Genomic DNA, 72,089 nt, shown 5'->3' on the forward strand with positions numbered 1-72,089 from the left:
TACCGCTACAGCGTCTTGCAAAGTTCCCTTCCAGTGAAAGCTGGCACGATCCAGTGATACGAACTAGGTATCTTGAAGGAGCTCTGTGGCTAGTAGCTCTTGAGTTAATGACATAATATTTTTGTGGAATATGTTGTAATATGTGTTTAAGTCTTCGTCAGTATTCTATTAAGTGTCTGGTAATATCATATACATGACTGCTAGCATCGCTGGATTTGCTTCGACGTGTATTTCTGGCTGTGCTCTTAATCGTGATGCCTTAAGGTTCATACGTATTACAAATTTCCTTACAGCCTCAGTCAGCAGGGAGATGCGTGTTCTTTATTTGCTCCTTAATTTAAATGTTTAATTGTATTACTGAGTCTTTCGCTCTCTGCTGTAAACTGTTAGCTTCAGAGAACTGTTGTGGTTTCATTATAGCTATGGTACTTCCTTTGTTTGCTTTCGGAATATGGAGTACTTGTTTTTCTGTTAATATTTACAAATAATAAGTTTTTCCTAATATTGTTTGTATATTTACATCTAAGCTTTTCTTTCCTAATTTCAGTTTTTGTAATCTGTAGCTGCTTTTGTATTCGTATTAGGTTTTTCAGTATCACATGCGTTTATAGCTACAGTCATGAGCTGCTTTACCCTTTTTCTTCCTTTCGATCGTTTTTTCTGATTCGTTGTTAACCTCTCTGCTGTATACTCGCTTTGTGTATTTGTCAGCTATTACTGGGTAAGAATTATAAATTAACCTCGATCCCAATATCTGATGTTTCGCACTATGTATATGGCAAACTTTCAAGTTCACCACTATATCTTTGATGTGCTACAATTATAGTTGCGCAGTACCGTTACTACGGTTCAGTAGTTTTGGTACAGTACATAAGTGACATAGCACACGGTAAAATTCCCGGTAGTTTTGGTAGTACTAGTAGGAAAAGAAACGTAACTGAATGTGTAATGGAGGAGAAACTGAGAGCGAACGACTCCTCTTTGCTTTTCTTTTTTCAGTACAGGTGCCGGATCTCAGTGGGTGAGAGTTATCCAGTTGGAAGAGACCCATGGAACGTTGTCATTAATGGCAGCATAACAGGTGGAATCACCAGATTGACGTACCAATTTGCAGCCAAGGTACGTGGGACAACAAGAAGAGTGCTCCCACTGTCACAGGAAATCGCTTCCCAGACCATAAATGAAGGTGTAGGTCCAGTGCGTCCAGCATGCAGAGAGGTTGGTAGCATGCCCTTCACTGGCCTCCTTCTGAGCAACACACGGCCATCACTGGCACCGGAGTAGAACCAGCTTTCATCAGAAAACACAACAGAACTTCACCTGCCTTCAAACGAGCTCTCGCTTGACACCATGGAAGACGCAAATGGCCGTGGTTTGGGGTCTGTGGAATAAATGCTGTAGGGCAGCTGGGTCGGAGCTGGCCTAGAAATAACAGATTGGTAACAATTCGTTGTATTTCTATGGTGCCAGGTTCTTTACTTAAATTGTTCTTTTTTCTGCTCTTTCAATAAGTTAGGCTGAAAGCAAGGGGAAACTACAGCCGTAATTTTTCTCGAGGGCATGCAGCTTTACTGTATGATTATATGATGATCGCGTCCTCTTGGGTAAAATATTCCGGAGGTAAAATAGTCCCCCATTAGGATCTCCGAGCGGGGACTACTCAAGAGGACATCGTTATCAGGAGAAAGAAAACTGGCGTTCTTCCGATCGGAGCGTGGTATGTCAGATCCCTTAATCGAGCACGTAGGTTCGAAAATTTAAAAATGGAAATGGATAGGTTACGATTAGATATAGTGGGACTTAGCGAAGTTCGATGGCAGGAGGAACAAGACTTTTGGTCAGGTGAATACAGGGTTATAAATACAAAATCAAATAGCGGTAATGCAGGAGTAGGTTTAATAATGAATAAAAAAATAGGAGTGCGGGTAAGCTACTACAAACAGCATAGTGAACGCATTATTGTGGCCAAGATAGACACGAAGCCCACGCCTACTACTGTAGTACAAGTTTATATGCCAACTAGCTCTGCAGATGATGAAGAAATTGATGTAATGTAAGATTAGATAAAAGAAATTTTTCAGGTAGTGAAGGGAGATGAAAATTTAATAGTCATGGATGAATGGAAGTCGACAGTGGGAAAAGGAAGAGAAGGAAACGTAGTAGGTGAGTATGGACTGGGGCTAAGAAATGAAGGAGGAAGCCGTCTGGTAGAATTTTACACAGAGCATAACTTAATCATAGCTAACACTTGGTTCAAGAATCATGAAAGAAGGTTGCATACATGGAAGAACCATGGAGATACTAAAAGGTATCAAATAGATTATATAATGGTAAGACAGAGATTTAGGAACCAGATTTTAAATTGTAAAACATTTCCAGGGGCAGATGTGGACTCTGACCACAATCTATTGGTTATGAACTGTAGATTAAAACTGAAGAAACTGCAAAAAGGTGGGAATTTAAGGAGATGGGACCTGGATAAACTGAGTAAACCAGAGGTTGTACAGAGTTTCAGGGAGAGCATAAGGGGACATTTGACAGGAATTTGGGGGGGGGGGGGAAGAAATGCAGTAGAAGAAAAGAAAAATGGGTAGCTTTGAGGAATGAAATAGTGAAGGCAGCAGAGGATCAAGTAGGTAAAAAGACGAGGGCTAGTAGAAATCCTTGGGTAACAGAAGAGATACTTAATTTAATTGATGAAAGGATAAAATACAAAAATGCAGCAAGTGAAGCAGGAAAAACGGAATACAAATGTCTCAAAAATGAGATCGACAGGAAGTGCAAAATGGCTAAGCAGGGATGGCTACAGGACAAATGTAAGGATGTAGAGGCTTATCTCATGAGGGATAAGATAGATACTGCCTACAGGAAAATTAAAGAGACCTTTGCAGAAAAGAGAACCACTTGCATGAATATCAAGAGCTCAGATGGAAACCAAGTTCTAAGCAAAGAAAGGAAAGCAGAAAGGTGGAAGGAGTATATAGAGGTTCTATACAGGGGCTATGTTCTTGAGGACAATATTATGGAAATGGGAGATATAATACTGCGTGAAGAGTTTGACAGAGCACTGAAAGACCTGAGTCGAAACAAGGCCCCGCGTGTAGACAACATTCCATTAGAACTACTGACAGCCTTGGGAGAGTCAGTCCTGACAAAACTCTACCATCTGGTGAGCAAGATGTATGAGACAGGCGAAATACCCTCAGACTTAAAGAAGAATATAATAATTCCAATCCCAAAGAAAGCAGGTGTTGACAGATATAAAAATTACCGACCTATCAGTTTAATAAGTCACAGGTGCAAAATACCAACGCGAATTATTTACAGACGAATGGAAAAACTGGTAGAAGCCGTCCTCGGGGTAGATCAGTTTGGATTCCGTAGAAATGTTGGAACACGTGAGGCAATGCTGACCTTACGACATATCTTTGAAGAAAGATTAAGGAAAGGCAAACCTACGTTTCTAGCATTTGTAGACTTAGAGAAAGCTTTTGATAATGTTGACTGGAATAATCTCTTTCAAATTCTAAAGGTGGCAGGGGTAAAATACAGGGTGCGAAAGGCTATTTACAATTTGCATAGAAACCAGATGGCTGTTATAAGAGTCGGGGGGCATGAAAGGGAAGCAGTGATTGGGAAGGGAGTGAGACAGGGTTGTAGCCTCTCCCCGATGTTATTCAATCTGTATATTGAGCAAGCAGTGGAGGAAACAAAAGAAAAGTACGGAATAGGCATTAAAATCCACGGAGAAGAAATAAAAACTTTGAGGTTCGCCGATGACAATGTAATTCTATCAGAGACAACAAAGGACTTGGAAGAGCAGTTGAACGGAATGGACAGTGTCTTGAAAGGAGGATATAAGATGAGAATAAACAAAAGCAAAACGAAGATAATGGCATGTAGTGGAATTAAGTCGGGTGATGCTGAGGGAATTATATTAGGAAATGAGACACTTAAAGTAGTAAAGGAGTTTTGCTATTCGGGTAGAAAAATAACTGATGATGGTCGAAGTAGGAAGGATATAAAATGTAGACTGGTAATGGCAAGGAAAGCGTTTCTGAAGAAGAGAATTTCGTTAACATCGAGTATTGATTTAAGTGTCAGGAAATTGTTTCTGAAAGTACGAGGGCAGTTCAATAAGTAATGCAACACATTTTCTGGCAGTGGACAAAAGCACGGTGAGTCGTTGGGCAAAGCGTGTGTCATCATCGCCGCAAGGTCAAGCAAGACTGTCTGATCTTCCGCGTGCGGGCCGGCCGTGCACAGCTGTGGCTCCTGCAATGGCGGAGCGTGCAAACGCACTCGTTCGAGATGATCGACGGATCACCATCAAACAACTCAGTGCTCAACTTGACATCTCTGTTGGAAGTGCTGTCACAATTGTTCACCAGTTGGGATATTCAAAGGTTTGTTCCCGCTGGGTCCCTCGTTGTCTAACCGAACACCATAAAGAGCAAAGGAGAACCATCTGTGCGGAATTGCTTGCTCGTCATGTGGCTGAGGGTGACAATTTCTTGTCAAAGATTGTTACAGGCGATGAAACATGGGTTCATCACTTCGAACCTGAAACAAAACCGCAATCAATGGAGTGGCGCCACACCCACTCTCCTACCAAGAAAAAGTTTAAAGCCATACCCTCAGCCGGTAAAGTTATGGTTACAGTCTTCTGGGACGCTGAAGGGGTTATTCTGTTCGATGTCCTTCCCCATGGTCAAACGATCAACTCTGAAGTGTATTGTGCTACTCTTCAGAAATTGAAGAAACGACTTCAGCGTGTTCGTAGGCACAAAAATCAGAACGAACTTCTCCTTCTTCATGACAACGCAAGACCTCACACAAGTCTTCGCACCCGAGAGGAGCTCACAAAACTTCAGTGGACTGTTCTTCCTCATGCACCCTACAGCCCCGATCTCGCACCGTCGGATTTCCATATGTTTGGCCCAATGAAGGACGCAATCCGTGGGAGGCACTACGCGGATGATGAAGAAGTTATTGATGCAGTACGACGCTGGCTCCGACATCGACCAGTGGAATGGTACCGCGCAGGCATACAGGCCCACATTTCAAGGTGGCGTAAGGCCGTAGCATTGAATGGAGATTACGTTGAAAAATAGTGTTGTGTAGCTAAAAGATTGGGGAATAACCTGGTGTATTTCAATGCTGAATAAAACAACCCCTGTTTCAGAAAAAAAATGTGTTGCATTACTTATTGAACTGCCCTCGTATTTGTATGGAGTGTAGCCATGTATGGAAGTGAAACATGGACGATAAATAGTTTAGACAAGAAGAGAATAGAAGCTTTCGAAATGTGGTGCTACGGAAGAATGCTGAAGATTAGATGGGTAGATCACATAACTAATGAGGAAGTATCGAATAGAATTGGGGAGAAGAGGAATTTGTGGCACAACTTGACTATAAGAAGGGATCGGTTGGTAGGACATGTTCTGAGGCATCAAGGGATCACCAATTTAGTACTGGAGGGCAGCATGGAGGGTAAAAATCGTAGAGGGAGACCAAGAGATGAATACATTAAGCAGATTCAGAAGGATGTAGGCTGCAACAGGTACTGGGAGATGAAGAGGCTTGCACAGGATAGAGTAGCATGGAGAGCTGCATCAAACCAGCCTCAGGATTGAAGACCACAACAACAACAACAATAAGTTTGGATTTAAAACAGGAAAAGTTTATTTGACTGAGTAAAATTAAAGTGGCTGAAAATATAATGAATAGAGTTTACTGCTACACATGCAGTACGATGCGTCAGTCATTCGCCGAATGCGATGGACTTCCCTCGTGGTAGTGGTACGTGGCCATCCGGAGCCCGATCTTCTAGCGACTTTACATTCTCGTCATAACCGCTGCCAGCAAACATGTCCATGGTTGACATTTCTGGGAAGTCTCTCTGCAACATCGCATAGAAACATGCAGGTTTTCGTAGCTCTGTTACGCGACCTCGTAAAAACTCAGTGAGGTGTTGATAATGACGTCTTTGTCGACTTAAAGGCATTCTTCCCTGACGTCAACTCACAAAGTTCAATATGAAAAGTAACTGACGCCCACGACCATTACAGCATGTATTTAAAGCAAGCATGATTTGCATCCTCATAGTGGCTCCACTACCGCCACTCTTAAGCGATTGGCACGACATTTGGATAAACATCGTCTCACAGATATAGAAACATGGCAACCAACTTTCGTTTGTATCACAATTTATTGTTGGTGTTGCGGTTCTTTACGCGTCACTGTATTGAAATGAAATAAAAAAAAAGTTGTAAGGAACTGTCGGCAAAACATCGTTAAAAAGGTAAGGTATACTGCACAGCAGAAGCCAGCCCAGTCACATGCACGCAAGGCGGAATGATGAGTTTTCATTGCACTGCATGTTCTCGAACAAGAGGGACAGTGCCTTCGAACATGTGGTGCAGGAAGCGACGTGTTGCAAGCAGACGTCTTATCGCAGTTTCCGCTGTTTGTTTACGCGGAAGCACTAACGAGGCCACGGTGCAGCTGCTGATTTCTTGGTGGCAGCCACGTATGGAATCTGCAGATTAGAATGCCGCTTGTGATAGAGATTTCGCAATGAATGTTGTACGTCTTTTTGACTGTATAGTATCACGAAACTTCTATCGTAACATCGTTACATAAGGTTTTTGTTCTCGAAGGATTATCTACTGTGAAAATTCACCTCTCATGGCTTTGTCACCTATATAATAGCACAACAAAGTGTTTCTTCACTACAAGCGTATGCCGTTTCATCGCAAACGGCAGGATAATTGGCCACGCTGACAAGATTATGTCATCTTTCGAAATTTTCTTACGTCTGAGAAATAAAACACCTGTGAGATACCTTCATTGAGTATTAAATTGAAGCTCCAATACATAGGTAATGGCATTCTGTAAAAACTTTTCAGAAAAGATTAGTGGTTTGCAAGTGCCGCTTCGTGTTTTAAGCATTGTTGGGAGATATACGAACGGAGAGGGAGAGGATAGTGGCTGAAGATGAAAAGACTTTGTGAAACCATGTTACTGGATTGTACTAATGTAATCCTAGTGATAGTTTTACATATAAACTGTATATAATAATCTGAACAGAGTTCCATCAAATTCTCATATTGTCGGCATTTCCCAAACAGTGCAATCGTTTGAATATCTGTTGTGCTGTTCCGCAGCCTCATGCCTCAGTTACAGAACACACTACACAGATAACATAAGCACATTAGAGTAGTAATCATTTAATTAAATTACAGAGCATGTGGAACATAATTCTGCTAACTCAGATCTTGCAAATTTTTTAAACTATTTTGGACGATTATCATCACGATTGTCTCAGTGTTGTTTATATTGGTATTTCCGTATTTTGTATAATACTTTCATATTTAAAGAGGCAGAGATTCATTACGTTTAAAAATAATTGATGTGTGGATTTATCATACAGAGCAAAGTAAAAAAAAATATTCAGTGTTCCACTAGTGTGGTTAGATTACTAAACTGATAATCTAGCCATACAGAGAAAGCATTGTTGTGTACAGGAAGAAACGTTTATGTGGTACATGTTATAAAGGCATGACAGGTACATTTTTTCCTTTGCAGAAAATAAGTGAATTAGGTATCCTAGTGTATTGACAATGCACAAGGCATGGCAACGACAGTTTCATAGATTCTGTTGAAGAACACCATACGTGACTGAGTGAATTTTGATAACTACAAAAATATGCCAATATTAACTGTTACTTTGGCTTTTGGAAGTTTTAAGAAAATGGCTCTAAACTTTCAATAATTACACTTTTAATGGAAACACACAATATTAAAATACGAAATACAGTACGTATTTTACATGACATTATACAATAAATACTTATGGCTATTTGTATTTTTTGTTTCTTTTGCACTTCACCTAGAAATAAATAACTGCAGAAGTTGCTCTGCGGCCATTTGTTGGCTACAGTGATCTGCAGCAAGTGCACACGTTTCTAGTATCGGTACTACGACCTGGAGTGAAGAACATCTGCGTCTTCATCCCGAGCATCGACGATAGCCCGCATTACTAACAGTAATCTGTAACAAATAGATCATAATAGTGATTTCAATAGTTATTCGTTTACTCTTAGCTGTAAATCATTTAAATCATTTCTTGCTGGATATGTTGTTGAATTAATTTTATTATTATACACTTATTACACTGTTTTCCTTTGGAACTCTACGTCAGTAGCACATAATGGCGGAATGCTTCATTATATTCCGACAACCTTTTAAAACAAGTGAACAGAAATATTAAAATTGTATTAATGAATCAACAATACCAATAAAATAATAACAATCATTCTCGGGTAAAGAAAAACCTAACTGAGAAGTTTACGCGGGGTAGCCATTGATGTTGAAGACATATCTCATCTGACACAATGTTGTTTGCAGTTATATTGCCACATTATTAAGTTATTTACTGATGCACTCATTTTGAACTGTATGACGAATTACAATGAAGTTAGTGAATGCTTTTTGGGAAAACACGCAACCATAAACCAAGGTCATATCCACAATGCACCACACAATGAAGACAAATGGGCGACAGTGGTCTTTTCGACAGCGAAATTCGAAAAGAGAGCGTCTGTAACCAAGTACGTAGCCATAGCACTACGCACAATCAGACAGACAAAGCAGAATCTTCACCGCGGCCGAGAAGAAACTCATAAGCCTTCAGTGATAGCCAGAAAATAAACAGCAACAGTTAATATAACTGCAGTGCTATGAAGACGGTGAAGTAGGTAACTGCCGGTAGCAAAAGTATGTGGGGAACGCAATATAGTATTACGATTAATTCAATAATAAAATCTGTAAACCACGACCTTGGGCTGATGTATCACTTGTTTACTGCCGACAAAATGCGATATTAGAAATACAATTTTTTTTCTTCAGAAACGCTTTTCTTGCCATCGCCAATCTAAATTTTATGTCAACCGAGCATCATCAGTTATTTTGCTTCCCAAATAGAAAATCACATCTACTACTAATCTAACGCCCTCAGGATCGCCTGATTTAATTCGACTACGTTCCATTATCCTCGTTTTGCCTTTTTGATGTTCATATTATATCCTCCTTTTAAGACATGTCCATTCTGTTCAATTGCTCCTCTAAGTGCTTTGCTGTCTCTTGCACAATTACAATGTCGTCGGAAAACCTCATAGATTTTATTTCTTCTCCCTGGACTTTAATTTCTAGTGTAAATATTTCTTTTGTTTCCTTTACTTCCCGCTCATTACATAGATTGAATAACGTCAGATACAGGCTACATCCCTGCTCACTTCATTCTCAATCACTGCTTCCGCTCGACTCTTCATAACTGCCGTCTGGTTTCTGTACAAATTGTAAGTACCCTTTCACTCCTTGCATTCTACCCGTGCCACCTTTAGTGTATTCCAGTTAACATTGTCAAAAGCTTCCTCTAATTCTACGAATGCTATAAACTTAGGTTTATTTTGGTTTAGCCTATCATCTATGAGAAGTCGTAGGGTCAATATCGCCTCGCGTGTTCCTACATTTCTCCGGAAACCCGGCTGTTCCGTAAAGGATTCGTTTTAGAATTTAGAAACCATGTCTTATTACACAGGTAGGTCGGTAATTTTCACGCATGTCAGCATCTGCTTTCTTTGGGATTCGAATTACTATGTTCTTCTTGAAGTTTGCGGGTATTTCGCCTATCTCAGACATCTTGCTCACTAGATGGAACAGTTTTGTCATGGTTGGCTCTCCCAAGGCTGTCTGTAGGTCTAAACGAATGTTGTCTACTCCTGGGGGCTTGTATCGATTTACGTTTTTCTGAGCTTCGTTAAATTCTTCAAGCAGTATCATGTCTCCTTTCTCATCTTCAGCTGCGTCCTCTTCCATTTCCACAATATTGGCCTATAGTATGTCTCCCTTGCATATACTCCCTTGTATATACCTTCTATATACTCCTTCCACCTTCCTGCTTTCCATTCTTTGCTCAGGACCGGTTTTTCATCTGAGCCCTTGATATTCATGGAGGTGGTTCTCTTTTCTCCAAAGGTCTCTCTAACTTTCCTGTATTCAGCATCTATCTTATCGCTGGTGATTTATGCTCCTACATCCTTACATTTGTCTTCTAGCCATTTCTGATTAGCCATTTTGCACTTCCTGTCGGTCTCATTTTTTGTATGTTTGTATTCCCTTTCGCCTCTCTCATTTACTGCAATTTTATATTTCGTCTTTTCAGCGATTCAATTTAATATCCCTTGTGTTACCAAAGGATTTTTGCTAGCCCTCGTCTTTCTACCTGCTTTGTCGCTGCTGCCTTCACTATTTCGTCTCTCAAAGCTACCCATTCGTCTTTCCTGTATTCCTTTCCCATGATCTTGTCAGTCGTTCCCTATTACTCCCTCTGAAACTTTCTACAGCCTCTGGTTCTTACAGTTTATCCAGGTCTCGCCTTCTTAAATTCCCTCCTTTTTGCAGCTTCCTCAGTTGTAATCTACAGTTCTTAACCAATAAATTTTGGTCTTCTTCCTCATCTGCCTTTGGAACTGTCTTAGAACTTAAAACCGGGTTCTGAAATCTCTGTCTTACCATTATGTAATCAAGTTGAAACCTTTCGGTGTCATCAGGTCTCTTCCTCGTTTACAACCTCCTTTCATGTTTCTGAAACCAAGTGTTAGCTGTGGTTAAATAATGCTCTGTGCAAGATTCTACCAGACGGCTTCCTGTTCCATTCCTTTCCCCCAGTCCATATTCACCTGCTACCTTTCTCTCTCTTCCTTTACCTACTATCGAATTCCAGTCCCCCATGACCATTACGTTTTCGTCTCCCTTAACTATCTGAAAAATTTCTTTTATCTCATCATACATTTCCTCAATCTCCTCCTCATCTGTGGAGTTAGTTGGCATATAAACTTGTACTACTGTGGTGGGTGCGGGCTTCGTGTCTACCTTGACTACAATAATGCGTTCACTATGCTATTCATATTATCTTACCCGTGTTCTTATTTTGTTATTTATTTTTCAATCTACTCCTCCATATTCCCTTTGTGATTTTGTATTTATAACCTGTATTCACCTGACCAGAAGTCTTCTTCCTCCTGCCATCGAACTTCACTGATTCCCAATATATTTAACTTTAACTTACCCATTTTCCTGTTCAAATTTTCTAACCCACCTGCCCGATTAAGGGATCTGACATTCTACGCTCCGATCCCTAGAACGCCGGTTTTTTTTTCTCCTGATAACCTCATCCCCCTGAGTGTTCTCCGTCCGGAGATCCGAATGGGGGATTGTTTTACCACCGGAGTATTTTCCCGAAGAGGATGCCATCATCATTTAACCATATTGTAGAGCTACATGCTCCCTGGAAAGAATTGTGGCTCTAATTTCTCCCCTCTTTCAGCCGTTGGTAGCACCAGCACAGCAAATCCGTTTTGGTTGATATTACAAGGGCTGATCAGTCAATCATCCAGACAGTTGCCCTGTAACTACTGAAAAGACTGCTGCCCCTCTTAAGGTACTACTCGTTTGTCTGGCATCTCAACAGACACCTCTCTGTAGCACCTACGGTACTACTATCTCTATCGTTGAGGCACGCAAGCCTCCCCACCAACGGTAGGGTCCATGGTTCATGGGAGGTGGGGAGAGGGGGGGGGGGAGTGGCACTGTAACCTAGAGATAGTATTAAAACCAGGTAAAAGTAGCCTGATTGATTAATTTCTGGCTTTCAAGGAGAAAACAGATGCCGTTAAACATCTTAAACATTGTTTGTAAGGGAATGAAAACGATACGCATTGTAGCAGTTTTACACGTTCGTCTCGTGTAGATCACATAGACCGTTAAGGCTGTTTTCAACCTATATAAAATATTATAACGCATGTTTAAAAGGCGTTTGTAATGACATGTGAATCACCTCGTACTACTACCCATATTTCAGTAAGGATTCCAGCGAGGACTGGGGACGACAGACAAGTTATCGCATCTGTCACTGGATATCCGGTTGTTTTACAAATAAACAGGTAATGAAGTTTTAAACAGACTACAGTAATGCGTACAACAATGTACATTTACTTGTGGATACCACAAAATTTCGTCTACAGCCAAATGTCACAGGTCCAGTAGAGGAATTTGATATTAATTCCAGTGAGGTCCGAAGCATCTACTAACAAAGAACTAGGATACTGCAGAATATCTATGGAAACGAAAAGCTCCCACAGTGGCTACAAGTGAACTCTTCTTACACAGCACCTAGTACGTTGGCAGTAAGCATACCCTCTCGACGCAATCACATCGACTGAAACAGTAGTAATAAGTGTTTACCAAATGTGATAAGCTCTGCATGTACTTCACACCACAACGATACACACAAGGACCATATAACCCTTTGTAGCTTTAGGTATGCCTCGTGTTATCTGGATTACACCTGCGTGTTGTGTGGTACATCTTCCAGGTAGCTCCTGAAGACACTAGTTAGGTATCAAAATAAAGATGTTGGGAGCCTTAGTCGAAACAATGGAAGCTCCTTTACTAGTATGTAGAAAGTACCTCTACAGAAAATGTATTGTGGGACACTTACAACGCCAGATTTGGTAAATAAAATGAAATTAACGATCTTACGCTCATTACTGGACTTCAAAATCAGCAGCAGCACTGGTAGAGGCTATTTTAGTGCTAATCAGGCTTCAGAATCTCATTAAAAAACGTGATTGATAACCTGTTTTGAGCAACTCTACGATAAAATCTACCAGATACTAGAGATACATATTAACAAAGAGTACTCGGATTTAGAAAGACTTGAATAATGGCCAAGTATGTGTGTGTTTGTGTACGTGTATGTGTATGTGTGTGTGTACTGATGGAACCAGGTATGATGTCCACATTGGCAGTATCAACGGTAAATACTAAAAATGAAACATGTAGACTACTTCGACTACCGAAGTAGGTAAGGGTTTACACGGTGGAACTCTCATTGAAGGGGTGCTAAGATACAATATGACGAGTCGAGCTGACCGTACCGTAGCAATAAAGGATACACTCTCCACGTTAAGAGCACTCACCTCGTTAAAACAAGGAAAGTTGTCATTTGCCATAGCAAATACTTGTTACCTTATCATAACTACAGACAAATAATAAGGTATGAGAGGGCTGACCAATTGGCGATGATCGTAGCAAAAGAAAGGAGTAGAAGAGTGACCCATTCCAACTGTTGATCTATCCGAATTGCTGTGATCAGAGACAGGGTCAAAAGCAAATCAGCTAAGAACTGGAAGATCGAAGATCTGTACGACGGCACCTGGCACTAACAGATCCATTCCCATACACCGAGAGCACAATCTTATGCTGAAAATTGGTATGAGAAACGTATGGCCAGTGGCAAAGGGAGCAGTAGGCAGCTCATAATGACCATTTCCAGACTGAAATTTAAGCATGATTGCTACCTACAACAGCTCCGTAGAACCGTAACACAGCCACCACACTTCGACTGTGAGGACACCAGTACAACTATATATTACACGCTGGTTGCCGTACACATGGAAAGGAATCATGCTGCCTACTTATCGAGTTGGTTAAAATTTAATAAATAGTTACACTGGATGTGTCAGTACGCTTGTCTACAGTGAATAAAAACACTCTTATGTTGCTTGTGCAATTTTTGTTTAAAGTTGACACTAAATTACATCTCTCTCTCTCTCTCTCTCTCTCTCTCTCTCTCTCTGTGTGTGTGTGTGTGTGTGTGTGTGTGTGTGTGTGTGTGTGTGTGTGTGTGTGAGGGACCGAGAGAGAGAGAGAGAGAGAGAGAGAAGGAAAGGGTGTGTGTGTGTGTGTGTGCTACTGCTAGAAACTATTACTTAACGTAATAGTGTAAGTGATTTTGGCTCCTTTCCCTATTTATATATTATAGACGAAGAATCAGAAACTTGTGTTTTAGATTACTCAGCAATTTGTGTAAGAGAATGATTTCTTCAGCGGACAGACATCCCTGTAAGTTTGAATTCGGGTGTGCGTGTGTGTGTGTGTGTGAGTGTGTGTGTATTTATTTCTGTTATTTAAAAACTGGTTATTAACATAATAGGGGAAGTAATTTTGGTTCCTTTGCTTAAATAATACAGAAGAAGAATGTGAAATTTGTGTCTCAAATTTCTAAGAAGTTTGTGGATGAGAATGATTTCTTCATTGCGAAGGCAGCCCTGTTCTGTTTGAATTGGCTTCATTGGTTTACCCAGAGGCTACTGAAAAATAAGTAAAGAAAAAGTTTACATAGGGATTATCATATTGTAGGCATTTGTAATACGAGGCCTGTTCAGAAAGTAAGCTCCGATTGATTGCCAAATTGAAACCACAGTGAACATCAGAAATGTTTTACTTGTAACAATTAGCTACACCTTTCAGCTACTTCCCTACGTAGTCGCCGTTCTGACTTAGACTTTCGTCATAGCGTTGTACCAACTTTTCAATAGCCTCATCATAGAAGGCAGCCACCAGTGCTTTCCGCCAATTCTCCACGCTGGCCTACACCTCGTTGTCTGTGTCAAAATGTTGTCTTCAAAGACAGCGGTTCATGTGACCAGAGATGAAACTCAGGGGGAGACAATTGCGGACTGTATTGTGGGTAATCTAACATTTCCATTTGAAAACGATGCAGGAGCATCTTCATTGCCCCTGCAGAATGCGGCTGAGAATTGTCTTGAAGAAGAGAGCTGCATAGCTTCAGGCGAAATTTCTCACCAGGCCCTCGTACGTGGCGGCAGACACTATTTTCTAGACATCTTTACGCACTCACTGCGAGCTCAGAAATGAGAAGAGCGACGTGATGCTAACTGGGGTTATACTAGAGACACTACCCAACACATCTGTGCAAAGCTTTATCGGATTTTCATAGTCGTTTCCATTTCGCGACCGATCGGAGCTTACTTTCTGAACGCCCCTCGTATAACGGTAATCGTATCGAGTGCAGAACAACCACAATCCCACAATCTTTTAGAATGTTAGTGCCTGATGTAATTGGTTATGAATAAACTCTATTACCGGGCAAGAACAGCTTAGATAAAATATTAATGGTATTTTTCAGTAATCTGGAACATATTTTTACGACTTACAGAAAGAACGTTTACGTGCCAAATTTTTACAATTCAGATATGCTGTGGAGTCACAGTGGTGGTTTCGGTGGAACAGCGTCATTCATCTGACGTTAAGCAATAACCGCAAGAGACATGTTACGATTCGCTTCTGGGAAATATTTTTAATTGCCCGCAAGCTAAACTGAGTGCTAACAGGGACACGGCATAAGACTAGGCACAGTGTAGTCCTTAGTTCCAAGTGGAGTTCTTATGGAGATATTATACAATGACACATTTTGCAATAGCAATTTCGTTTCATAAAGAAGCTGTCATTATACAACAGCAGCGTCGGCTAACGCTTAAAGAGTAAACTCCACTGAAATTTTCCAATTTTTCTTATATATTAGTATTCGTGTAGTATTTATTGGACGGAATGTAATGTAGAAAAAAGAACTTCTCACATCATCAGATAGAGTTTGAACAATTCTGTACAGATTTTCCAGTTGAATGTTCGTGAAGTTATAAAACTGTAGCTTTTTATTATTAAAAGTTCATGAATGATACCATTATCGCTCTTAATCGTTTATAACTACCTCCAATATATAAATGCATGATTTTAGAGCTTATGGATTCGAATTCTGTCCATAAACAGAATCATATCTGAAATACTAATTTATATGCTCCAATTAAATCTAGAGGTTTCCAGAGGAGTGTATGTGTTAATTCTCGTAGAGACCACCATGTGTATATTTCAGTAGCTCAGCAATTATACCACGCTAGGAATATGAAAAAGTTTGAAACTCTTATGACAGTTAAGATTGCAGTACAACCATAATTACAGAAATCGGGCACCAATACAAAGGGCAAAATATTCCTAAGAAAATCACAGCAAATGTCTTGGCCCGGATTGAAAATCAGTTCGCAATACTGACGTATATCGACAACTGCAGCTCATTCGTGTATCTCATGTTGCATTTGAGAAACATGGATTGAAAGCGGATGTGGACTTCTCCGTTGATTTTTTGAGGTACGCAATGGAGGTGGGCTTCGACTCATTAGATCTTTTTGACGTACCACACAGATGTGGATCTGCACCACGAACTATTTTACTAAAAAATTATTTAATTTCTGTATACTATACACTTTCGAAGATTTCAGGGTAATACCTACGTCAGTATGCGACTCTACTTTGGTTCATACGTTCCTTCTCTTTCGTAAACCACGTCACGTCCTACAACTTATTTCGTTCAGTGGGACAAAAACAATTCGCATGTTGTTGTATTACTCGTTACTAGAAAGTCGATAAATAAAAATCCCGGGTTGCAGACAATGTGGCCATAATGTTTCAAGCGGATGAATTCGATCTCGTCTTTTTTCCGTGCAGGGTTACAGGTTTAACCCAACCTGCGCAGAAAATCCGTTGAACTATTTTGAGAAAATCGAAATATTTCTGAGAGCTTTGCATTCGAATATTCTTTCCGGCAGCGTTCTTCAGATGAGGCACCCTTCTTTCAAAAATCTTTCCGCAGTTAGTTTTCCAAGTTAAAAATACCGTACACTTCTTCTAAAACATCTCGGGACTCAAATATTACATATAGCTATAATCACGGATCCTCCAGGTACTTTATACTTAATGTATGTTTCCACTGCTTTCATCTGTGGTTACAGTTTTGCAACGTCTACGTGCGAACTTTAACCAAAAAACGTACGACCATTATTGAATGCTGCCTCAGGTGTTAAAGAAATGATGGATTAGGCTTGTTACCAATTTTCAGCATTTTCAGATGATTTTATGTTGATGATAAAGTGTCGAAAAGCAAGAGTTTCACAACCCCGCGATGTTTCAAATAAGAGTTTCATTGAAACACAGGAAAGTTTTATAATAGGTATAAACAAAATTGTTTTGCGGGTGAACTTACGCTGCTGTGCAACATACGTCAACGCAGTTATAACAGCTAGTACTTCACGACGAAGCGTCTCTGTATTGCGAAGCTAATTTTTCGCTGTGATATCGTTCTCCACCGATAAGGCGTTAGGTCTGTGATTCGCTTAATTAAGGAGGGGTTCTCAAATTGTACTTGAGTTGGTTAGAGCTGTGTCAAAAAAGAACATGGAAACAAGAAAATTCATTAAAGAAAAGACTAGTTGCAGATACTGTCATAGAATAGATGTCATGTGCCGTGCTAAAAAAAACTGCTTTTGAACGACGGGAGGAAACAACCATCAGTCAGACACCAAACTCAGGAATGAGTCGGTGGTGTACATACTAAGACACTATAAATTTAACTATTGGACTCGACATTTGTTAAATACAACAGTGAAATAATGGACGGGGCTGTCACAGTTGAGTTGTGGTACTGGGTGTCCACAAAAATAACTCGGGATAGACTCAAGTAAAAATTGTTTTTACTGAATGTATGCTGAACTGTTACAATCAGTTTCCTTTTCTCATACTTCACCAAACTGTTCCACTATTTATCTCTCGTCAACACCGTCTGAAACAAGGGTGCTTATTGTGAAAAAATTACTATCGAAATTAAATAGACTTCTCATTACAGCATTACGAACACACGACTGCACGGTGATGTTTAGGTGGAATTTTAAGTTGACATACGATGCATTACTCACAAAAATATTGTCGTTTTCTTTTTTAAACAGTTTCAACCAGAATCGCTGTGTGGCAAACGTAGTTTTTTAACACTTTTATTGCATCAGCTGTGGTCGTTTATTAAGTTTCACCCTCTTCTGGTGCCAACCTAACACGCAGCACACAGCAACAAAAGCCTCTTCACCAGTCTAAAAGATATGACAGAAAATAGGTATTAAAATGAACACACACACAAACAAGTATCCCACATCCCACTACACGACTCTCTATGGATGCGCTCCACTTTGCCGCTCCCCCCCCCCCCCCCCCCTTTTACATCTGTTCACCATCTAATCGAAGAAAGAAATCGTCGTCAGGATCTTGCCTCCGTAATCGAATTACGTGGAAACATGGTTTAAGAGTTGAAAGTCTATCAACAACGTAATGTAATGATTAGTCAAATACTGTGTAATACTTTCTTACACAGAAGCTGAAAGTCGCCAGACAGACATATAAGTCCCTCTATTCATATTACATTTAAATAATTTGCATGGTGTACTGGTTCGGTAGCATATCTTTGAAGAATCGCCACGATGGAAGTATTGAAAGTCACCTATTTCTAAACATATAATGACATCTTATAAAGTAATTATTTTATGGATAATCTAAGTTTGTTCAGCAGTCTAATCCTGCCAAGACATCAAGTAACATGGAAGTTTACACTTAATTTACGTTTCCAGTTCTTCCACCTGTGGATACAGCTCTTCGACCCCTGGCATCGCCGGCCGGGGAAGCCGAGCGGTTCTAGGCGCAACAGTCTGGAACCGCGCGACCGCTACGGTCGCAGGTTCGAATCCTGCCTCGGGCATGGATGTGTGTGATGTCCTTAGGTTAGTTAGGTTTAAGAAGTTCTAAGTTCTAGGGGACTGATGACCTCAGAAATTAAGTCCCATGGTGCTCAGAGCCATTTGAACCATTTTGAACACCTGGCATCATTTCATAAAGAAAAGTACATGCCTTTCGAATGCTGCCTTACCCGTAAAAATGAAGGATGGGCTGGTTACGAATTTTCAGCATTTTTGGAAATTTCTGTCGACGTTAAAGGTCGACAAATAAGAATTTTACCGAATAGGGCGTTTACCATTAGAGCACGATAGAAACACAAACAACGTAACTAATTTTATAACACACATAAAAAACTTATTCTAATGTATTTTTGGCCTTAAATACTACCATCATAATCAGCGATTATCTAAGTAATTAACACTTCATGTACGTTCCCAATGTTTTTATCTGTGGATATAGTTTTGTGGCCTCTTTGTATGCAAACTTTTTTCTTGGCGATAAGCCACAGGTGATTCAAACGCAGAATGATATTGAACTTTACGTTTACTTTCATTGTGAAGTAATGTTTTGCAAGGTAGTTGTCCAGTAAACCGAGATTTTGTATCATGTCTCATACTCACATAATTGTCGCCTAAACATCACATTGCAAACGTAAATTCGTTACATCTTAACGTAAAAGTTGTTTGGGGTTTACAGCAGATTTCGGTAACAATAAGTGTTTATATTCTCGGGTCTTGGTCTGTTATGAAATACATCAAAAAAATGTTCAAATGTGTGTGAAATCTTATGGGACTTAAATGCTAAGGTCATCAGTCCCTAAGCTTACATACTACTTAACCTAAGTTATCCTAAGGACAAACACACACACCCATGCCCGGGGGAGGACTTGAACCTCCGCCGGGACCAGCCGCACAGTCCATGATTGCAGGGCCTTAGACCGATCGGCTAATCCCGCACGGCATGAAATACATCGTGTAACACCTAGATAGTGGTACATTTTCTTACACTTGTTAGTGAACCCGCGTACAGTTAAACTTCATTTGAAATAGAGGATGCAAACCGCGCAGTGCACACTTCGTTTTGACCACTTTATGATGTGGCACATGTAAAGGGCTAGTTTCATAAATATATTTATGTATGTGGGAAATTTACTGCTAGTCAGATTTTCTGATTGATCTTGTAACCATTTCTTAGACTTTCACCACGATTCGTTGTCTTCTAGTTCAGATCTGGTGTTCTGCCGGTGGTCCGCGTCTTTCCAACAGGGTATTTCAGTGAACACCTGATGAAGACGTCGAGCTACGGCGTGGTAACATTGTGTTGGGAAGACCCGGAACACCGGCAGAACAACCGTTGACAACGAGATGACAACAGATGTGTTACGTTACATAGTAGAGGGTTTAGTTAGTACCTCAGTGGATGACCACTCTGCAACGGCCGCCGAAGAATTTTGATCCCGGAGGGCAGGCGTTGACCTTGAGCTTGGGGAAGTAGAGCGGTCTCGACGCCCAAGCGACGTCCGTCAACGCCGCTAGAACGACCACCAGGACGAGCAGAAGCAGCAGCAGTGCGGAGCGGCACCGGAGAGCCATGGCTGGAGTACAGCCTTCCCCCGTGCCGGCGGCATTCTTATACCTGCGCTGCAGGGTCGCGATTTGCGCAGTTACCGGGCGCCCATTCTTCGGAACGCAAGCGAAAATAGCAGATCGGCCAGATACCGCGGAAGTTGCGGCCGGCCGCTTCCCCTGTGGCCACAGCGGCGGACGTAATCTCGGCGTTCAACAGTCTCTTTCCTGTACTTGGTTTTTTAAGCAATTTGCATTCGTAGCGATCGGAATGACTAGTGCCATTTTTGTGGTTGTCGGAATGATAGCGTGTAATTGTTGCTTGGTTCCACGCATCCGGTTGGCAAACCACGCAAGTTTTACTTAACCTGAAAGTGACAGAGACACTGGTCATCGTGAGTACGTCATGCGAAATCCCACTATCGTGACGTTACATTCATCCATTCCCGTAACTTTGTCACAGACTACCAAAACCACCAACAGACTACCAAGACAGCCAACGCTGGCGTGTTGCCTGTACTTTACAGTCAACCGTCAGGGCTATACTCATTACACATAATGAACCATATGAAAACTCATAAGACGAAGAAACGAGAAACAAAATTTTATTTGCAGTGCCACTTGATTAATATCTCCAGAGACACATCCACAAACTTCCGCCTTCAGTGTATACATCTGTATAACTCTTTACCGACTGTGTGTGTGTGTGTGTGTGTGTGTGTATACGTGCGTGTGTGTATGTTTGTGTGTGTGTGTTTTAACTGTTTCAGTTCATTCAGCTGTGTAAGGTAGGGTTCATCAGTGCACAAACGTGTGCACACACATGCGTGCACACACACACACACACAGACACACACACACACACACACACACACACACACTTCCAATGGTCAGCTTTCACTGATAAATGCACCATTTCACGCCCATACTTTTTCTGGAGAATGCTACTTGCTTGAGAATGAATAGGAACTCGAATTTTGGTGCTCAAATGTTTCATATGGCTCTGAGCACTATGGGACTTAACATCTGAAGTCATCAGTTCCCTAAAACGTAGAACTACTTAAACCTAATTAACCTAAGGACATCGCACATCCATGCCCGAGGCAGGATTCGAATCTGCGACCGTAGGAGTCTCGCGGTTTCGGACTGAAGTGCCTAGAACCGCTCGGCCACCACAGCCGGCTAATTTTGGTGCTCTCAACCAAAATCACGCTCAACTTTGACGTACATTAAACCATGGATATAGTACACTCGAGACATTGTTTTCTTCTTTCTCGATGAAGAAGTACATAGGTTAAAAAACTTACCTCCGTTACCTTTGCTCTTTGTCCACGAAACTCAGTCGCTAAATTGTCAGCGTTAATGCACTTGATGTTGATCTTCCAACACGAACGCATGTGAGAAGGATTTCAAAAAAGTTTCTTTATCTAGATTGGAAAATGCAAAATCTATGGAATCTACGCGAAGCAGAGGAGTAAATTGCTTATTGACTTATATTAAGGTTCATTGTATATGTCAATATGTAAATACACACTGACACAATACTTTTTGACATTCTAAAATGGTCAGTAGCACCTCTTACGTCACCTGTATATCTGCTACCGCATGTGGACCTCGATTCAGTGGGAGCAAGGAATGAAAATATAAGCCGTATAAAAATGAAAAAAAAGAGGATGCAGTACGGTGGAGGACAGGCAGTCTTCTTTAGTACACATATCAGCAACCCTGGCAAATCTAAATCTGCTCTTCGGTAATGTTCAGTACCATGTTGCTCGATCCCTTGTAGATTGTACCATCCTTCGCGCAGTCCGACGACATCCCTCAAGAGATCATCCACTGTATGAGGAGGGTTCATTTTTCGACGAACTGTAGATATTAGCTGGCCCCAAGAAAGCTCAGTGAAGTTTGTGTAAGGAAACAGTGCATGCTGCTTCGTATAGGTAGGCTTTCACGAATTGGTCGCGGGGCGTTAGTGCACCTTCATCCTGAAAGACGATCTGTCACCAAGCTGTTAACTGTAGTGCATGACAGTTGGTTAGAGAATCCTGGTACGATATTAGATAGCCCTGAGATTACCCTCGCTATCGATGAGAAACGTCGGACGTTCGTACTTGACGCCCGACCAGCGAATGACAGACCTAGAGCACTTCTTAACACACGGGACTGAACGTCTGTGTCATACATATCTGCTTCTGCACTCTTCTACGACAATCATCATCAGTCGGACAATTCCTGCACTACATTATGAAGAGAACAACGTCGTTGATAAAGGTCCCTTTCGAACTGTTCCATCGTCCAACTCCTTCGCGCACTTGTTGTTGGTCGTAATGGCAACAGTTACGGGTCATCTGAACCAACACAGACGGTTCAGTTACCTCCAAAACGACAGTGCACTCCCCTGACACACTCTCGTAGGGATACCTAGGAGCCGTGGGACATAGGTAGCGGTCGGCAGCTCGTACTGTTGCCAGCGGGCGAGTACTACGAAGAACCTGTTTAATGTCATATGTCTCGGGAGAGTCGCAGAATTTTCATGACTCTGGTGCACGCAGAAAGCCTTCCGTACTGACAACCCTTATTGTCCTAAGATGGGAACGTGTGCACGGTCTGTACTGGAAATAACCCTTCCAGCATTGTTCACAGACTGAAAAACGCGCAATGGCCTCATTGAACAATTCATCACTGAAGGCTCAGTGCGCATTGCTGAACTGAAAGAGATTTAAGCATTACGTTGAACTCAATTATACGCGTGGCTGAATGTAGCGATATCTTCTCGTAAAATAAGAATAGAGAAAGTAGTTTCTTATGAAACAAACTCAAACTATTCAAGTCGGTTGTGCAAAACTTATTATAGCTGATGCTTTCAGTGCCCCTAGAAACAAACGCTTATATAACTTGTAAGTAACTTTCAAACGTAGTTTGCCTGTATATAACAGATTTTTACAACATGTAGAAGTTCACACCACACTTAGGACAGCAGCAGCTTGTTGGAGTACATTCCGCTATTCTTTTGATAAAGTACTAAAGTAGAACCAACATGCCTTGTCTGTAATTGTAATATTCTCCTCAATCTACCTCTCTGTATAGTTTTTTACTGCCAAAACAAAATTGTTCGCTAACCCTACAACGAAACCCAATCTCTCATCTTTGCGAAAATTTGAGGAGACAGACAATTGATGGTTTCTTCCGAAACAGAGTGTGTCAGTATGTAAGTAACGCAACTGTGGTGTAGTTGTGTAACTGTTTATGAATACAAACGAAATAAAATGAGAGGACAAAACATAACTCTGGTAGAAACACGATGCATGAATACGAGCGACACCCGCGCTTAATCTCGCAACGCGTCGGATACTTGCGCTTCAGATTGCGACAGTTGACACGCTTCATAGGAAGCGACCATCTGCAACCGCTTCCGACAGTCGAAGCCAGGCCGCACAGCTGTACACACCATGAGGGCACACGCGCTTTTGTTGCTGCTTCTTCTGGCAATTGCTGCATCATCTCCTGGCGTTCCCGTGGCCGCAGCAAGTTTGTAGCCGATAGAAGAACCAACACAGAAAGATGAGAATTTAGTTATACTTAGGCCGAGGTGCAGCGATGGCCAAGTTCTCGTCGGAAATAAGTGTCGTAATACGATGACTATAAAATTAGGTACGTAACTATCGTATTTAGTATACGCTTTGTGATATCGCATAACTGAAATGTGTATAATGTGTCACCATCAAGCGTAAGCAAAGCTGAGTCGTGGGCACTATTTGAAACTTATCTTTCCATGTATGGAGATGGTATTTGTTCTTTCGGACATGTCCGAAAGAACAGATACCAACTCCATATATAGTTAAGGCTAACCGGCCACTGATCTTCTTCTTCTGTGCGGATGCACATGCACACGCATTGCCCGAACTCTTACGGGACTCTGTAAGATTGTCTGCCGCGAGTAATGAGTGTAGTGGGCAGGGTCACTACGAATGCAGTGTGTGGACATTAAGTTGGGAATGTGGGTCTCACGGTGAGCGTGCAACGGATAAATCCCTGCAGTCGCACTCTCAGATGGATAGAGCGTCTGCCATGTAAGCAGGAGATCCTGGGTTCGAGTCCCGGTCGGGGCATACATTTTCAACTGTCCCCGTTGATATATATCAAGGCCTGTCGACAACTTAAGGTATTGATTTAATCATCATGTTATCTTTACATGTGTGATTACCAAATTTGTAGTATGAAGACTGTTCTACCCCAAAGAACAATCATTCAGCGAAGCACTGTTAGAATAAAGAGTGCGTTGTCAGTATGCTATTTCTTACATGTCATGGTTTAGGATGAAATAATCTGAATTTTTTAGCAGCTCTCAGACGGCACAGGTCCGCCGCGAAGCACTTTTTACTATTCTTGTATGAGAATAAATTTTTGGGGTCAGTTCTAGCCTCTGGTGAAACTGTACTGTCATGAGTTACACCACCAGAATTAGTTCAAGCGCATACGACAGCGTATATAATTTATATGCGAATATTTTGAAAAACAATGAAATGATTGGCATCAGAAAAGTTTATCTCTCATTGTTTATGTAGAAGCTTAAATGGTGGCATTCGTAGCATGGAATACATAAAATATATTAGAAAATTACGCTCCAGAATACATTTTGAGCGTACTCTATATCGACTGTGGCCTTTAAGACTAAAGTCTTACTAAGGAATTAGGGAAATTAAAAGTTTAGATTGCAGAAGGTACCGCTCATTGAATACAATAGATGGTGAAAGAGCAATTAGCACAAGACGATGGGTACCACCCACAGTGGACGATACCACAGAGGGACTACACAACTTACTTGTTCGAAACAGTTTACTATCTGTTAAACCAATAGTACGATGTAATTAACCCTAATTTATGTCTGCTGTAAGTGGAGAACAAATTCGGGGTATAAGGTTCATTTATGAGTCTTACTAGTTACGTCAATATTTTATACTAAAGACAGTAGCGGCTTGTAACCACACATCTGCAGTTTTCTCGCAAACCTCTAATGTATATGGGAACGTTTCTACGTCTATATCCACAGCCGTACTCTGCTAACCACTGTACATGCTATTGTACCAGTCATTAGGTCTCCTTCCCACTACATTTACATATTGACCATAGGAAGAGTGGTTGCTGAAATGCCTCTGTGCTACCCGAAATTAGTCTAATCTCGTCTTCGTGGTCAATTTGGGAAAGATACACAGAGGGTTGCAGTCTTTGCATAGATTTATCACCTTCGATTGGTTCTTCAAACAGTAAGTATGCCTTAGGATAGCAGACGTTTATTTTCAAACGTCTGTCAGTTAAATGTTTTCAGCTCCTCCGTGACGTCCTCTAACAGGGCACATTCGAACTGCCCTACTTTGTACACGTTCAATACACCCTGTTAGACCTATTTGGCACGGGTCCTACACAATTGAGGAACGTTGTAGAATGGATCGGCCGAGTGGTTTGTAAGTAATCTCCTTTGTCGACTGATTTGATTTACCTAGCATTCTGTCAATCAATCTGGCAGAATTTTAAATAAACATCGCGTGAAAGCAATCTTCCGGCCACCTACAAAGACTCGTGCTCTTCTGGGCTCAGCCAAGGATGATCTGGGATTACGGAAGTCTGGAATTTATAAAATACCTTGCGAGTGTGGGAAAGCCTACATTGGTCAAACCACACGCACAGTACACGACCGCTGCGTTGAACATGGGCGCCACACTCGCCTTTTACAGCCCAGTAAGTCGGCCATAGCCGAACATTGTATTTCCACAGCACATACTATGGATTATTCGGCCACGAAAATCTTGGCCCCATCGAGATCCTTCTGGGATTCAGTTGTGAAGGAATCCGTGGAAATACGTTTAGCGGAAAATCTCATTAATCGTGATGGTGGCTTTTTATTGAATAAGGCCTGGGACCCGTTGATTTCTTTAATTTCAACCAAAAGAAAACTTTTATGGCTTCTGACACGTCGAGCGACAAGTAATTTTAATATTGAAATTTTGCATTTTATTGTTTTGGAAACGTCTGCGTGCATGTTTTACTTTTTTCACGCATTCGATTGCGCTCCATAGATGCAGTAATATTGTAGAGGGCCTTGGAATCGACAGGTGGCGCGCATGCTACGTTAACTTGCGCATGCGCGCCTGCGGCACTTTTACGTATAAATAGAGCGACTTGCACTAGCAATCTCCAGTGTCAAACACTCGCCTGAAGATGGCTGTAAGGTTGTCAGCCGAAATATCGTGGAAAGAAGTCGATGAGATCCGGCTGCAACCCCGAAATCTTGTGGAAAGTTGATAGTAGTTGCGCAACATTTTTCATATATTATTTCATTATAGACAAGTGTGTAATTTGCGCAAAATCTGATGTTACTATTAATAGTGTCTGCAAAGTCATTATGCACATCGAGAACAACTAGGGATCCAACACACTTCCCTGTGGCAGCCCTGGAGTTAATTGCACATCTGCCGATAACTCTCCTTCCAAAATAACATGCTGTATCCTACGAAGAAATTTCGTCCGATACCCTATGCTTTCATACTTTCGATAATAAGCGTAGGTGTGGTACTGAGTCAAATGTTGCCTCAGAATTCAAGAAAAACCATATCAACCTGGCCACCTTGGTCCATGGCTTTCGCAAGAAAAGTGCGAGTTTGGTTTCACATGATCGATGTTTTCAGAATCCATGCTGGTTGGCATGCAGCAGCTCATTCTATTCGACATTTTTCATTACATTTGAGCTCTGAATATGTTCTAAGACTTTACGACAAATAGATATCAATAATATCGGACGGTAGAGCTGCGGATAACATTCTCTGCTTTTCTTCAAGACTGGTATAATCTCTGGTTTCTTCCAACCACTGGACATGGCTTCGGTTTTGAGGGATCTATGGTATATTATATTTAAATGAGTTTTTCTGTGATGGTACGTTTTCACTACTGACAGTTTTTGCTGTTATCTGTGATACTACTTTCACTTATTCAGTTCATCAAAACAAGTTTCCTTCTGCATTTGAATCCAAGTTCAAGTTTGCTAATCTTACATCCGATCTCTTACTTTCACTATCCACGTTGGACTTTACGAGCGCTACATTCCAAATCAGGTTTTTAGTTATGATTTAAATTGTGAAATATTATTAATTTCCTTGCTTATAACAGCGCGTTTATACGCTGATCGCATGACAAATTATGTAATTCCTCGAACTGTAACACTCTCGTTTTCGAAATGGCGGCCAAAGAAACCACGGCGGCTACATGTACGCAGTGGTTCTGCGGAAAGCAAATAAGTAATGTCTCTAAATGCAGGCATTCTATTTCTTTACAATCATCAGCGAATAATTCTCTAAGAGCTACGTTATTTTGAATGCGTTCGTTTACGTCTTTGTTGGTTACTGTAAGTTATTCTAAGAAAAGAGCCGACAGTACACGTGTAATTAGATCTGTTTATACACTAATATTGGCGAAGATTGCAAAATCTGTAAAGGATGACGCAAAAGTTCAGTTTTCATAGAGGGAATGTGTGCGTAGGCCAATAACTGATTTCTTTTGGAGGCTGCAAGTTCAGCCGGAAATAATCTGAGAAGTGCCTGTACGTGTCGATGTGTGTCGTCGTGCCTGTGGTCGTAGTACCACCAACAAAGATAGAGGAGTCTGAATGATCAGTCTGAGTGAAATCGGTTGGCTTACACCGACTCTGAGCTCTTACGGGAAACGCAGTGAAACGGTTATATAGTTGGGGATCGTATGCAACACTGAATGAGCCCCCGACCATACAGTGTAGGGCTGTCTGTAGAATATTGATATAACGATACATTTTCCAAAAAGTTCACCAATTTATCGATGTATCGAAATGGCAGTGTCGTGTGCCGATATTTTTATGTTACACTACAGGCCATTAAAATTGCCACACCAAGAAGAAATGCAGATGAAAAATGGGTATTCATTGGATAAATATATTACACTAGAACTGACATGTGATTAATCACGCAATTTGGGTGCATAGATCCTGAGAAATCAGTACCCAGAACAACCACCTCTGGCCGTAATAACGCCCTTAATACGCCTGGGCATGAGTCAAACAGAGCTTGGTTGGCGTGTACCGGTACAGCTGCCCATGCAACTTCAACACGATACCATAGTTCATCAACTGTAGTGACTGGCATATTGTGACGAGCCAGTTGCTTGGCCACATTTGACCAGACGTTTTCAGTTGGTGAGAGATCTGGAGAATGTGCCGGCCAGGGCAGCAGTCGAACATTTGCTGTATCGCGAAAGGCCCGTACAGGACCTGCAACAAGCAATCGTACATTATCGTGCTGAAATTTAGGGTTTCGCAGGGATCGAATGAAGGGTAGAGCCACGGGTCGTAACACATCTGAAATGTAACGTCCACTGTTCAAAGTGCCGTCAATGCGAACAAGAGGTGACCGAGACGTGTAAACAATGGCACCCCATACCTTCACGCCGGGTGATACTCCAGTATGGCGATGACGAATACACGCTTCAAAAATGGTTCAAATGGCTCTGAGCACTATGGGACTCAACTGCTGAGGTCATTAGTCCCCTAGAACTTAGAACTAGTTAAACCTAACTAACCTAAGGACATCACAAACATCCATGCCCGAGGCAGGATTCGAACCTGCGACCGTAGCGGTCTTGCGGTTCCAGACTGCAGCGCCTTTAACCGCACGGCCACTTCGGCCGGCTAAATACACGCTTCCAATGTGAGTTCACCGCCATGTCGCCAAACACGGATGCGACCATCATGATGCTGTAAACAAAATCTGGATTCATCCGAGAAAATGACGTTTTGCCATTCGTGGACCCAGGTTCGTCGTTGAGTACACCATCGCAGGCGTTCCTGTCTGTGATGCAGCGTCAAGGGTAACCCAGCCATGGTCTCCGAGCTGATAGTCCATGCTGCTGCAAACGTCATCGAACTGTTCGTTCAGATGGTTGTTGTTTGCAAACGTCCCCATCTGTTGACTCAGGGATCGAGACGTGGCTGCACGATCCGTTACAGCCATGCGGATAAGATGCCTGTCATCTCGACTGCTAGTGATACGAGGTCGTTGGGATCCAGCACGGCGTTCCATATTACCCTCCTGAACCCACCGATTCCATTTTCTGCTAACAGTAATTGGGTCTCACCCAACGCGAGCAGCAATGTCCCGGTACGATAAACCGCAATCGCGATAGGCTACAATCCGACCTTTATCAAAGTCGGAAACGTGATGGTACGCATTTCTCCTCCTTATTCTCCTCCTTACACGAGGCATCACAACAACGTTTCACCAGGCAACGCCGGTCAACTGCTGTTTGTGTATGAGAAATATCATATCAGCACGTTGTAGGTGTCAGCATCGGCGCCAACCTTGTGTGAATGCTGTGAAAAGCTAATCCATTGGATGTCACAGCATCTTCTTCCTGTCGGTTAAATTTCACGTCTGTAGCACGTCATCTTCGTGGTGTAGCAATTTTAATGGCCGGTAGTGTATATTTTTTCGCAATTTTCGGTAAGTATTTAAAATTGTAGTAGGACATAATTTTGTTTTCACTGTGGGAAGCCGTCTGACTACTTTTTGAGCTTTCATCGCATCGAGCCTTTCTCTTTGACTGTCTGAAGTAAGTATAACTGGCACAAGAGAAGTCCGATTGCACTGGGTTGGGGTGTGAACAGCATAACAAGATTTCTGATGAGAAGAAATAGCACACCAGTTGTGTTAAAAAAACAAATTTTAACGCACATAGTGTGCTACTTCATCGTATCAATATTGTTCAAAAACAGTTGCTGAAATTAATGAAAATAATATAGATGACGAAACAGGTCATTGCGTTGGGCGGAGACATGTGAGGGGAAATTATGACGAAATCGCCGCTCGGTACTACCAACAGAAACTGCAATGTTTAACCTCACCACATAATTTTGACACTACAAGTCATATGTCGCTGGCGTTTGCAGAAATGAAAAAACAGGGAAGTCGATATGAAGTGTTCCAGACAAATCCGGTATGTGACTAAACAGAAAAACGGACCCATCGGTTGCTTGCAAGTCTTGCTCTAAGGGGGATAAGCAGGCTGCTGGCTTGTCAATCTACAGAATATCTAATAAGTCAATATTTAAATATACAGCTGTAAAACCGGCAGTATATTTACAATGTGCAGCCAGTATTTTTATCGGCCGGTAAGTCGATATTTTTTCTATTGTTATATCGATACGTTTTCCGATATGTCTAGGGCCTATAATGATATTGTTTAAATATCGACATATCGGATTCCAGATATTGTTAAAAATATCAACAGCCGTAATACAGTGTGGCCACAGCAATCTAGTTTTCCTAACAGATCTGTGAGAAAGGCCAGTAGTCGCTAAGGTTATGGTTGGTACTAAGAGAAGTTATTCTAATCTGCTGATGCGTGAGACGTGTTCATAAATTGCATCACAGCAACAGATTCCGCTCTTTGGATGATTCGAAGTTTTGTAATACCTAAAATTCTCTAAATAAAACATTTGCTTAAGGTAAAACATGTCATTTTCTCCTACATAAGAGTTATGCTCACTCCATGAATAGAGAGAACATCCAGTTACTACTGAGTCCGGAGACACGAGATGTTGCTGCTTTGTTCATTGACTGTTTAACTGTTCATATCCGTTTAGCTTCGTTGTAGTATCAGTATAATTAATTACGTTAGTGATCACGACAGGAGGCTGTCTCTTCGAGCACGTTCCAACTAAGACAGCAGAGGTGTTCCTGTTTTTGCCCTAGCAGATTTACAGATTGCTACTCTTGTAACCAAACCAAGTCACATTCTGTAGAATAAAAGGCGCACGCAAGTCAAACTATGGGACGAGACTAACATAAAAATTACAGCGATAACAGATTATTTGAGTGACGATTCGGTTGCACCGTTCCAGGGTCTCCTTGATTAGTTCTTATTTTGTGATTCTTGCCAACACACTTTTGAAAGAATAGCGTGGCGATAATCTTTGTCCTGAAGTACCGAAATCATACTGACGCTGTGTGAATAATTATTTATTGGTAGTAGCAATAAGCATCAACATAAATTTCAACAACTCAAAAAACGGACAGAAAGTAAGACATTGATAAAATACATTGCAAAAAGAGTTGTGTTAGGACACATTACTTGTTTTTCAACTGCCAGGTTTCGTAGTGTATTCTCTGTTCAAATTGTTTTACTTCTAGTTGACAGTGTGTATGAAGGTCACAGTATTTCACGTATAGTTTATTCACAGTGTCCTGAGCGAAGGCTCTCTGGTTCTGGATGAGGTTGTAAGGGGTCTGTAGGCCCTTACTATAAATTTGCACTCGGTACAGGTCGATAGGGCGAACAATCGATTGTGTCGTGTTGCGAGAGCGAGTGTGGAGTTGAGCGAGTGCCATGTTGCGGGTAGAGCGTGTGTGGAGGCTAGTTGTTGTAATGCAAGGCTTTAACGGAGAAGGGAGTCGCCATCGCCGTGGTTAGACCCCTTTTGAACTAGAAATAATACCGGGAAAGTGAAGAAGTATCATTACGGAAGTGGTCAGTGACATTTCTAGTGCCGATATTTTGGTTTCGCGTCTACCGCGCCGGCATCACCTTGGATTGCAGTGTTGCATTCCAGTGTTGGATGCAGTGATGGATTAGCGTGTGATGATAATGGAAAATGAAGAAGCCTGTGCTGAGATTAGCCGTAATTAGATATGTATGACGAAGGCAGTGGCTGTCTCCTCCTTTTTATGTTTTTGAGACGAATATAGGTTCGTAATTAGTGAAACTGTGTTGGTGTTTTTCTTGTTACCAGACATTTCTTTATTACAGTATTGAGAAGGGCGAACTGGAAAGTAACAACTTCCGTAGCAGTCAATTCCGATTGCCAGCCCCATTAGGTACACGGTCACATTAATAATAATTATTGGGCTGCTATCCGATCAGATCAGGTCGGGATAAATAAACGGAGGTGTTACAGGGTGAAGCTGGTAGACGTCAGTCGACTACTACCCACGAGAATTTCTGGCCACTGGCAGCATTGGCGTTCTGACAGTACAGTCAGTACATGCGTGTACCCTAGCCGTCACAAAGTAACTGAACGGCCGTCACATGCAAAACCAGTAAGCACATTACAGTGTAATGCCAGAAGTGTGAGGACAGCACAACATTTTAGCCCCGCGCCACCACTTCCCCCCCCCCCCCCCCCCCCCGGCTGTCTGTGTGTCGGTTTCAGTGAACTGTAAAATTACTACTGGTTCACCAAAGGTATTTTAATCACAATTAATACACAAAATGTAAAGTGGAAGTAGGTGCCAAGGAATAACTGGTGAAATTACACACAATTTTCAGTAACACAATTTATTCAAATTTGGTGCAAGACTTTACGATATTTAAAAAAAAAAAACCAACAATCATTTAAGGAATAAGTCACAATTTACGATAGGAAAGGACTTATAAATTAATAAATTATTATAAAAAATTTCACGCCAGTAACAGGCAAGTACAGGCAAGCAATTTAACGTATACAACGCGACGCTGTATAATATTTCAAGCTCAGCTAAATTACAGGTGAATTTCACTCCATTAATAAATGAATACAATTTGAATATATAGCTTCACTTTTGGGCAGACAATTTTCCCATTTGGTTACAAAAGCCGTAGCTACGGCCGCCCACAACAGCCTCACTCAGGCTCATTAAATAGCGCAGAACCTAACTTGTCTGCAACATATAAAGACAATCATGTCTACAAAAGTTCTCAAAATAGAAAAACCAAAACTCATGAATCATGCACACGAAATGGGGGGGGGGGGGACTGTTGTGTCGATTCCCTAAGGTCTCGACACAATGAGTGGCTAGGTGCACGCGAAACTAACGCAGACGGGCGTAAATTCTGAAACAGGAGACTGGATGAAAAACTATAAAGAAAAGAAGAGAGATTTTAATATACTTAACTTTAATGTAGTCTTGTTCTTGTTGAAATACATCTCTTGCATAGTAGTAAGCAATTAGCAATGATACACATGGCGCCTTGCTAGATAGTAGCTATGGAATAAGCTGAAGGCTATTCTATCAGTCTCTCGGCAATTGAGAGGAATACTAGGTAGGTCTAGTCGCAAGCTATGTCGTCCGTACAACTGGGGCGAGGTCAAGTCCGTGTCTTGTGACCTGCCCTGTGGTGGCGCTACGTTTGCGAATACACAGTGGCGACACGCGGGTCCGACATGTACTACAGGACCGCGGCCGATTTAAGTTACCACCTAGCAAGTGTGGTGTCTAGCGGTGACACCACATTCCTCCCCCGCAAATCGGCGAACGGTCGTGAGATAAGGCTTCCGCCCGCCGTGGGGAGGACCCCATGTTGACGTATGCGATGAGGTGGGGAGCCTAACAACAGGCGAGGCTGTGCCACCCGCACCCGGCCATTCGGTCCGAGGGGAGCTAGGAAACGCCTGCAAACCTAGTCCAGGGTGCACGTCAACATGAGGTGTTTGCGCACGGAATGATATAAGAGGAGCCGCGGGGTCGACCTCCATGTGGTCGGAGCACCCGACGGGCGAAGACGACATCTGGTCCGGAGCGGGCAAGAGGTCCATGGCGGAGGACGGCTGGTCACGGGAAGCAAGCGGCGGCGCGTGACCCAGGGAGGCGCGAGGCGGCTGCAGCGAAGCGTCCGCTGCTGGCGGCGCCGGCGGCGGCTGCGGCGGCTCGACGCCATGAGGCAAAATGGAAGGCATCGTCGGTAACACCTGGGGATGAGGCGAGCCAGTAGATGGGTCCCCAGGGCGCTGACCCGACGGCTCCGTCGCTGAAAGCAGACGGGGAGCGGCAGAACCCAGGCGACGACAGAGGCGCAGCTGATTGAGATGCCGACGCACCTCACCAGAGGCCCCCAAAACCAAATACATCGCGCGGCCGAGGCAGCGAAGAATGCGCCCTGCGAGCCAACGCTGTGAACCGCGATAGTTGCGATAATAGACAACGTCGCCAGGAGCAAAAGCAGGAGTCTGCCGCTGCACAGGAACCTGATGTGGCGGATGCAACAAAGACATCAGAGTTCGATGAGGACGACCATGGAGCAATTCAGCCGGCGAGCGACCATCGCGAGGCTGAGAGCGATATGAGGACAAAAAGAGCAACAAAGCGTCCTCCCGAGAATGCGACTCTTTCAACTTCAACATCTGGGACTTGAAAGTCCGGACCAATCGTTCAGCGGCACCGTTCGACTGAGGCGAAAACGGCGCGGATGTCAGATGTTGAATACCATTGGCCTGGCAGAATGACTGAAATTCCGCGGACAGGAATTGTGGGCCATTGTCGGAAACAATAGTCTGCGGAAGACCGTCAATGCAAAAGATAGCAGACAAGGCTTGGATTGTGGCAGAAGACGTCGTGGAAGACATCCGGACAACAAAAGGAAAATTACTGAAAGCATCGACCACAACCAACCATCGAGCATTCCAGAATGGACCAGCAAAATCGATGTGCAAGCGTTGCCAAGGGGAAGTGGCTTTCGGCCATGCAAAGAATTTCCGCGGCGGTGCGGATTGTTGTTCGGCACACGCCACGCAAGAGGAGCACATATTCGTAATCGCAGCATCGATTCCGAACCAAGTACAGTGCTGACGAGCAAGCTGTTTCGTTCGCACTATACCCCAATGTCCTTGGTGAAGAAGCTTTAAGACAGAGGACTGTAACGAACGTGGGACCACGACTCGGGATTGATCATTATCGGAACGCAACAACAAAACACCACGTCGGACAAAAAGTCTCTCCTGGTGGGCAAAAAATCGGCGAACCAAAGGATCCTCGATCCGTGACGTTGACAAGGGCCATTGCGTAGCAACAAAACGCAAAACGGGAGCAAGGACAGGGTCAGCAGCTGTGGCAGTAGCTACACGACGAAAATCAATCGGAAACGATGCGACCACGTCATCGGTTTCCGAATCAATGAACATGCAAGCAAGTTCGGAAGAATCGAATGCTTTATCCTCAGCAACAGGCAAACGGGACAACGCATCAGCGTTGCCGTGCTTAGCAGTGGACCGATACAAGATATCGTAGCGGTACTGCGAGAGAAAAAGTGACCAGCGAATGAATTTCTGCGCTGTACGTGGAGGTACAGGCTTGTTCGGATGAAAAAGTGATGTCAAAGGTTTGTGGTCCGTGATGATTGTAAAGTGACGACCATACAAGAAATCGTGAAACTTTGTTACACCAAACACAAGAGCCAAAGCTTCCTTCTCTATTTGGGAATAATTCCTTTGCGCAGATGAGAGCAATTTTGACGCAAAGGCAATAGGGCGATCATGCGAACCATCTTTGTGCGCAAGCACAGCACCGATCCCGAAATCCGAGGCATCTACCATCAACAAAAGGGGTTTTCGGGGATCGAATGGCGTAAGGCAAGTATTTGAAAGTAACGCCGATTTCAACTGGCGAAAGGCGCGTTCGCATTCCGTCGTCCAGACGAACGGAACACCTTTACGGCGTAAGCGATGAAGCGGAGCTGAAATGGAAGACGCATTGCGCACAAACCTATGATAATAATGTACCTTACCCAGCACACTCTGTAGCTGTTGTAAGTTCTGCGGTGACGGCAAGTCCTGAATGGCACGAAGGTGCTCTGGACTCGGATGTATTCCTTGGGCATTTATGACATGCCCCAGGTACGGTAAGTCACGAGCAAAAAACACACATTTGTCCTTCCTCAAGCGAAGACCATTCTGACGCAAGACCTGAAATAAGGTTCGGAGATTCTGCAAATGTTCGGCGTCCGTCTTTCCTGAGATCACAATATCGTCCAGATAGTTCGCAGCAGTAGGGACCGACGCACAAATAGTTTGTAAATATTGCTGAAATAAAGCAGGGGCGGATGCACACCCGAATGGCAGTCTTTTGAAGCGATACAAGCCAAGATGCGTGTTAACCACTAAGACGCGCTGGGATTCTTCGTCCACAGGTATTTGCAAGTACGCATCTGCTAGGTCCAATTTTGAAAAATATTTTCCCGGGCACAGTTTGTCAAAAAGATCTTCCGGGCGGGGCAAAGGAAAAGTAGCAGTCACAAGTTGTGGATTCACAGTTGCCTTGAAGTCCACGCAAAGTCTCAGTTTTCCGGAAGGTTTTGGCAAAATTACTAAGGGTGAGGCCCAGAGAGAAGCCTGCACTCGTTCAATGACACCTTGAGATTCGAATTCGGCCAATGTTTTTGCGACCTCATCACGCAATGCGTGGGGAACATTGCGCGCTCTGAAAAATTTCGGTTGCGCGTTGTCTTGCAGTTCCAAATGCGCTTCATAGTTCTTAGCGCAACCAAGGCCCGGTGCAAAAATGTCTGCAAATTCTTCACAAAGACTAGAAACACTGGCGGAAGGCACAGTCTGATTCACTGATAGGACCTGATTCACTATAGACAAATTAAACAATTGAAACAAATCTAAACCAAACAAGTTCACTGCACTAGAGGAACGAAGAACATAAAATGACACAAGTTTTGTCTGTCCCTTGTATGTGGCAAGAAGGCTGCACTGTCCTAACACAGGTATGTGCTGTCCTGAGTAACTAGTTAACGTAACATTTGCGGCACGCAATGGCGGTTTGCCCAGTTGTTTGTACGTGTCGTGATTGAGCAATGAAACAGCAGCCCCGGTATCGAGCTGGAATGGGATCACTTTTCCTGCAAAGTCGAAGTCCACAAAAAGTTTATTGTCTTGTTGACGACAAGAGCGACTGTCTCGTGCAATTTGAACGGAGACAGGTACAGAAGCACTTGCAACTTTACGGGATTTCCGGCGACGTCGACGCACACTTTGGGTGGGACGAACACAGTCACTGTGAGCTAAAGTGTCACTGGACGGGTGGGAATGTACTACATGAATGTCCATGGGCGAAGGTCCACGAGCCTGATTGTCCTGGGTTCGATTCCGGCGCGAAGCAAAAGGCCTGGAATTTGTGTGATTGTCTGATCTTAACTTTTTCTGGCAAACACTTTGTACATGTCCTTTCTTGTGACAGTAAAAGCAAATAGCTTGGCGTGACGGGCAAGTTTCACGCGAATGTCTAGTAGCACACCGCGGGCAAGATTTCACTGCATTTGCTTGCTTACGCGGCGCACGTGGTTGCAAGCTAGGCGGCCGCAGCGAAGTCGGGCGCGAGGGCCGCTTAGCGTCCCGTGCAGCGGGCCGGGCGGGCCGATTAATGTGACACACTGCTGGCGAAGGTTCAAATGATGCCTGAGCAAAGTCAAGTGTGTCTTGCCTGTCCAATATGTCTATCACTTGTTGCAGGGAGGGATTAACTAGTTTCAAAATCTGTTCCCTTATGCGAACATCAGAAACGTTCTGTGCAATCGCATCACGCACCATAGTATCTGAATATGGGAGGCCACATTCACAGGCAAACGCGCAGTCTCTAGTAAGGCCTTGCAAAGTTGCTACCCACTCCCTGTTAGTCTGACCGGCCGTACGTTTTGTACGAAAAAACGTATACCGTTTTGCAACAACATTTACTGTTTCTTTGAAATAGGCATCTAAAGCCGACAAAATTTCCTCGTAGGACAGAGTTGCTACGTCGCATCGGGGAAACAATTTCACTATCACACGGTAGGTAGACACACCGACACAAGAAAGCAAAAACGGCTGCCGCTCTTTACCTTGAATTCCATAAGCTGTGAGGTGGAACCGGAACTGATCGGCCCACTCAGTCCAGCTCTCGTTATGGGCCTCAAAGGGCCTAAATGGCGGTGCGACAGCGTTGTGTGGCTGCGGTAGCGAAGAAGCGGCTGCCGCCGCATCGGTTTGCAGCGCACGTTGACCCTGGACGAGCTGTCCAAGGGCTTCCAATAACGCCTGCGTCTGCTGATTCTGCAAGCGAAAAAATTCGGACAGTACATCTGGAGAATGCGGCGAAGCCATGACACAAGCAAATTAGAGCAAGTATAACACAAAGACTGCAACGTGGGCGCGGCATCCCATCCTCGTCGCCAAAATATTGTTGTGTCGATTCCCTAAGGTCTCGACACAATGAGTGGCTAGGTGCACGCGAAACTAACGCAGACGGGCGTAAATTCTGAAACAGGAGACTGGATGAAAAACTATAAAGAAAAGAAGAGAGATTTTAATATACTTAACTTTAATGTAGTCTTGTTCTTGTTGAAATACATCTCTTGCATAGTAGTAAGCAATTAGCAATGATACACATGGCGCCTTGCTAGATAGTAGCTATGGAATAAGCTGAAGGCTATTCTATCAGTCTCTCGGCAATTGAGAGGAATACTAGGTAGGTCTAGTCGCAAGCTATGTCGTCCGTACAACTGGGGCGAGGTCAAGTCCGTGTCTTGTGACCTGCCCTGTGGTGGCGCTACGTTTGCGAATACACAGTGGCGACACGCGGGTCCGACATGTACTACAGGACCGCGGCCGATTTAAGTTACCACCTAGCAAGTGTGGTGTCTAGCGGTGACACCACAGGGACACACTCACAGTTAATAACATTAACAATTCCAAAATATATAAAAAAACAAATTTTACAAATTCCTGCCAGTTGACTCACGGCAAACACACACGCTCGCAAGGTAGGACTTGCGAACTTTTACAACATTCACGTTTCAAGGCAACAATTTCTACCCATAATAAAATGGCAAACTTTTGCATGGCAAGAAAACACACTAATTACCAACTAACTGTACAAAAAACATAAGCTCGTTGAGTAAAAGGTTAAAAAGTATTGAATTGGAAAAACACACAACAGTTTTTGCTGACTAAAAACGATATAATAAATCCACTATGGCGAATATTAACAACCTTGCTTGATTATAACTAAATATACATAAACACAAATTTACGTAAGTTACAGCTTCCAGATGAGCAGGAATTCGTTATGCAATTGACTAGTTCTTACCACGAGGCGAAAGGAATTTTTCTTCTTTCTTAGAGTACCTTTTACACGTGAGTCTAGTAATACTAGGTATGGCAGGTGAGAGAATGGATCAGGTCTTAGTGCCTTGCATTTTAAAGAGTACAGTCATTGGTGCCTTAGACTTTCACAGACATGGCGGAGACTAACAGTCGAATAACCCGTAGGTACGCTGGGAGGGGAAAGAAGCAATCCGAACCACAGATTTACTGTGACACCTCCCCTTTCGTCCTCAAAAGGGGACAAACGGACCACCCTTTCTAATATTATCACCTTCCCGCGGGTGGGCAGAAGAGAATGAGTGGCGGGAAACCTCCAGAATATACGGCTTGTATAATTAACAAGAATAAGTAAACTGAATTCAACTAAACTTCATAAAATCTGTTTACAATCAATACTCAAACTTCTGGTGCATTACGATTCCCAGGACTGAACCAACGCAGCACCTCCAAATGCTCTGCCGAGCTGCCCGCTGCCAGGCGTTTCAAAGGACCCAAGAAGGGGCGCCGATTTTCAGAACCTCCTCGTCGGTCTACTGCATACGGCCGAACTCGCGGACCCACGCTCAGGAAGATTCCTTTCGCGACGAGCAGTTAACGCCCCATACCACGGAGCCGCTGCTCGCGTCGTTTACGCTGATGCCGCGGTCTGCGTGCTGTCCCTCTAGCACCGGCAGAGAAGTCGGTTTTTGACGCCCCGAATGCCAACTCTCCAACGAGAGCCCATACAGCCACTTCTTAAACCCACGCGAACAGCCCATTTTACCCCTCTCCCGCTAGAGGGAGACACCGAAGCCTTCATTTGCGACAACGGCGCCAGCGCCAGAAAACGGTGGGTGACTGCTTCACGCTACGCGCTGCGACGTGCTTTTCGAAGGTAACTTTACTACGGCTCATTCAGCTGTTAGAGCTTGCTTGTTCGGCTCCCCGCAACCAGCTGAAAACTCAGACAAGAGATTGTCAATGAACTATACTTGTGGACGCTGTATGAATATTGCATGCATCCTGAATTGCGATGTTAAAAAGATGCACCATACAAATATATGTATCCTTGTTTTACAGAACAGCGATCGACCAAGGAGCTACAAGAACCAGGCGATGACAAATGGTCTCTTAATCAAAAATTTTCGGAAGACCGTGTACAATAACTACCTTGGAGTTTACCGGCATGTGCGAGAATCTCCTGCATCTCTATCAATAATCTGCCCAGTTCCTGTCATGTGCTGGAATGTACCTGAAATTATTTACGTTCTGAAACGCCTGGGATTAGATATGACGTTTCATTACTCTTTCTATGTATGCCCATAAAAATGTCTATTATTTATGCCTGTAATTAAATAAATATACTCGAACACACAATAAATCTTCACTTAAACATTAATTATGATTGAAAGATATTTCAGGAACAGAAATGAATTGGATTTTGGTAGTAAAATTATGGCAGTCAATGAATAGGGCAAAGAGCTTCGCACTACATTATCGAGTTGACTGGACAAGAATCAATCATCAACCGTTCTGCATTGAGTGCAGCTAACTGAACTTTATGGGATTATATTCAAAAGGGGACATTTCGCTGTCAGTCTTTAAGACTCTACATGACACTGATCACAGTGACAAATTAAAACAGATATGAAGTGCGCAAAAATGTGTGCAAAATGCACGGGCAGCAATGGTCATCAATGAATTTCAAATAGTGAAAAGCTAAGTAAAACCTCAAAATTTGGAGAATTCTTGATAATTTAAAATGGACACTTATATAATACAGGCATCGTGATCCGTGATAAGTGCTTTTGTCATTTTCAACGCACCGATTACAGCTACTGACCAGTGTGTTTTGTATCTTGCCAAGACACATCAGACTGGTAGCAAGTTACCCAGAAATAAATAGTAATCACATATATTAGTTTTGGCGTTCCTAGAGAAGCAACTAAACTCAGAAACTTCAGTCTATCTTTGTTGAAGCAGTTTTTCCTGAAGTGTGTTTTGCGGAACTGAGAATGACAATGTACTAAACTGTTATTCCAGGTAAGTAACGGATTGACAAATGCCGGCCTCACTATAACATATGAAGGGGTATTGTGCATTGAAAGTCGTTGTCTATGTGGTATGAAGGCGAAATTAATTGCCGTAATGGTGTGCAACATATAGAGTAACTTAGAGTAACTCTAATGATGATAAAGATCAAATGACAATCCGTTACATACACTAAAGCTCACGAAAAGTGCATGTCTCGATTGGAAGCATGAAATACTTATGAACTGGTAAACTATAAAGCAAAGAATGTATACAAGAGGTACACAGCTAGTAATACAAGTTACGTAGTCAGAGACATGCCTACAGATTTGCCTCAGTGGTAACACCAGTTCCCATCAGATAACTGAAGTTAAGAGTGTCTGTCTTGGTTAACTCTTAGAGAGGTCACCGTCCAGGCATGCCGAGTGCCGTTGGTAAGTGGGACACACTAAGAGCTTGCGAGGCTAATTGAGGAACTACTTGATTGAGACATAGCGGCACCAATCATGAAAACTGACAATAGCCAGGAGAGCGGTTTGCTGACTGCATACCCCTCTCTATATGCATTCAATGATGCCTAAGGGCTGAGGATGACACGGCGGCCGGTCGCTATAGTTGAGACTTCAAGGCCTAGTTGGACGGAAGGGCACCTGGTACACACAAATCTACCCATACATACCGAAGCACAATAGCAGATCCACTGCAAAAGAAATAAAAGTTAGTTAGTAATGATCACTGACATAATGAATTTCAACAATGTCTGTTACCAGTAACCACGTCATATCACCAGCATTGTGCCACTTTTTATGGCTGTCTTCGAAACAAAAATAAATAAGTTTGGCTTCTTGGATGAAATAAGACAGATGTTTAGACACTTTCATTCTGAGTAAATGTAATCAATAATTTGTCGTTGACTACCTGTTAAACGTTGTTGTTGTTGTTGTTGTGGTCTTCAGTCCTGAGACTGGTTTGATGCAGCTCTCCATGCTACTCTATCCTGTGCAAGCTTCTTCATCTCCCAGTACTTACTGCAACCTACATCCTTCTGAATCTGTTTAATGTATTCATCTCTTGGTCTCTCTATACGATTTTTACCCTCCACGCTGCCCTCCAATGCTAAATTTGTGATCCCTTGATGACTCAGAACATACCCTTAGAAGAAAGATTAAGGAAAGGCAAACCAACTTTTCTAACGTTTGTAGACTTAGAGAAAGCTTTTGACAATGTTGACTGGAATACTCTCTTTCAAATTCTAAAGATGGGAAGGGGTAAAATACAGGGAGCGAAAGGCTATTTACAATTTGTACGGGAACCAGATGGCAGTTATAAGAGTCGAGGGGCATGAAAGGGAGACAGCGGTTGGGAAGGTAGTGCGACAGGGTTGTAGCCTATCCCCCATGTTATTCAATCTGTATATTGAGCAAGCAGTAAATGAAACAAAAGAAAAATTCGGAGTAGGTATTAAAAAACATGGAGAAGAAAAAAAAAACTTTGAGGTTCGCCGATGACATTGTAATTCTGTCAGAGACAGCAAAGGACTTGGAAGAGCAGTTGAACGGAATGGACAGTGTCTTGAAAGGAGGATATAAGATGAACATCAAGAAAAGCAAAACGACGAGCATGGAATAGTATTAAAATACAATCGATAAGTTTGTGTTGTGTGGGTGTATGTGAATTTGTGTATGTGTGTGAATGTGTGTGATTTGTGTTCTAAATACCCATTAATTTGTAGAAAAGGTTGTCTGATGATGTCAATGAATCATCAGTAGTAGTGTGCCCAAATATCAGAATGAAACAGATAATGACTTGTGTACTTCAGTCCACATTTTCATGTTCATGCTTTGATGTACAGTGATTCCTAAACACACATATTGTGTACATATTTCAGTTACATATATAATTTCTCTATAATAATTGATTGATGACTGCTTGTCATTGTACATCTACCTACTACGCTATGGAATGTTTAATATTTAGCAGCGCATGTGTAGCGAAGTTTCATTGCTCTGAATTCTTGACTTACTTCAATAACATACGGTAGTTGCTTCATTACTTTAAATTTTAATTATTAGCTTACAAGTGTACTAATTTAGCATTCACTTGCATTAACAATGATTTGAAAGTGACAGGCTCGCACTACATGTTTCCCTGATATATCTTCCTGACCTGTTAGTGCAATCTAGACACCATGCATAAATGATGGTTTCTGCTGCTTCGTATCTTTGTATATTAACTAAGTACAGTACTCCAATATGTAATTAAGGCTATCAATTGCAGTTAACTAAACTATTAACAAAATGAAAACGAATTTTTACGTAATCAGGAAGCAGTTCGTACAAAGAAAAATAATGAAAATTAATGAAAACATACTCCGACATTATCCAACTTCTAACTTAGAAGGCATCCCTGACATACTGTGAGGTAATGAGAACCGCGATTTTCGGAACATCTTTGACTTATCCCAGTTTCTAGGCTACGGAACTAGACTTTACAGATATACATCATATTCTTGACGTTATATCGATACTCTGTAATCATGTGTTGTTACTTTTAACTTGACAACTGCTGCGCGTTTTGTTCCCCAGTTACTGGTATGAATGCACTGTGAGTGCAGTATTAGCTGTTCCAATGATATGATGGGTAATAGGACGTCTGGAATGTTGTTTTCTAGTTCATTTTGCATTTTTAAGTGGTATACACACGGTATTTATTCTGGTTCCATTGACATGTACTGTGAACCCTCCTTTTTCCAGCTGAGTATTTGACATACAATTTCATATGTGATTTATTTATTTACAAATATAATGCTTACACGGGGGCATGTACCCATATAATTTTACTTATTGTTTGTAACGATGCGAAAGTTTGTTGTAAATATTGTATGCTATGGATCATTTTGTAGGTAACAACTAAAAAGGGATACAAGACAGATCCCAGGAAATTGGGCGGAATATTTTTTCATTTACATCTACTTTAAGGCTCGTTGTCATTGTAACTTGTTACTGGTCATAACTGATAACATTGTTAATTGAACACAGTGATAATAATAATAGTAATAATAATATCGAATAGCCGGCCGGTGTGGCCATGCGGTTCTAGGCGCTTCAGTCTGGAACCGCGTCACCGCTACGGTCGCAGGTTCGAATCCTGCCTCGGGCATGCATGTGTGTGATGTCCTTTGGTTAGTTAGTTTTTAAGTAGTTCTAAGTTCTAGGGGACTGATGACCATAGATGTTAAGTACCATAGTGCTCAGAGCCATTTTGAACCAATAATATCGAAGATTAATTAGTTGTCATTTCATAGTAGGTGGGTTAGATTACTGCCGCCAACAGTAGTTGAATGGTAACCTGACATTTTCAGCTCCATTTGTTTTGCCAACTCCATTCGGTAACGCGTTGTGACTGTAAGACTCATGTAGGAAAGCTAAAGCGTAAAAACCACTCAGTAATTCACTCTTAGGCCTTTTCCGAGTAGCTTGTTCCTGCCTTCAGTGCAGTACGAGAAGCGACCTATGATCAGAGGGCATGCGATCAACATAAAGCAGCTCCTCATGTGACCACACGAGGCTCAGTTGACCTCGTTCCATATCGCCATACATCAGAAGAAAGTCTGTGGAGGTACTGGAATCGTATCGGGTGCTTTCACACCCGAAGACAGCGACACCATTCGACTCAGGAGGGAGTATCAACTAGTACACAAACGTGAAAATTCCGTCCATTGAGGAGGTAAGGGCGCCAACGCTAGGAGAATGCAGTTAAAACATAATCTAAAATTTTTTATCATTTTTTATTAAAATTATTGCCGCAAGTATGAAAAGTGGAACATTTAGAGATGGGAGGTCAGATATTTATCTCTCAGGAAGTCAAACAGTTGCTACCTGTAATTAAGACTGTTCCTTTATTAAACTTGTAACATATTCCTAAGCGAAATAGTTTCCATTCCGTGCCTCGGCACAAATTTCTGCAATACCATTCGTTATTTTTCAGTGTACTTTGCTGTGAACGTGTATGACATACGTATCTAACTTAAGTCCTAGAAGTTTTCCAGTTAAAATCTAAATGAGTCTGTAACAGTATTTAGAAGTTATTGTACACTGAGAGTGTAAGTATTATCAGGTGTAATCCTGAGCATTTCGTAAAATACTTCGTCAAAACAAATAATTCTAGAATTTGGATTCCACTTCTGACATACAAAAACTGCTGACATTTGCGGTCTTATTGAAGTGTACCTAAACTTATAAAAATTTGTTTTCGGTAAAGTTCCTTCAAAGTTAAATACAATGTTCACATTTTACTAAAACGGTCAATGTTCATAATCTTTTGCCTCCTCTCATGGCTTGCTCTATTTCCTCTTCTTATTTATTTGTTTTGACTTTCTTACTTTTTCCAGTTCTTGCAGATTTCATAGCATGTTCTCAGTCGAAGAGTAGTAATGCTGAAGAGCAATAGTTCCCTGGATTTATACAGACTCTAACCAAAACAAATTTCCTGACTTGGATTCCATCATTGAGGCAAATATCAGCACCAAGCACACCAGTCTTACAATTCTTAAAATTTTTCCACCCACAAACGGTGTCTTTGGCAGCCTTTCCCACATAAAGTGGTTGAAGCTTTCATTTGGGTTCTGTGAACAATCTTGTAGGCACTTGGAATTAAAGTTTACTTTGCAACGACTCTGTATAATTGGTTTTACATCCATCACAACCTTGATAAGTAATATTCGTGTTGATACATACATCCTCATGGAATCTATCTCTGGTATTCATACAAAGAATGTAAGTCCTTTTGGACACAATCGATGTATTCGGTCCTCTTATGAGGACAACTTATAGATATAAGCAGCTGACACTGCCTCCATTTTTTTTAGGTCTCTAGTATTATCTCTTATTGCCATACCACAATATGACTCAGGCTGATCTATTTCACCATATGAAGTGAACTATTAAATGACAGTATCTTTACATCCCGAAGTACAACACTAAGTTCGGACAACGTGCCCGCATCTCGTGGTCGTGCGGTAGCGTTCTCGCTTCCCACGCCCGGGTTCCCGGGTTCGATTCCCGGCGGGGTCAGGGATTTTCTCTGCCTCGTGATGGCTGGGTGTTGTGTGCTGTCCTTAGGTTAGTTAGGTTTAAGTAGTTCTAAGTTCTAGGGGACTTATGACCACAGCAGTTGAGTCCCATAGTGCTCAGAGCCATTTGAACCATTGACAACGTGACATATCACCTTTCAGTAGGATAATGTCCAGCTACTTGCAGTAATCAGTTTGCAAAGTTTCTTCAATGATTAATTGGTACCGTTATATCCCAGTCCCACATGTTCGTCTGAACTGTTGACTACCGAACAAGTCTGAGATGTGGTCAGTACGCATCGTCTCCGTCACAGTCGTTCTAGAGCAGGTACTTTTGTCTTTCTCTGGTGGAATATCTTCCACTAACATATCCAGACCCCTTTTAATATACGATTAAAAGCTTAGTGTCCCAGATTGCAATACGTAGGCACTTCATGCAGTAGTCAATTTTCAAAATAAGAGACAATTCACATTTATCCAGTCCAGAACACATGTTCATTATAAATTAATTTATGTAGATCGAAAAACAAAAAAGGTGCACGTAATCAGATGAAATTGTTGTACAGTCATATTTAAATCACAGCTCCCACAGCAACTAATATCGTAACGTACATTGTGAGATGCTAGTTGCAGCTTCATTAAAAGCTATGTCTTGAACACGTTAACAGAGTAGCTACTGAAAGCTACAGGGCCAGTCACATGAAAACCGAACACCTGCCCCTACGGGACCGTGCAATGTTTCCATTCAAAAGTAATCACCACACGCGTTAAGACATTTATCCAGCTAGGAGACAAGACGATCAATTCCTGTTGCGAAGAAAGCTGTGTGCAGTTGACGGATCCATGATTGCACCCAATCACGCACTTCCTCGTCCGATTGGAACCGACTTCCTCACAAGTCTGTCTCCAGGTCGCCAAACATGTAAAAATCACACAGTGAAAGGTACGGGATGTACGGAGGGGTGGGCGTTATCGCGATAGAGGATGAGTCCGTCCCACAGATTCCCGACAGCCCGCAGCCAAACGACAAAGGCAGCAGTGGAAGCATCCCACATCTCCCCAGGCAAAGAAATCCACAGGTGTTCAACCAAGGTCCGGTAAGGTCATCAGACTGCAAAGGTCCTCTGTTATTCGAATTCTTCTAACGCGTAAACACAATGAATGTGCTGCGTTATAAGAGCTTTGCAGAAAGCGTGAAGTTGCATAAAGTGAAAACGCCCAAGAATGCTGTTGGAAGGAATCATGCTGTCTCACGATAACAGCCATCCCCAGACTGCCAACCAGACGAATGCTAAGCTTCAGCGATGTGGTTGGGGAACACTGCAACGTACAGTGTGGTGACAAAAGGTGAGGTGACAAAAGTCAGTGGGTGGCAGTACGCACAAACACACATGGCGGTAGTATCGCGTATGCAAGGTATAAACGGGCAGTGAATTTTCGGAGCTGTCATTTGTACCTTTTTTTTTTTAATCCTATGGGACTTAACTGCTAAGGTCATCAGTCCCTAAGCTTACACACTACTTAACCTAAATTATCCTAAGGATAAACACACCCATGCCCGAGGGAGGACTCGAACCTCCGCCGGGACCAGTCGCACAGTCCATGACCGCATCACCTAAGACCACTCGGCTAATCCCGCGCGGCTCATTTGTACTCAGGTGATTCATGTGAAAAGGTTTCCAACGTGATTATGGGCTCACGACGGGAATTATTAAACTTTGAAGGTGATATGATAGTCTGAGCAAGACATATGATATATTCCATTTCGGAAATTCTTAGGGAATTCTGTATTCCGATGTCCATCCTATATAGTGCATGCCGAGAGTACCAAGTTTCAATGTTACCTCTTATCACGGACAAGTTAGAGGCCAACGGCCTTCACTTAACGACCCAGAGTAGCGGCGTTTGCATAGAGTTATGAGTGTTAACATGCTAGCAACACTGTAGAAATTACTGCAGAAATCAATGTTGGAAGTGCGACGAATGTATCCGTTAGGAAAGTGCAGCGAAATATTGCGTTAACAGACTATGGCAGCAGACGACCGACGTGAGTTCCTTTGCTCACAGCACGACATAGCCTGCAGCGCCTCTCATGGTCTCGTGACCATATCTGGTGGACCCTAGACGACTGTAAAACTCTGGCCTTGTCAAATGAGTCCTGATTTCGGTTAGGAAGAGCTGATGGTAGAGTTAGATCAGGCGCTGACCCCGCCAAGCCAGAAACCCTAGTTGTCAATAAGGCACTTTGGAAGTTGGTGCTGGCTCCGTATTGATGTGAGATGTGTTTACTTGGAATGGACTGGGTCCTCTGGTCCATCTGAACGGGTTATTGACTGGAAAGGTTTATGTTCGGCAGCTAGGAAACCATTTGTAGCCATTCGTGGATTGCATGTTCTCAAACAACGATGGACTATTTGTGGAAGACGGTGCGTCATGTAACCAGACATCAAAAGTTGTTCACGACTAGTTTGAAGAACATTCCAGACAGTCCGAGCCATCGATTTGGTCACTCAGATCGCCCTCATGAATACCATCGAACATTTATGGGCTATAATCGAGAGGCCAGTTCGTGGGAAAAATCGTGCACAAGCAAAACTGCCCAGTTATGGACAGCCATAAAGCCAGCATGGCTCAGTATTTTGGCAGAGGACTCCAGACGACTTGTTGAGTCCATGCCATGACGAGCTGCTGCACTACCCCGGGTAAAAGGAGGCCCGACACGATATTTGGAGGTGTCCTATGACTTTTGTCACCTGAGTGTAACCTGGAAAGCCCGGTTTTTTCACGGTGTTATTTGCACACCTTTATTGACCTGAAGAAAGAGACGCTCTGACGTCGGTTTCACGCGAGAAGGGCGTGCAAGAGCGGGTGCGGTTGTGGAGCCGTCAGCGGCCCACCACGTACTCCGAAACAGGAACTGATCGTCTAGTCTCCCAGTGAGATAAATATATTAATCCGTGTGCTGATTAATTTTGAATGGAACCATTCCTTGGTCCTCCTGGGCGAGTGATGTGTTTCCATTTGACTGACCTTGTAACTGCTTCCTTGGAGTGTGATCGAGACTAGTATGATTATAGTGAAGTACTACGTATCGAACATTATCTCTTATGTACTATATCGTACACAGTTAAATACACTACATTTATGCCTCTTTGGTTTACAGTTTTCGCAAAAGTTATATTTTTTTCCATGAAATTAAAAAAAAATGGCTCTGAGCACTATGGGACTTAACATCTATGGTCATCAGTCCCTAGAACTTAGAACTACTTAAACCTAACTAACCTAAGGACATCACACAACACCCAGTCATCACGAGGCAGAGAAAATCCCTGACCCCGCCGGGAATCGAACCCGGGAACCCGGGCGTGGGAAGCGAGAACGCTACCGCACGACCACGAGCTGCGGACATGAAATTAAAATAATTTAATTTAGGTGTCAATATCTTATATTAGTAACATGTCGAAAAATTTCCTCTTCTTGAAACATAGGTGATACACTTCTCAATTTGCTTCTTTAATTTTGTAACATTAGTATTACTGCTTAGTAATGTAAGTTAGTACCTAATTAATTGTAAACTGATAATTTATAAATTCAGTTCACCTTTGTTTAATTTAATTGACCTTGATGAAAAACTTTCTCGTACAAATTGATGCCGGACAAATGAGACACTTTTAGGCAAACGGAAGCAAATAATAAATACTGCTGTAATATAAAATCACCACTTGTTAACTAAGTAGTTGGCCCACTGTAACACTGAAGTTAATTTAGATCAACAAGCAGTACCATAACGAGTAGGGTAAAAACAGGCAGCCACCAAGTCTTTCCAGGAAAACGAGCAATCTTCATATTCCTGAGTTCACATTGTGCTCTCTTATGGATGGCATGTGGAATATGGAAAACTGCAACCTGTATCTCAATTAGCACAGGGTGTCCCACGCAAACCTCCCTGATTTCAAAGATCTAGCAAAAAACCACAGTAGATACGACAACGAAGAATGCACCACATTGTAGAGAGTCTCAAAGAATTTATATATTTAGCATCAGTACACCTCTACATGTGAACCAGTAGCACGAAGAATATCGGATCTACATTCAGTTTCTTGCCAAGTTCTTTGTAACATTGGCTCTGTTATTGTTGCAATGGAATTAGTGATACAATGTCACAATGTACGAATATCGTCCACTTTGGTCGCATACACGCGGTCCTTCACGAATCCCCACATAGAGGAATCAAGCGGCGGAATGTCTCAGGGTACACAAACTGCTCCAACATGCCCGGATACACTGACTCATTCACTGTTTGTTCCGTAAAGAAGAACGGTCCAAAAATCCTGTTGCGCATTAGCCCGAACAAGACATTTAGTTTACGGCTATCACGAACATGTTCAATGAAAATGTGCGGATTTTGCAAACCTCAGATCCGAACGTTATGCCTATTAACCCTCCCTGATAAGTAAAAGTTTGTCTCATGTGAGAATAAACATCTTTCCAGGAATCAATATGCTGCAGCATATCCGAAGCAATTTATTGTCGGGGTGGTTTGACGTTCGGCGTCAGATGTTGCAGAATTGGCACTTTGTAATCACATATACGAAGACGCTGGTGAACTGCACGATGCAATATTGATCGAGGTACATCAAGTTGCCTAGACACTTCACGAATTGACTTACGTGGGCTTCTGAGAAACGTTTGTCGGATGTCCTCCACTGCCTCTTCTGAAACTCTGTAACGTGCACCACCAGAATGTTTGAGAACACTTCCCATTGCTAGAAACTTCCTATTTTTTTTTTTTTTGTCATCAGTCTACTGACTGGTTTGATGCGGCCCGCCACGAATTCCTTTCCTGTGCTAACCTCCTCATCTCAGAGTAGCACTTGCAACCTACGTCCTCAATTATTTGCTTGACGTATTCCAATCTCTGTCTTCCTCTACAGTTTTTGCCCTCTACAGCTCCCTCTAGTACCATGGAAGTCATTCCCTCATGTCTTAGCAGATGTCCTATCATCCTGTCCCTTCTCCTTATCAGTGTTTTCCACATATTCCTTTCCTCTCCGATTCTGCGTAGAACCTCCTCATTCGTTACCTTATCAGTCCACCTAATTTTCAACATTCGTCTATAGCACCACATCTCAAATTCTTCGATTCTCTTCGGTTCCGGTTTTCCAATAGTCCATGTTTCACTACCATACAATGCTGTACTCCAGACGTACATCCTCAGAAATTTCTTCCTCAAAATAAGGCCGGTGTTTGATATTAGTAGACTTCTCTTGGCCAGAAATGCCTTTTTTGCCATAGCGAGTCTGCTTTTGATGTCCTCTTTGCTCCGTCCGTCATTGGTTATTTTACTGCCTAGGTAGCAGAATTCCTTAACTTCATTGACTTCGTGACCATCAATCCTGATGTTAAGTTTCTCGCTGTTCTCATTTCTACTACTTCTCCTTACCTTCGTCTTTCTCCGATTTACTCTCAAACCATACTGTGTACTCATTAGACTGTTCATTCCGTTCAGCAAATCATTTAATTCTTCTTCACTTTCACTCAGGATAGCAATGTCATCAGCGAATCGTATCATTGATATCCTTTCACCTTGTATTTTAATTCCACTCCTGAACCTTTCTTTTATTTCCACCATTGCTTCCTCGATGTACAGATTGAAGAGTAGGGGCGAAAGGCTACAGCCTTGTCTTACACCCTTCTTCATACGAGCGCTTCGTTCTTGATAGTCCACTCTTATTATTCCCTCATGGTTGTTGTACATATTGTATATGACCCGTCTCTCAATATAGCTTACCCCTACTTTTTTCAGAATCTCGAACAGCTTGCACCATTTTATATTGTCGAACGCTTTTTCCAGGTCGACAAATCCTATGAAAGTGTCTTCATTTATTTTTAGCCTTGCTTCCATTATTAGCCGTAACGTCAGAATTGCCTCTCTCGTCCCTTTACTTTTCCTAAAGCCAAACTGATCGTCACCTAGCGCATTCTCAATTTTCTTTTCCATTCTTCTGTATATTATTCTTGTAAGCAGCTTCGATGCATGAGCTGTCAAGCTGATTGTGCGATAATTCTCGCACTTGTCAGCTCTTGCCGTCTTCGGAATTGTGTGGATGATGCTTTTCCGAAAGTCAGATGGTATGTCGCCAGACTCATATATTCTACACACCAACGTGAATAGTCGTTTTGTTGCCACTTCCCCCAATGATTTTAGAAATTCTGATGGAATGTTATCTATCCCTTCTGCCTTATTTGACCGTAAGTCCTCCAAAGCTCTTTTAAATTCCGATTCTAATACTGGATCCCCTATCTCTTCTAAATCGACTCCTGTTTCTTCTTCCATCACATCAGACAAATCTTCACCCCTCATAGAGGATTTCAATGAATTCTTTCCACCTATCTGCTCTCTCCTCTGCATTTAACAGTGGAATTCCCGTTGCACTCTTAATGTTACCATCGTTGCTTTTAATGTCACCAAAGGTTGTTTTGACTTTCCTGTATGCTGAGTCTGTCCTTCCGACAATCATATCTTTTTCGATGTCTTCACATTTTTCCTGCAGCCATTTCGTCTTAGCTTCCCTGCACTTCCTGTTTATTTCATTCCTCAGCGACTTGTATTTCTGTATTCCTCATTTTCCCGCAACATGTTTGTACTTCCTCCTTTCATCAATCAACTGTAGTATTTCTTCTGTTACCCATGGTTTCTTCGCAGCTACCTTCTTTGTACCTATGTTTCCCTTCCCAACTTCTGTGATGGACCTTTTTAGAGATGTCTTTTCCTCTTCAACTGTACTGCCTACTGCACTATTCCTTATTGCTGTATCTATAGCGTTAGAGAACTTCAAACGTATCTCGTCATTCCTTAGTACTTCCGTATCCCACTTCTTTGCGTCTTGATTCTTCCTGACTAATGTCTTGAACTTCAGCCTACTCTTCATCACTACTATATTGTGATCTGAGTCTATATCTGCTCCTGGATACGCCTTACAATCCAGTATCTGATTTCGAAATCTCTGTCAGACCATGATGTAATCTAATTGAAATCTTCCCGTATCTCCCGGCCTTTTCCAAGTATACCTCCTCCTCTTGTAATTCTTGAACAGGGTATTCGCTATTACTAGCTGAAACTTGTTACAGAACTCAATTAGTCTTTCTCCTCTTTCATTCCTTGTCCCAAGCCCATATTCTCCTGTAACCTTTTCTTCTACTCCTTCCCCTACAACTGCATTCCAGTCACCCATGACTATTAGATTTTCGTCCCCCTTTACATACTGCATTACCCTTTCAATATCCTCATACACTTTCTCTATCTGTTCATCTTCAGCTTGCGACGTCGGCATGTATACCTGAACTATCGTTGTCGGTGTTGGTCTGCTGTCGATTCTGATTAGAACAACCCGGTCACTGAACTGTTCACAGTAACACACCCTCTGCCCTACCTTCCTATTCATAACGGATCCTACACCTGTTATACCATTTTCTGCTGCTGTTGATATTACCCGATACTCATCTGACCAGAAATCCTTGTCTTCCTTCCACTTCACTTCACTGACCCCTACTATATCTAGATTGAGCCTTTGCATTTCCCTTTTCAGATTTTCTAGTTTCCCTACCACGTTCAAGCTTCTGACATTCCACGCCCCCACTCGTAGAACGTTATCCTTTCGTTGATTATTCAATCTTTTTCTCATGGAAACCTCCCCCTTGGCAGTCCCCTGCCGGAGATTCGAATGGGGGACTATTCCGGAATCTTTTGCCAATGGAGAGATCATCATGACACGTCTTCAATTACAGGCCACATGTCCTCTGGATACACGTTACGTGTCTTTAATGCAGTGGTTTCCATTGCCTTCTGCATCCTCATGTCGTTGATCATTGCTGATTCTTCCGCCTTTAGGGGCAATTTCCCACCCCTAGGACAAGAGAGTGCCCTGAACCTCTATCCGCTCCTCCGCCCTCTTTGACAAGGCCGTTGGCAAAATGAGGCTGACTTCTTATGCCGGAAGTCTTCGACCGCCAATGCTGATTATTTATCAAAATTTAGGCAGTGGCGGGGATCGAACCCGGGACTGAAGACGTATTGATTATGAGTCAAAGACGCTACCCCCTTTTTTTTTTTTGTTCGTTATTGATCGTTGTGTTTGGTCGTTGCGGACGTCGTAAGACATCCGTTGAAGTTCGTTGTTTATCGATTAGCTCAGTTTTTTTTTTTATTACAGAGGATTGCTATCCCTCTGACCGAACACGCTGAGCTACCGTGCCGGCAGCCTAGACCACGGGTCCTTAATAGTTTTCTCAGCAGGTGCATCACATTCATACACACGACGATAATTTCTTTGCACAGTAATCAGCGATTTTGTTTCTGCTTGCGTGCACTGCTGTGGAGTCGCCATTTTCACTTCCTGCGGCCATGCTGAGCACTGGCGGCGACACTTGGTACTTCTGATGCGTGAATATAAATTCTTTGAGATGCTCAACAATATGGTGCATTTTTCACTGTCGTATCTACTGTAGTTTTTCTCTCCGGGTCCTTTAAAGCAGTGAGGTTTGAGTAAGACACCTTGTATATTAAAACGAAGTCGCTACAACAGAGCTACATCTGCACTGGTCTAAGCCAGCAGCTGAACTGTCAGAGATCGCTCGCGAGTGGTCTCAGTCAACAACCAGCGATATTTTTATCATCATGTAGTTCCCACATAGCTGCCTGTTGAAGGTGTTGGCAGTAAAAATTAACCACGACGAAAAAGAAGCGTGATTCGTGGTAGTCATGTGGTGCAGCTGTTGCTGAATGGTCTCTATGCCCTGCTGCATAATGTGAGTGCTGGAGGTGATTGCTACATGTCGAAGGAACACAATTTTCTTTTGTCAGAGTTGGGATCTTTCTTCATAAATCGTGAGTCTGCTGTCTGAGCGGACATCGAAAACTTATTTGAGATGCGTATTATGGAAGTTTTCATCTGGTTATAAAATAAGGCAGGTATAAAAGAATGGTAACTTGAACAGTACGCCGTCAATAAGTGCTGCCAAGTTTGATTAGCTCTCTTAAGTCCATAAGCTCAAAAAATAGCCATTTTTTGATATTGTGTCAGGCCATAGGGATTTGCTGGTATACATTTTTAGGAGTAAAAGACACTAAATGGATAGGTGTCCGCCAGATAATAAGTCCTGAATGTTTGGGACCGTGTCGAGTATAGTACAGGCATTGAGAACTCTGCAGTCACCACACTGTCTGACAGAGTCATCTATTTTTGGAACCAGTTTGATGTGTGAAGCTCGGGAACTCTCAATGGGCCGCTTGATGCCAAACTGTAGGAGTTCCTTGACCACTGCCTCAGCCATCCTGAGTAGATCTGGCGGTACTCTACACAGTCTGTGTCATACTGGGGTTCTAGGCATAGTGTTGATCTTATGAACCGTACCACTTACAATGGCAAATTGCACTAATTGATCTTGTGGACAAAAGAAAAAGAGGTGGACAAGTGGGAAGCACGGCACCGAAGACCCCTGTGATGATGATGCGGTTTATCCGGCGATGGCGACAGAGCATCAAGGTTAGGTCAGTGTAAAGAGATATTGGGCAAATATTAATCAGGTGGAGTGCATCATTCTCGTGTAGCGGATAGGCGTTCATCATGTGGGATTCGAAATAGAGTATAGTTTCTTAATGTGAAAGATGGCCGGCAGGAGTGGCCGAGTGGTCTAGGAGCTACAGTCTGGAACCGCGCGACCGCTATGGTCGCAGGTTCGAAACCTGCCTCGGGCATGGATGTGTGTGATGTCCTTGGGTTAGTTAGCTTTAAGTAGTTTTAAGTTCTAGGGGACTGATGACCTCAGAAGTTAAGTCCCATAGTGCTCAGTGCCATTTGAACCATTTTTTTGAGAGATGGCGTCAAGCTAGTCCTGACAGTACTGGTGAACATCAGGTGTTCGGGTATACGGCAGAGGCTGTTTCTTGAAGTGTGTGGCCCTGTAGTGCCAGGCTGCCGAGAGGGCGTGGCCGATGACACCTGCGACAGAGCACCTGCGAGCAGTATGAGTCACAATGCTGCCTTACAGATCGAGAATCACGAGGAAAGTTCAAAGCAACCTGCGTGGAATAATATCTCGAGCCAACCGTTCATCAAGTCTGTAGTAGCATGGCGGATGATAGTTGCGAGCTGAGGCACCAAACCGTGTGTGGTATCAACTGAAGCGGTCCTGCACGGGCGGTTGAAGCATCGTTGGTGGTTGGATGGTGGGGTGTTTTGTTACGACGGCGCTTAGCTCGTCGCTCCGGACGGCGGCGGTGGCGTCAGGGTCGGCTGAAGTTGGACGAGATCAGCTAGCCTCGTGGTAGGGGGGAGGCTGGTTGTGCCGTGGGGAGGTTGGTTGTGCTCCCGCTGCAATTACAAGTCACGTCCAAGGCCACTGTTGTCTGCGTTATTGATACATTGCTGAAGTTGAATGATGCAAAACATTCTGTCTGCAAGCTGAAGGCGTACAGCTAGTGGCTCTGACTCATGGGCAACCATGGCCAGTACAACTTGCTGGCACGATTGACGTCACTTAATGTCTGTAATGTACAGTCGGGCATGAGGTGCAAATCTATTTGAGTGTGTAATCGATGCGACATTGCAGTGGAATCCCGTCTTTTAAATCTTCAACGTAGATGAAGTGGTATAATTTTTCTTCAGGGGAATGGGAGAGGCGGCAGAGGAGTGCTGTTTTAGCAACCCAGTACTTGTTGACCAAGGGTGGGACGAGGATGATATCTCCGATCATATACGCGTGTTAACCAATTTGACTAACCACTATAACGAATTTTCTGCTGTCACAAATGACGTTACTAAAAGGAAAAATGCTTTTCACAATGACGAATCACAATGTTGCTGGATGCAGCAGGAAATGTGACAGCTTAATTCTGCTGTTCTGTTCGGGTCTATATGACACGAAATGGTTATAAATTTTATTTCTTACTATTTAAATATCAAAATAACTTTATGATATTTGGTGATTTTTCTGAAAATAAAGATAAAGAAGTTTTAAACAGTTTTAAATCATCTGGTCATAAACCCTAAGAGTTACATAACTAACGTCCGGGTCAATGCTATCCGACATTAATATGATTACTCTAAAGTCAAATACTTTCTGGTTGTCTCATGTTTTATAGCAGTAATGACTTTCATTGTTCGTACATACTCTCAACATTCAACAAGCGAAAAAAGACGCTGCATTTACAACAAACAACTTCTCGTTACGACATGTCAATTGTCTATTGTTTCTGCTCAGTATGTGTTCTCTGTAGTTTGTGATCAGTCTGAAATGTAACATCATGGCAATTATATCACTGACTCTCCCTGAGTTGCAAAAATTAATAAATAGATTAACAGACGACGGATCACTTTCTGAGCTCGATGATCACGTCAGAAATGCATGATGACATTGACGACAGTCCATAGCCTGTTTGAAGTAGTGTACAGACTTCTATTTCTAAGAACGGGAATATAAATGGCAGCTGCAACCACCAGCACAACACGGCCGCCGACCTGTTTCGAACGTCATCAGCAGTACCCCGCGAGTTATCAGGTACGCAAGCAGCAGAATAAGTGTTGTAAAAAATTCATTTGAAGTATTATTTTCTACAGCACTTCAGAATGAAATAATAGAGGTCTCAAATACTGAGGGACATCGAGTTTGTGGTAAACAATGGACAAATGTTGATGATTCTCTTTTTCACGCGTACTTAGAACTCCTCTTCTTTGCGGGATATCGGTCACATGGGGAACCTACAAAAATTTCTGGCATGAGGATATTCTGTGGAACATATTTCGAGCAACCATGTCCCTAGAAACATTCTGTAAAATATCACACATCTTGGGATTTGATAAGAAATACATAAGAGGAGAAAGAAGGCGTATTGATAAATCAGCAAAAATCCGCAGTATCTGGGAGAAATGGTCAGAAGTCCTTCCTGAACTGTACAAACCAGTTGAAAATATGACCGTCGACGAGAAGCTGGTATCATTTAGAGGCCGCTGCCCTTTGAAGCAGGATATCCCAACCAAATCGGAAAAATATGAGATCAAGATATGGACTCCATGTGACAGCAAATCATAAACACTGAGAGCCCAAATTTACACAGGGAAGGAGAGCGGAGGGACACCATAAAAAAATCAGGGAATGAGAGCAGTTGAAGATCTTACCTCTGATTCGCAAAGGTCAGAATATATGACAATTTCATTACATCGTATAATTTAGGACATCTGCTCCTGCAAGAGAAACGGACAATGTTAGAAACCATACATAAAAATAACCCAGAGCTTCTACAAAATATGACCAACGAGGAAGTTTATAGCTCTTCATTTTTCTTCACAAAACACTCTACGGTGTCAGTTATAGTCCTAAGAGAAATAGGAATGTTGTACTAATGAGCACCACGGTGTGGAAATAAGTGACAAGGCTAATATTTTAGACTATAACTCTACCAAAGGTACTGTACACTCACTCGATCAGCTAAAAGTTACATAAACATCCAAACAAAAAACCCATTATAGTTTCCTATAATATTGTTGATGTTGCTGCTTATAGTGCATACGTCTTGTGGACTTCGATTGAACATGACTGTCATGCAAGAAAACTGACTAGAAGCAGAATACTTTTCGAGGAACTTGGAAAGTCACTGGTTGCTGAGCACATTGCATCAAGCAAGAATTTTCCAAGAACAGAAGATTCTTTGAGAATGGTCAGAAGCAACCAAGACCAGAAGGAGCGGCAAAGGGGTGGGGGTTGGGGGGGGGGGGGGGCAAAACCAGTAACAGCAGAAACTCTACTGAACGTGCACGCTGTAAGTTCTGTCCTTCAAGCAATGACAATAAAACAACATATTGTGTGGAAAGTGTAATAAACCTGTATCCAAAGACACATCAGCTACCTGTATCCAAACTGCAGTGACTAAGAAGGAAAGAAAGTGGTATGCACAGTCGCACAGGTGGTTGTTGAGAATCACTTTTTGGTGAATATGTCTTATTCCTACACACATCAAAAAACGTTTTGCATCACCCCGGTTTCCAGAACTCCTGAAAATAGACGATGACTGTAAGTATTGCATCACAAACACAGTCCCTTTGACTGTTCAGAGATGTTACTAAACCCGCCGAATGACGTAAACAACCATACATGAGCAGCGCCTATTAATAAAAAAAAATGGTTCAAATGGCTCTGAGCACTATGGGACTCAACATCTGTGGTCGTAAGTCCCCTAGAACTTAGAACTACTTAAACCTAACTAACCTAAGGACATGACACACATCCATGCCCGAGGCAGGATTCGAACCTGCGACCGTAGCCTATTAATCAGAGAGGGTTCGACAGCCGACCAGCTCCAGTCATTCCACCAGCAAGGAGGTACACGGCTCGTGTTGTCTGTAGTTCAACCATGCCTAGACGGCCAAAACCCCGCTTCAATCGCGTCCGCGTTGTTGCTTTGTGCCAGGCAGGGCTCTCAACAATGGAAGTGTCCAGGCGACTCGGAGTGAACCAAAGCGACGTTGTTCGGTCATGGAGGAGATACAGAGAGACAGGAACTGTCGCTATAACCGCTACCTACGGATCATGGCTCGGAGAAACCTTGACAGCAACGCAACCATGTTGAATAATGCTTTTCGTGCAGCCAGAGGACGTCGTGTTACGACTCAAACTGTGCGCAATCATGATGCGCAACTTCACTCCCGACGCCCATGGTGAGGTCCATCTTTGCAACCGCAACACCCCGCAGCGCGGTACACATGGGCCCAGCAACATGCCGAATGGACCGGTCGGGATTGGCAGCACGTTCATTTCACCGATGAGTGTAGCACATGCCTTCAACCAGACAATCGTCAGAGACATGTTCTGAGGCAACCGGTACGGCTGAACGCCTTAGACACACTGTCCAGCTAGTGCAGCAAGGTGGAGGTTCCCTGCTGTTTTGGGGTGGCATTATGTGGGGCCGAAGTACGCCGCTGGTGTTCATGGAAGGTGCCGTAATGGCTGTAGGATACGTGAATGGCATCCTCCGACCGAGTGTGCAACCATATCGGCAGCCTACTGGCGAGACATCCGTCTTCATGGACGACAATTCGCTCCCCCATTGTGCACATCTTGTGAATGACTTCCTTCAGGATAACGACATCGCTCGACTATAGTGAACAGCATGTCCTCAAATATGAACCCTATCAAACATTCCTGGGATAGATTTAAAAGGGCTGTTTATGGACGACGAGGCCCACCAACCACTCTGGGGCATCTACGCCGAATCGTGTTGAGGAGTGGGACAATCTGGACCAACAGTGCCTTGACGAGCTTGTGGATAGTATGCCACGATGAATACAGACATGTATCAACGCTGTGCTACTGGGTATTACAGGTACCGGTGTGTACAGAAATCTGGACCACCACCTCCGAAGTTCTCGCTGTATGATGGTACGATATGCAATGTGTGGTTTTCATGAGCAATAAAACGGGCAGAAATGGTGTTTATGTTTCTCTCTATTCCAATTATCTGTACAGGTTCCTGAACTCTTGGAATTGAGGTGTTGCAAACCTGTTTTTGATATTGTAATATACCCTGCATGAATATTAAAATATTAAATTTTCTTCAGTGAAGTTCTGTGTATTATTGTCATTATTATTATTATTATGATCATCATTATTATCGCTATGATCATTAACAACATACTGTAATATAACAATGTCAATGGCTTACAACTGTATGAAAAATACGTATGAGTAGAAGTTTTTTTCAGCATTTTATTATGTCAGGTCGTATTGACCCGAACAGTACTTTTGTATAGTAAAAGTGAACAGAACATCAGGGTTAAGATGAGTGGCTATCCCGTGAGATCCCACGGCGACATCCGTGAAGGAGGATCAGCTGTGCACTTTGGCTCCCTGCACGGCACACTACTTGCTGCACAGTAGGCAAGTCGGAAGACATAGCAGCTGACTGCATCAGACCCAAAGTGAATAAATTTGCGTGCCCTGCTCGTAACAGGTAGGTCAAAGCGAGCGAACGTGAATTTGATCGGTCGGATTGGTGTGTCTCCGAAGATTCCCAGTTTGTAAGCTGAGCAGAGTTCACTGCAAAATATCGGTGTAAGTTGTGCGACACACTCCGTTGTTCAGCGCCATAGTTCACACTGTCGGAAGAGTTTCACTGTCACTCCTGAGAACATGAGATGCGTGGAGCCTGTTATTCATGACACGTGCTATCGTAGTACGAGAACTGCTGTCCGGATGTGTGAAACGCGCAGCACTATGGGGGCACGATGGCTGCATTGCAGCTGCGCCATAGCCGTTAAGTCCCGAAACGAACGCGATCACAGTCGTCGTAGATAATGAATGTAGTGCTCCACTATAGATGGGATTCTTAATGTACAATAACACAATGAGTATCTGAATTAGCGTACGCTTTATTGTAACAAAGTCTGTACAACGCAGCTACGTCTGCATTGGTTGCCGCGATTAGCCGAACTGTCTGACAGGGAACGTCAACGTGGTCTCAGTTGACAGCCAGCTATATAATTTGTCACAGAGCTCCCGCAACGTAATGTTAGTGCGTGAAGTGAGGAATGTGATTCTATACTCCAACAAGTAAACTAATCGAATAGGAGAAATTAATGTGGATATGCAATATACCTCCTCTTGCTTATATATCTTAACAGTCGCGCCACATTTCGTATACGAGACACTAGTGTACGATACAGTGAGTGAACAATCTCGCCGAAATGATAAGAGACATTAATTGCTATTGTTTCATCTAACGTTATGTGGTTTTCGAAGATCATATTTCAGAATCACACCATACGTAGGGAATATGGTGTTTCAAGAGCAATTACGAATGTGAATGCACATTGGACCTGTAAGAGTCAAAACGCTTGTTTAATAAACAGTGACTATGTTTAAGTACATTGTTGTTGTTGTGGTCTTCAGTCCTAAGACTGGTTTGATGCAGCTCTCCATGCTACTCTATCCTGTGCGAGCTTCTTCATCTCCCAGTACCTACTGCCACCTACATCCTTCTGAATCTGCTTAGTGTATTCATCTCTTGGTCTCCCCCTACGATTTTTACCCTCCACGCTGCCCTCCAATACTAAATTGGTGATCCCTTGATGCCTCAGTACATGTCCTACAAACCGATCCCTTCTTCTGGTCAAGTTGTGCCACAAACTTCTCTTCTCCCCAATCCTATTCAATACTTCCTCATTAGGTATGTGATCTACCCATCTAATCTTCAGCATTCTTCTGTAGCACCACATTTCGAAAGCTTCTATTCTCTTCTTGTCCACACTAGTTATCGTCCATGTTTCACTTCCATACATGGCTACACTCCATACAAATACTTTCAGAAATGACTTCCTGACATTTAAATCTATACTCGATGTTAACAAATTTCTCTTCTTCATAAACGCTTTCCTTGCCATTGCCAGTCTACATTTTATATCCTCTCTACTTCGACCATCATCAGTTATTTTGCTCCCCAAATAGCAAAACTCCTTTATTACTTTAAGTGCCTCATTTCCTAATCTAATACCCTCAACATCACCCGACTTAATTCGACTACATTCCATTATCCTCGTTTTGCTTTTGTTGATGTTCATCTTATATCCTCCCTTCAAGACACCGTCCATTCCGTTCAACTGCTCTTCCAAGTCCTTTACTGTCTCTGACAGAATTACAATGTCATCGGCGAACCTCAAAGTTTTTATTTCTTCTCCATGGATTTTAATACCTACTCCGAATTTTTCTTTTGTTTCCTTTAATGCTTGCTCAATATACAGATTGAATAACATCGGGGACAGGCTACAACCCTGTCTTACTCCCTTTCCAACCACTGCTTCCCTTTCATGTCACTCGACTCTTATAACTGCCATCTGGTTTCTGTACAAATTGTAAACAGCGTTTCGCTCCCTGTATTTTACCCCTGCCACCCTTAGAATTTGAAAGAGAGTATTCCAGTCAACATTGTCAAAAGCTTTCTCTAAGTCTACGAATGCTAGAAACGTAGGTTTGCCTTTCCTTAATCTTTCTTCTAAGATAAGTCGTAAGGTCAGTATTGCCTCACGTGTTCCAACATTTCTACGGAATCCAAACTGATCTTCCCCGAAGTCGGCTTCTATTAGTTTTTCCATTCGTCTGTATGGAATTCGTGTTAGTATTTTGCAGCTGTGGCTTATTAAACTGATTGTTCGGTAATTTTCACATCTGTCAACACCTGCTTTCTTTGGGATTGGAATTATTATATTCTTCTTGAAGTCTGAGGGTATTTCGCCTGTTTCATACATCTTGCTCACAAGATGGTAGAGTTTTGTCAGGACTGGCTCTCCCAAGGCCGTCAGTAGTTCCAATGGACTGTTGTCTACTCCGGGGGCCTTGTTTCGACTCAGATCTTTCAGTGCTCTGTCAAACTCTTCACGCAGTATCGTATCCCCCATTTCATCTTCATCTACATCCTCTTCCATTTCCATAATATTGTCCTCAAGTACATCGCCCTTGTATAGACCCTCTATATACTTCTTCCACCTTTCTGCTTTCCCTTCTTTGCTTAGAACTGGGTTTCCATCTGAGCTCTTGATGTTCATACAAGTGTTTCTCTTCTCTCCAAAGGTCTCTTTAATTTTCCTGTAGGCAGTATCTATCTTACCACTAGTGAGATAAGCCTCTACATCCTTACATTTGTCCTCTAGCCATCCCTGCTTAGCCATTTTGCACTTCCTGTCGATCTCATTTTTGAGACGTTTGTATTCCTTTTTGCCTGCTTCATTTGCTGCATTTTTATATTTTCTCCTTTCATCAATTAAATTCAATATTTCTTCTGTTACCCAAGGATTTCTGCTAGCCCTCGTCTTTTTACCTACTTGATCCTCTGCTGCCTTCTCTACTTCATCCCTCAAAGCTACCCATTGTCCGTCCTAAATTATGGAGCATAATCAGCGAGGACCCTCTTATCTACTTCAACTGAAATGATCCGCTGCAGGTAACGCTTTTTCTAAAATGTTAAGAGTAATCAGATAAGTGCAGTAAATTTCCCTTCGGCACTCATTTCAGCAGTCACCTCTTTGCAGTTTAAAGTAAACCGTAGTGCGCATATGCTGATGTTCGTAATGGTTCCTATGGCTCTGAGCACTATGGGACTTAACTTCTAAGGTCATCAGTCCCCTAGAACTTAGAACTACTTAAACCTAACTAGCCTAAGGACATCACTAGACCGCGGATTTTAGGTAAAATCCTATTTTGTTCCTGAGTTCCTATTTGCATAGAAATTTGCAGTTATGCGTTTCATGACTATTTACACTTAATAGTGTTAATTCTATAGGACCTAAAAAAGCCTATTTCGATGTTAGTGCCTATTTTTGCCTATTTCGACTTTAATATCCTAAAAAGTGCCTATTTCATCGTATAAGTGGCTCCAAATTTTTTCCACTCTATACGACAGTTGGAAAAAAAAAATATTTTCTGCCCAGCGTGCAGCAAGGTGGCTAGTTGATATGCGCCCATGCTTCGTATTTGCCTAACACTTTGGTCTTTTTTATTTTTTTATATCGCTATCCCTGTTAATACTAAATACTCTTTATAGGTGTTTTATTATTCATATGTAAAAAATAGATCACGGATCTTTAGGTTAACACCTATTTTTTTTTCCTAAGCTCCAATTTGCATATAAGTTGGTACTTACGCGTTTCATGACTAACTAAACTGAATACCGTTAGTTCTATAGGACCTAAAATTGCGTATTTCGACGTTGACGCCTAATTTTGCCTATTTCGGGATCAAAATCCTAACAAGCATCTATTTCGTTAATCTAACATAGAGTTCTTGTGTTTTCAAAGATTAGAAAAAGGTAGAAAACTTAGGGCTTTACGTGTCGTCGAAGGCGAAGGTCGTTAGAGACTGTTTACAATTTCTTTGCTTGCCTTACTACCAACAGCACTCGGCACGGTAGAATGGTCATCCAGTGCTTAACTTCGGTGAGCGAATGGGAACCGGTCAAAGATTTGAGTTACACATTAGAATAGTACGTGGGAGTACTAAATGTTATATTTGAAAATATTTCGTTCGTAGGACTCTGGCCAGCTGTGTATTTTGCACAGAAACGGTTTCATAGGCCTTAAGCTGAGCACGGATTAAAAAATCACAATGTTAATCGTAGACGCCCTCTATAGCTAAATTACTGCCCTTCGCGCATTTTCTCGCTGCTGTCTACATGCAGTCCTATCCAACTATTCTGTTCCGTGAAAGGTATTATACGTGAATTTTCCGGTTCGAAAAATTATTTGCCAGTAGTGAGATGTTTTCAACTGAAGCACCGGTAGATTCCATTCGCTTGTTCAGAAGGGGCGGCGGCCATCTGTCAGGTGCCATATGTCCAGCAACGAGTACTGCACTTCCCCTACCGCTCCCATGCGCCGCAGTAAAAGGAGAAAAAAATAAACAGGTCATCGATCACTTTTTCCCAGCGAAAACAAATCAGTACATTGTGTAGCGACCGACGTGTTAAGTGTTACTGACGTTATAAGTGCAAAATAAATTCTAGTTTCTGTGTGAGAATACTACGCCATGCTGAAAACAACTAGTTCAAAGTCTACTCATAGAAGGCATTATACAACAGATGGGAAAATTATTTTCTGCCAAGCATGCAACAAGGAAGTTAGTTGATGTTTTTCTTAGACTTCTTATTTTCCTGTTACTTAGGATTCTTTTTTATCGCTATCCTTTAGTAATACGAAATACTCTTTATATGCCATTCTAAATTGCATTTCCCTTTTCTCTCGTATTATGTTTCGAGTGTTAAGAAATCTCACTTAACTCAGCATGCAGATGGAATCGCCCATAAAGCTAATGTTCAACGAAAGTCAAAATTGAAGCAAACCCTTTTAACCAATAAATCGGGCCAATCCTCCGAAAAAAAAAAAAAAAAAAAAAAAACAAGTTCTGCAGTGATTTGTGTCATGCACTTGTGGCAGCAAACATCCCCTTTCGGAAACTAGAAAACCCTATTTTCAGAGGTTTTCTTGAGAAGTACTGCCATCAGTCTATTCCTGCAGAGTCAACTTTACGTAAGAATTATGTGGATTCAGCTTACAATGCTGCACTGCACAGAATCCGAGAAGATGTTGGAGAATCTTGTATATGGATTTCTGTGGATGAAACTACTGACAGTCTTGGCCGTTACATTGCAAACCTGATTATTGGCAAGCTAGATCCAGATGCTCCATCCAGGGTTCATTTGATTTACTCAAAACAGCTTGCAAAAACTAACCAACAAACAATAGCACAGTTTGTGAACAATGGGCTTAAGGTGCAATAGCCAAACGGAGTGGATGAGAATAAGGTGGTTCTGGCCGTCACTGATGCTGCTGCATATATGATAGCAGCGTTTCAACTATTAAAAGTATTCTACCCATTGATGCTGCACCTAACTTGTGTAGTGCATGGGATCAACCGCATAGCAGAGCAAGTAAGGCTACAATTTCCTAAAGTAAATAAAGTAATATCTATGGTGAAGAAAATTTTTGTTAAGGCACCATCAAGAATACAGGCATTCAAAGAACAGCTTACACATGACCCATTGCCGCCAGAGCCTGTTGTCACCCAGTGGTGCACGTGACTGATGGCAGCAGAATACTATAGTACGCACCTCTCAGCTGTCCAGAAGGTGGTTGAAAATATACCGGAGGATGCTGCATCCGTAACTGCAGCAATGGAGTTACTCAAAGATTCTTCTTTAAAACGGGACTTATCTTACATTAGGGCCCACTTCACATTTATGGCAAGAATAATTTCACAATTATAAGGCTCAGGGAGACCTATCTACGACAATATTTCTTTGCTTGAAGAAGTCAAAATGAAAATTAGTGAAGCGCCAGGTGAAGTAGGGGAAAAAGTACGGGCAAAAATGCAAACGGTTTTGCAGAAGAACACTGGCCAGAAGCAGTTGTGTGCAGCTGTCGACATACTTAGTGGAAAATCCAGCACTCCTGACTGCAGCATTCCTGTCCAACATGTGCCGAAAATGAAGTACGCCCCTGTAACATCTGTTGATGTAGAACGTTCTTTTTCAGCGTGTAAATTGATTCTGACTGACAAGCGCCACAGTTTTTCACTAGAAAACGTAGAAAAGATTTTGGTTATTTATTGTGAAGCCAACTATGGTCAGAATATGTGAAACTATGAATGTATTAATTGAACCATTGCCACATCTTTTTATGGATATCTTTATCTTGTAGGAACTCAAAAATATTTGGAGTTATGTTCAACTTTAATGTTGTAGATTGCTGTGCTCTGTAACTGTGTAAATTTCCATTCTTCTTGTTTTAATAACTAATAAGATGTTCATACTGTCAACACTGTGTATTTTAATTTATTTTTATTTTCTCTGTATCATTTTTATTAGAGCCTATTTTAGGTTTTATATAGCCTAAATGAACTACTGAAGGAGCCTATTTTAGGTGCCTAAAACACACTTTCTTACGACCTAAAAATCCGTGGTCTAGCACATCACACACATCCATGCCCGAGGCAGGATGCGAACCTGCCACCATAGCGGTCACGCGGTTCCAGACTGTAGCGCCTAGAAGCGCTCGGCCACCCTTGTCGGCGATGTTCGTAATATATTGCAGTGAAGTATAATCAAGGTGGCGTCGGATGGGATATAGGCACATGATCACAACACTCATAGATCTTTCCATGTTGAGCTGTACATGACTTGCGTCCCCCAGTTAAGTACCGAGTCATCGCAGAGTACCAGTTCACCATATCATGTGACCATATATTCATAGATAGTCGCATTATATTAACGTAGGATCACGGCAGATGACTATTTTCAGGTAGTATGACTGTTCTTTATTATCGCTCCAGAGTATCCCTGCGTACACCATAATTTTCATAATACAGTACAGTTCTTCTCTGAGCATGATGTGAAATTCAGCTGAATACTACTGGCGTGATATCACCAAACGTACTTCTAACAGCATCCTTAAGTTGGTCATCTGTCTTGCAGCGAGTGGCAGAAATCTTGTTTAATGAACCCTCATAATGCATGCTGGCAAGTTGACAGATTAGGACTTCGCGCTCATCACTCCAAAGTTTCAAAATGGTTCAAATGGCTCTGAGCACTATGGGACCCAACTTCTGAGGTCATCAGTCCCCTAGAACTTAGAACTACTTAAACCTAACAAACCTAAGGATATAACGCACATCCATGCCCGAGGCAGGATTCGAACCTGCGACCGTAGCGGTCGCGTGGCTCCAGACTGTAAGCGCCTAGAACCGCTTCGCCACACTGGCCGGCTACTCCAAAGGTGCAGGCAAATGAACGAATCACTTCTCATCCATTTATCAGGATATTCCTTACTGAGCTATTCGCCAATAGCAGCAGGATAATGGGCTGGTGTGGTGCTGCATTCTTCAGGATCCTACACGATCGAACAGTCCCAAATCTTCCAGATTTTCAAAAAAAAAAAAAAAAATCATTCAACGTGGTGAGACCCACATTGTGATTCACAGCACCGTCGAGGAAAAATAGACCTACCAAGTTCATCATAAAAATATGCCTTATCTTTAATCGGGGAATTAACGTTTATCGCTTTTGTAGTGCGATATTTAACACGCTCGTCCGAGGAAAACACTTTCTCCCAATGGAGGAAGAGGTGTAAAGACATCGAGTATTTGCCCTCAAGCCTGATGACGTCGTTTTTGCATGTAATTATCACTCACTTTGCAAACGAAGGTCTAAATTCCTGTAACTTAAAATCACATTTCATACGTTTTTATTTCTTAATATCGAGTACGAAACTAGCAAATATTGTGGCCGCTTAAGAAGTGAATTTCTTTGGTGAACGCTCGACAGACGCTGCGGCCTCCACACCTGTTCCCAGTGGTATTGGTGGCCTCCGTGAGCGGGACTTATGTTTTATGCATCCAGTTGCAAAGAGATTTTTCTCCCACCATAAAATTGTTTGTTTTGCTGAGGAAGGTTTCTGATACCTTACAGTGAATTTGTGCTGAATATCTCTTATTACTATACCTTCAAATCGAGCTTATTAACAAACAATTCCTCATCAGCCTCATCGCACAACTAAATTACACATTTTTCTCTTCCCAAAAAGCTAATGCAACGTAGACATGTTGAATAATAATGAACACCACTCAGCAAAAATGCTAAACTACACTAACCCACTTAGTGTCAACAAAGGATAGTCTGCATTTTATGACTTCGCTGTCTCTCTGTCCGTCGTAAGCAAACTGATTAACCATTATCAGATTAGCTCATCAAAACATCGATATATTTAGAGGTGCAGCATTACAAATCATTGAGACACGCAGAAACCGAAGCCCCTTGACTGTTTCACAACATCCCTGTAGAGATAAATACGTTAACGTCTCCAGCGCACAGATTATCATAGCTACTAAGTCTGTTAGACACATAAATAAGCGACCACTGACGCAAAAAATCTAAACGACAGCATTTGCTTAGCCCAAAGAAATCAGGAAAGGAAACAAGATATCACTGTTCAAGTTAATTCAGTTAATTGCTCACACAGTTATTAACTACTATTTTGCACTTTCAGTTGCACGAGAAATGGAGGTACCGTGCTTCGTTATTTCACTTCACACATACAACGCTTGAGAATGTCGACCACACAAGTGCGCTTGTCACTTAACATTGATTCTATCAATTTCAAGAAAACGTTAGTGTTTTCCTGTATGTCTCTGAGCTTTTCAGAATTTATGTTGAAAATTTTTCTTGTTTATTTGTTAGTTGGAACAGAGATAACATAACGTCACTTTCCAGTCCGCAATGTAATATTACACTCCTGGAAATTGAAATAAGAACACCGTGAATTCATTGTCCCAGGAAGGGGAAACTTTATTGACACATTCCTGGGGTCAGATACATCACATGATCACACTGACAGAACCACAGGCACATAGACACAGGCAACAGAGCATGCACAATGTCGGCACTAGTGCAGTGTATATCCACCTTTCGCAGCAATGCAGGCTGCTATTCTCCCATGGAGACGATCGTAGAGATGCTGGATGTAGTCCTGTGGAACGGCTTGCCATGCCATTTCCACCTGGCGCCTCAGTTGGACCAGCGTTCGTGCTGGACGTGCAGACCGCGTGAGACGACGCTTCATCCAGTCCCAAACATGCTCAATGGGGGACAGATCCGGAGATCTTGCTGGCCAGGGTAGTTGACTTACACCTTCTAGAGCACGTTGGGTGGCACGGGATACATGCGGACGTGCATTGTCCTGTTGGAACAGCAAGTTCCCTTGCCGGTCTAGGAATGGTAGAACGATGGGTTCGATGACGGTTTGGATGTACCGTGCACTATTCAGTGTCCCCTCGACGATCACCAGTGGTGTACGGCCAGTGTAGGAGATCGCTCCCCACACCATGATGCCGGGTGTTGGCCCTGTGTGCCTCGGTCGTATGCAGTCCTGATTGTGGCGCTCACCTGCACGGCGCCAAACACGCATACGACCATCATTGGCACCAAGGCAGAAGCGACTCTCATCGCTGAAGACGACACGTCTCCATTCGTCCCTCCATTCACGCCTGTCGCGACACCACTGGAGGCGGGCTGCACGATGTTGGGGCGTGAGCGGAAGACGGCCTAACGGTGTGCGGGACCGTAGCCCAGCTTCATGGAGACGGTTGCGAATGGTCCTCGCCGATACCCCAGGAGCAACAGTGTCCCTAATTTGCTGGGAAGTGGCGGTGCGGTCCCCTACGGCACTGCGTAGGATCCTACGGTCTTGGCGTGCATCCGTGCGTCGCTGCGGTCCGGTCCCAGGTCGACGGGCACGTGCACCTTCCGCCGACCACTGGCGACAACATCGATGTACTGTGGAGACCTCACGCCCCACGTGTTGAGCAATTCGGCGGTACGTCCACCCGGCCTCCCGCATGCCCACTATACGCCCTCGCTCAAAGTCCGTCAACTACACATACGGTTCACGTCCACGCTGTCGCGGCATGCTACCAGTGTTAAAGACTGCGATGGAGCTCCGTATGCCACGGCAAACTGGCTGACACTGACGGCGGCGGTGCACAAATGCTGCGCAGCTAGCGCCGCCATTCGACGGCCAACACCGTGGTTCCTGGTGTGTCCGCTGTGCCGTGCGTGTGATCATTGCTTGTACAGCCCTCTCGCAGTGTCCGGAGCAAGTATGGTGGGTCTGACACACCGGTGTCAATGTGTTCTTTTTTCCATTTCCAGGAGTGTAGTTTGCCCACCCCCCGCGTGACCGAAGATAATGTGTTGCCTCTGCTTCGTTTTACTCATTAATAACAGCTTAATTTAACCGCAAAACGGATAAATAGATTAATTACCTATTTCACCAGATGATTAGAAATTCAGCTCTCTGTTTAATAAATAACTTCCTTTGAGATCAAAACAATTTGTACTAACTTACTAGTTAACGGAAGGGAAGACGGGAAGTGGAAGATGTCGCAGAGATTCTAAGGCAAATTTCGGTAGACACATTTATTATATTTTAAGAAAGGCAACGATATTTGTAATATAAAAGAATCGCATATCGTATCATGGTGTATAATGAATGCTACTTATTCTGTGGTACGATTACGTCTTGCATCAGACTAATGTTATGTTGCGTATAGGCTCTATTACGTAGGTATTCTTTCGTTGCGCTTCACACTGTAATTATAACCCAGGGTAATGCTTCCCAACACAACGAAACTTCGTGCAAAGGTGTTAATTCACTTTCGACTGGCTTTACTGCACCAGAAACACTTTTGTTCATATTTTACACACTCCTCTGAATAAAGGAACAGGGTTCTGAGCCAACATAACGTTCATTTTTTTTTAATAGAGTGCGATTAATAAGTCAGCAGATTCTCCGTGGGCACATCCGTTTAAGACAGAATACATTATTTCCACATATACATTTACAAACTTCAGTGTAAAAATGCGACTTCGCACTTTTACCATTTAAAATTCGTGTTTACAGTAGTTTCTGTAAATTGCGTTGCATCACACCTTGCAACATATACACATATATGTACACAGCTA

General features: G+C 42.6%; 2 long non-coding RNA genes across 2 annotated transcripts; one reads left to right on the top strand and one right to left on the bottom strand.

Annotated features, from left to right (window-relative positions):
• Positions 1-7,768: 7,768 nt before the first annotated feature.
• LOC126251598 (uncharacterized) lies at positions 7,769-20,191 on the bottom strand. Its single transcript, XR_007545760.1, has 2 exons — positions 19,892-20,191; positions 7,769-8,055 (listed from the first exon to the last, which is right to left on the bottom strand). It is a non-coding gene; the product is annotated as an uncharacterized LOC126251598 (long non-coding RNA).
• A 3,240-nt stretch (positions 20,192-23,431) lies between these two features.
• On the top strand, positions 23,432-40,333 carry LOC126253060 (uncharacterized). Its single transcript, XR_007545891.1, has 2 exons — positions 23,432-23,696; positions 40,015-40,333. It is a non-coding gene; the product is annotated as an uncharacterized LOC126253060 (long non-coding RNA).
• Positions 40,334-72,089: the final 31,756 nt, after the last annotated feature.

This window comes from Schistocerca nitens, chromosome 4 (genome assembly GCF_023898315.1).
Source record: "Schistocerca nitens isolate TAMUIC-IGC-003100 chromosome 4, iqSchNite1.1, whole genome shotgun sequence".
NCBI lineage: Eukaryota > Metazoa > Arthropoda > Insecta > Orthoptera > Acrididae > Schistocerca > Schistocerca nitens.